We start from the raw sequence: 54,728 nt of genomic DNA, 5'->3' as shown, positions 1-54,728 counted from the left end.
TTTTTTTTTAATGCAACAGTTTTCTTTATTTTTTTAATTTATATTTTGGCTGTGTTGGGTCTTCATTGCTATGTGCAGGCTTTCTCTAGTTGTGGCGAGCGGGGGCTATTCTTTGTTATGGTGCATGGGCTTCTCAGTGCGGTGGCTTCAGTAGTTGCAGCATGCAGGCTCAGTAGTTGTGGCTTACCGGCTTAGTTGCTCTGAGGCATGTGGGATCTTCCTAGACCAGGGATGGAACCCATGTCCCTGCTTCGGCAGGTGGATTCTTAACTACCGTGGCACTAGGGAAGTTCCTGCCATTTGTATATTTTCTTTGGAGAAATATCTGTTCAGATCCTTTGCCCATTTTAAAATTAGGTTATTTGTCTTTTTATTGTTGAATTGTAACAGCTTTTAATATTTTCTAGACACAAGTCCTTAATCAGTAATTTGCAAATATTTTCTCTCATTCTGTAGGTTCTTTTCACTTTTTTGATGGCATCTTTTGAAGCACAAAGGATTTTAATTTTGATAATGTCCAGTTGTTTGTTTCTTTTGATACCATATCTAAGAACCCATTGCCTAATCTAAGATCACAAAGCTTTACACTTATGATTTTTCCTAAGAATTTTATGGTTGTAGCTCTTACATTTAGGTCTTCCTTCATTTTGAGTTAATTTTTGTTATGGTACAAAGTGGGGGCCCAGCTTCACTCTTTTGCATGTGGATATGCAGTTGTCCCAGCACCATTTGTTGAAAAGACTATTTTGCCCCCATTGAATTATCTTGGCACTTTTATAAAAAAATCAATCGAGCATTAATGTAAGGGATTTTCCCCTGGATTCCAGATCTACCCCTTGGATCTGTATGTCTATCCTTTTACCAGCACCAGATTCCTTACGATTTTCAATATACAAGATCATATCATCTGTACAGATAGTTTTACTTCTTTCTTTTGAATGTGGATACCTTTTATTTCATTCCCTTGCCTCATTTCCCTGCCAATAACTTTCAGTATAATGTTGAGTAGAAATGGTAAGAGCTGACATCATTATCTTGTTCCTCACCTTAAAGAGAAATCAATCTTTCACCATTAAGTATGATGTTTGCTGTGGATTTTACACAGATACTCTTTATCAAGTTGAGGAATTTTTTTTTCTTTAAGAACTTTTATTGAGATACAATTCGCATACAATAAACTGCATATATTTAAAGTGTACAATTTGTTTTTTCTTTCTTATTAGTAACGTATATATGGCAATCCCAAGCTCCTAATTCATTCCCCCCAACCACCCCCCACTTTCCCCACTTGGTGTCCATATGTTTGTTCTCTACATGTGTGTCTCCATTTCTGCCTTGCAAACTGATTGATTTGTACCATGTTTCTATATTCCGCACATATATGTTAATATAGGACATTTGTTTTTCTCTTTCTGACTCACTTGAGGAATTTCTTTCTATTCCAAATTTGTTGAGTGTGTTATTTAGAAGAGGTGTGGATTTTGTTAAACACTCTTTCTGCGTCTGTTGAGATGAGCATAGGTTTTGTCTTTTATTCTGTCAATATGGTATATTACATTAATTGATTTTCACATGTTGAACCAGTGTTGCATTGCTGGGATAAATTCCACTTTGTCATGGTGTACATTTTTTTTATATGTTTCTAGATTCTATTTGGCAGTGTTTTGTTGAGAATTTGCATTTTTAGTCACAAAAGCTATTGGCCTCTAGGATTTTTTTTCTTGTGATGTTTTGTCTGATTTTGGTATAAGGGTAATACTACCCTCATAGAATGAGTTAAAATTATTTGATCTTTTATTTCTTGGAAGAGTTTGTAAGTAATTGGTAATAATTCTTCTTTAAATGTTTGGTATATTCACCAAATGTCTAAACCTGGGATTTTCTTTGTGGGTAGGTTTTTTAAAGTTTATTATTACTAATTGAATATCTTTACTTGCTATAGTTCTATTCATATTTTCTATTTCATCCTGAGTCCGTTTTGGTACTTTTTGTCCTAATAATTTGTCCACTTCAGGGAATTCCCTGGCGGTCCAGTGATTAGGACTCCTCACTCTCACTGCCAAGGGCAAGGGGTTCAATCCCTGGTTGGGGAACTAAGATCCCACAAGCTGCATGGTGTGGCCAAAAAAAAATTTTTTTTTAATTAAAAAAGTTTTTTAAAAAAGAAGAATTTATCCAATTTCATCTAAGTTATATAAGTTGTTGGAAAATTATTGATCATAGTATTCCCTTGTAAATCCTTTTAGTTTCTGTTAGGTCTGTAGTAATGTCCCCTCTTCAGTTTCTGTTTCAGTAGTTTAATTCTTCTCTCTTTTTCTCTGTCAGTCTAGCTAAAGATTTGCCAATCTTGTTGATCTTTTCAAGAATCGTCTTTTAATTTTGTTGATTTTATCTATTGTTTTCTATTCTCTATTTCATTAATTTCTACTCTAATCTTCCGTTCCTTCTACTTGCTTTGAGTTTAGTTTGCTCTTCTTTTTACATTGTTACGGTGGAATTTTAGCTTATTTATTTGAGATCTTTCTTCTTTTTTAACATAGGCATTTACAGCTATACATAGTTTGCTTAGCACTGCTTTAGCTGCATCCAATACATTTTGGTATGCTGTGCTTTTGTTTTTATTCATCTCAAAGTAATTTCTCTTGTGATTTATTCTTTGTCTCATTTGTTATTTGGAGGTGTGTTTCTTAATCTTCACATATTTGTGAATTTCCCAAATTTGTTATTGATTTCTAATTTCATTCCAGTGTGGTCAGAGAACACACAATTGTATAATTTAAATTTATTTAAGTTTATTGAGGCTTATTTTATGGTCTAATATGTTATCTATTTTGCAGAATATTCCATGCATGCTTGAGAAGAATGTGTATTCTGATATTTTTGAGTGGAGAGGGCTACAGATGTCTGTTAAGTCATTGATTTATAGTGTTGTCAAGTCTTCTATTTCCTTGTTGTACTCTGTCTCCTTGTTCTATTCATTATTGAAAGTGGGGTGTTGGTGTTTCCAACTATTATTATTAAGTTGTCTATTTCTTCTTTCAATTCAGTCAGTTGTTGCTTCATATTTTGGGGGCTGTGTTGCTAATTGCATATCTGTATAATTGCTGTATCTTTCTGATGGATTGACCCTGTTATCATTATGAATTGTCCCTCTTTAGCTCTAGTAACAGTTTTTTTGTGTTAAGGTCTATTTCATTTGATACTAGTATAAGCACTCCAGCTTTCTTATGGTTGCTATTTGCAAAATATAACTTTTTCTTTCCTTTTTTCCTTTTACTTTCAACCTATTTGTATCTTTAAATTCAAAGTACATTTCCTGTAGACAGCATATAGTTGGATCTTGATTTTTATTCAGTTTGACCATTTCTGTCTTTTGACTGGATTGTTAAATCCATTCACATTGAATATTATTTCTGACATAGTAGGATGTACATCTGCCATTTTACTTTTCAATTTCTGTATGGGTCAAGACTTTTTTTGTTGTTATTGTTCCCCTGTTCCTCCTTTAATGCTTTCTTTTACATTAAGTGACTCTTTTGCAGTGTAACATTTTAATTCTGTTAATCATGTTTTTGTTGATTTTTTTAAGATTTATTTTATTATTTATTTATATTTGGCTGTGTTGGATCTTTGTTGCTGCACACAAAGCCCACAGGCTTTCTCTAGTTGTGGGGAGCAGCGGGGAGAGGAGGGTGCTATTCTCTGTTGTGGTGCACTGGCTTCTCATTGCAGTGGCTTCTCTTGTTGCAGAGCATGGGCTCTAGGCCAGCTGGCTTCAATAGTTGTGGTATGTGGGCTCAATAGTTGTGGCTCACGGGCTCTAGAGCTCAGGCTCAGTAGTTGTGGTGCAAGGGCTTAGTTTTTCCATGGCATGTAGGATCTCCCTGGACCAGGGATCGAACCCGTGTTCCCTGCATTGGCAGGCGGGTTCTTAACCACTGCACCACCAAGAAAGTCCCATTGTATCTTTATCTTAATTTGAAGCCAGTTACTAAGGCCCCACCTGGGGCAAATATCCAGTAGGATTTGCTGGTTTTTAAGGTGCTCTGGAGGGGTGCTGACTCCTTCTGTCCACTGGGATTGGAAGGCAAGTGGGCTACAAAAGGAGGTTTCCCTGGAAAGGGGGAGAGTTCGTTCCAGGTGAAGAATCTGCATTTTTGTCTCTCCTTTCAGGTTATTGTGTCTCACCTTCCATCATAGACCTTCCCAGGGGAAACACCGGAAAGTCGGGTGCACAGGGGAGAAGGTTGTTAGAAGTGGGTGGTGTGGTCAGGTAAGCCTAGAGCTGACCCTGGGGCCTCAGTAGCCCTCTGATAAGTTTTGGGTCTGTTTCCCCTGTGAAGGGGTGAGAATGTGGATGGTTCAGTAACATTCAACACTGATTCAAGCAACATTTATTCCTTGGCTACTTGACCAAAGTCACGTGGCTGATTTACAGTGTACCTGCTTCACTGCAGGTGGAAGTGGAAGGGAATATAAAACCTTGCTGGAGGGCAGTATAGAAACATATATCAATAGTAAAAAATGTTCATTTCCTTTCACCTAGTAATTCTACTCCCAGAAATCCATCCTAAGAAAATAATCAGAGATGAGCCATTTTGTTTTCCGCAGCATATGTGAAATTGACAGCGCATCCATTATGATGTAGGGCTATGCTTGCGTCACAATACACCTTTAGTATGTGGACTGACAATGGAAGCTAACTCATAATACAACGCTGAATGAAGCGGCACAAAAACATACAGTATACATACACATAGCGTAATACACCGTGATTTCTGTGGGTAGTGGGGTTGATTTTTAACATCTTCATCGTCCGTCTGTTTTTTACAATCAGCACTTAACTAATTTTATAAACAGAAACAAAAGCTACGTGTCTTTCAATGTGGGGTGCGTGCGATGCCCCGTCTCTAGGACGACGGGGCCGCGGGGTGGGGTAGCAGGACGGGCGGCGACGAGGCGGGGAGCCGCGCAGGCTCCGCCCCTCCAGGGGGTACACCGCAACCCTCTCCGGCGAGCGCCCGCCCACCCCCCGGAGCGCAAGCTGGAATCTCGGCGGGCTGGCGGCACCTCTCAGGGGACGTCCCCATGCAGCTGGCGCAGAAGGTCTCAGCCACCTGCAGCGACTGGGCAACCCGGAGGCCCAGGTGGGCCCTGGAGTGGGTGTGCGGACGTCGAGGCGCAGGGAACCGCTCGGGCCTTCTGGAAAGGTCGGGCCTGGAGCGTGCGAGGGGGTCAGCGTGGCTCGGGCCGGGCCAGGTTCGCCTCCTGAGAGGTGTCCGGGGCCCTCGATGACGGTCGCTTCCCCATTGTGCTGCCGCCCTGAGGGCCCTCTCCCGGCTTCCAGAAAGGCCTTGGTGCACGTGGGGGCCTCTCCCGCGCCGGCTTGGCCAGCCGCCGCTGCCCTGCTCACTGCCGCCTTCCTCCCCGCGCCGGCTCTAGCTTCCCAAGTCTAGCCAAGGAGTGGGACCACAGGACGATCGGGAGCCACTGCGAGCTGTTCGCGGCCTCGCTGGGCAACCTGGAATGGTTGCGATTCTGTCTAAATAGGCACGGTGGGGAAATCCTCGCCGATGACAAGGTAAGGCCTTGGAGTGCAGGGGCCGACCGGAACTCATCTCCACCCCACAAAGAGCTCCGCACATAGTGGTTACCTGGCGAAGAGTGACAGTGGAGCATCCGGAGATGTCCTTTTCTGGGTAGATGGTCCTAATTCACCTTCCGACCGTCTGGAAGGCCATTTTGGGGGAGCGAGAAAGGGTGAGCACATATGGGAGTGGGAAAGGCGTATGTGCAATTCCCCGGGGCACAGAGAAGAGGCGGGGGGAGCCCCAAGAAATTGCTATCTAGGTTAGGTTGTGGGCCCTGGGGCGCCAGTCCTGCTCAGCCTCTTCCTTCCCCCCACAGGGTTTCACTGCCATCCACTCTGCAGCCCAGAGTGGCAAGCTTGCATGCCTGCAGGTCTTGGTGGAGGAGTACAAGTTTCCCGTGGACCTGCCCACCAACAATGGCCAGACACCTCTGCACCTTGTCATCCACGGTGACAACAAGGACATGGCCCTCCCCTGCATTCACTATCTGATTAAGCAAGGGGCAGCCCTCAACATGTAAGTCCAGCCAGTGTGGGGAGAGTGGCTTGGAGGCTGGGCAGATAAGAACCCCACTTCCAGGCAGGCAGATCCAAGCAGGACAGGCAGAGGGGCTGTGGGATGACAAGGATTGGTTCTCACATGAAAGTCAGAGAGCCCACATGGTGCAGTGGTTAAGAGATTTTGGGAGAGCACAGACCTAGTTCATACCCCAGCTTTGCTACCTGCTGGCAGACAGAAAAACCTCGGGCAAATCACTCAAACCTAAGCCTCAGTGCTCTCGTTCCCAAACCTCTGTACACTGGAGTCACCTGAGGAGCTTCAAAAATGCCTGTGTTCCAATCCAAAGGTTGTCATCTAATTGGTCTGGGGTGTGGCCTGGACTCTGGAAGGCTCAGATGATCCCCAGCTATTTCTCATCTGCAGCAGAGTTTGGGGACTACTGCCTCAGTGTCTTCAACTGAAATTCGGGGGGATGACAGTTCCTATCGCATGAGACTATTGTGATAATTGAGGAAACACATGGAAAGTGCATGGATGGCATATGCATGCATTCATTCTAAATATTTATCCAGCATATAATGTGCGAAGCGCTGGGCCAGAGTTGAGGAATACAGTGGTGAACATACAGCAGTGGTCCCTGCCCTCGTAAAGCTGATATACTAGTGCAGGAGCAGACAGTCAATTAGCAAACTAATAAATGAACAAAATGGCAGAGTGCAGTAAGTGGTTATGAAGGGTATAAACAGAGTGATGGGTGGTGAGTAAAGGGGGCAGGGAGGAGGTCTATTTGGGAAGGGGCAGTTACCTCTCAGGAGAGGACTGAGAGGTGAGCCAGCCAGCCAAAGAGCCAAGGAAAAGTGTTCCAGGCAGAGGTGCAAAGGCCATGTTGGGAGAGAGTGGGGCAAGGTCAGAGGACGAAGTTGGGGAGGAAGCAGGGCCCCAGTCACGCAGGCATTGCGGGCCATGGCCAGGTGTGGGAAGGGGCAGGAGGGCTGGGTGGTTTACGAGGAGATGAGGCTAGTGGTCTCTACGCTCCAGCCAACCCAGCTCTCCTTCTAGCAGTTCCTCAGGTTACATACCCCGTAATCAGACTTGTTGTTCATTTAGTCCAAACCTTCCTTCTACAGTTGTTGAAACTGATGTACAGAGAGGAGAAGGGGCATATCAGGGTCACCCACTGGACTGGTGGCAGAGCAGGCCTGGAAGATGGTTTGCCCATCTATCTGATGGGCGGATTTCTTTTGTCCTTCCTTTCTGCCCTCTTCTCCCGGCGGTGCCCTCCACAGCCAGACATGCAACGGCTCCACACCCCTGCACCTGGCAGCCCGCGAGGGCCTGCTGAGCTGTGTGAAGGTCCTGGTGCAGAAAGGTGCCAACGTCCATGCCCAAGATGCCAGGGGCTGCAAACCCATCGACTACTGCAAAATATGGACCCACCGCATCTGTGCCCGGTGAGGGTGTGAAAACCACCCCGCCTGTCACCCTTCCCTGGGGCCCTCACCGAGAGCTGAGCATTTAAGAGGAGGGTCTGGGCATGAGCCTGTGGAGGGGGCCCCTCCCCAAGTGCTATTCCCAGGGCTCTCCACGGGGCCTCACCCCTGGGGTTTAGCATTGCCCTGAGGCCCCAACTCCTCTGCAGGAGGGTGGTGACCCATCAGATGTGGCACTTTCCGAGGCAGTAGTTAGACAGAGGGGCCCCGGGCAGTGGAGATGGGTCATCTTGCTCATCTCATCTCTGGCAGCCCACCCCCACCCAGGCCCTCAGCTGCAGCCAGTCTTCCCTGCCCCTGTCACTGGGGAATGACACCCCCCCCCACCTTGGCACCAGATTCTTGAAGGATGCCATGTGGAAACGGGACAAGAAGGACTTTGCCCATGAGATGGGGAAACTGAAGAGGCTCAAGAACCAGCTGATTCTCATGGAGGAGGACTACCTGACTGAGTATCAAGTAAGGGGCAGGGCTGGTAGGGCGGGCAGGGGTGCCAGGCATCAGCTGCAATCCAGGCATGTGAGCAGAGGAGGCAGTGACCCATACATGTGGTTAGTTAGAAGAGTGGCTAGAAGTGGTCCCATCCGGAAAGAGCCTCCCTCACCCCCTCCTCTGAGGAGGAGGGCTCCAGGAGAGTGCCAGAAGGATAATGCTTAAGAGGAGTCTTTAAAGGTGGGCAGCAGTTGACCATATGAAGAATCACCTACCTGGAAGGGCTAACCTGGTAGAGGGAACAGACAGCCCTGTGGAGATACATAGGGGCACATGAGGGCGTGCTGTATGTCAAGAAGTGCAAATTCAGTACAGCCAGGGAGTCAGATGTGAGCTGGAGACTGACAAGCTAGAGACCTGGCAAGGGCCCAGATCAACATCAGACTTCAGCTGGGGCAGAAAAGGAGAGTAAGGGTTTTAAGCAGGTATAACTACAGAGGATGCAAGAACCAGAAAACCCCCCAAAAAGATGCTGGGAATCCTAAGTGGATCCAGGAGTGCGGAGGGCTTCGGAGCTGGCAAAATCCGGTACTCCAGCTCTGTTCCAGCTGCATTCCTTGCCAGTTTTCCCTGTCCTACCCTCTGCTGTCAGCATCACCCAGCCCTCACAGTCATGTATGTATCCAGAGGAGGCAAAGCCCATCTGTTCCTGTGGCTCTAAGATTTCCCAGAAGCCCCTTGAAGATCTCCCCTTATCTCTTATTGGCCTCAGTTGGATCGTGTGTCCATTCTTGTTCCAATCCCTAGAGCTAACAGAAAGCCATGTGCTGACTGACTTAGGTCTGGGGCAAGGCTGATGGAATTATTATGATTGGCTTAGCCTAATTAGAGCCTGCCTCTAGAGCTGGGTCAATCTCCAAACCACCTGACTGCTTAGCAACGGTCTGGAAATGAGACACTGAGACGGGGATGGAGGAAGGGGGCGGTTCTGTGACAACAAGTTGAAGATTCAGCTTTAGTGAAGGCAAGGACAGAGAGCATCACCACCCAGCCTGGAGAGCCAGCCAACTGTATCTCTCCCTACACTGACCGCTTAAGGCCCACCACTTCTAAGAAGGCTGCCCAGACTAGCTCCATCCAGTTCCTGGCCTTCCAAACGTTTCTGCTTTCTCCTCCCAGGGTCAAGGATAAGTCTGCACCACTTATTTACCTTTTTCCCCATCAAACCAGAGACTGTCAGGGCAGAACATGTCTCCACCATCAGACTGGGAACTCCTTCAGTGGGGGTGGAGGCTGGTCTCCCCCAGTAAGACTCAAGTTTTTCCATAGGGCAGGGACTGTGTTTCCCCCCTCAAGCTGAAGACCTCACCTAGGGCAGAGGCTGTATCTCCATCAGATTGGAGGTCTCCCCTCTGGGAAGGGCTCCATCTGTCCCATCAGCCCATGGGCCATCTCCAGGCAGCAATTGTCTCCCCATCGGAACAAGGGCTCCCACAAGGCAGGGGTTTCTCTCATCTGACTCCCGGCTCCCGACGGGCAGAAAGGTATCTACTCAGTCAGACCTGAGGTTTCCAGGGCTGCAGCCACAGGGCCTCCTTCTGCATTAGCACAGGGGGAGGAGCCCTCCAGAACTATCTTGTGCCTTCTGATGTTGCAGAAAGAGCACCAAATTCTGAGAGAAGCTGACTTTAAGAAGTGGCTCCACCGCAAGCTGTTGCCCCAAGGCCAATTCCTGATCCGCGACGCTCGGCGAGAGCCCCGTGCTCCACCCCAGGCCAGCGCCCTTTCCAAGACCGCCAGGCATGGGGCGCTGCGGCCCCCGGAGAGCTTCCACCCCTCTCCAGAAGCGCGCCTGCGACAGACACTGCCACCCACTCTGCCCTTGGTGATGCCTGTGCCCACCTACAAGCAACGCGTGGTAAGGAGGCCCACGGTGTGGAATCGTAGCAACAACCCTGCCAGGTCCCCCACCGCCCAGATTGGCTACCCGCAGGGCGTCCGCCTGGGCGTGCATCCCGAATCCAGGCCGGAGCACGACTTCCGCTGCTTCCTCGAGGTGAGGCCCGACGGGCATGGTGGTGTGCTCCTGCGCACGGTGGCTGGCAACCAGGTGGCGCCTGTGCCCCGACTGCCTTTTGAGGTGATAATCCGCGAGCTGTACCCTTCAGTGCGGCCACACAGGATGAAGGTGCCCCAGGGCTTTTGTTCTGTCACCCTGAGAGAGGTGCCCCGGAAGCGGCGCCTGGGCAACAGCACCTGCTGGACGGACACTCTGAGCATGAGCCTGAGAGAGACATTTGGCGAAGGCTTCCTGGCAGCCGTGCGAGCCCATCGAGGGCTCCCCACCCTGCCCTCCCCCAAACCACCCCCCACGTAAACTTATTTTGGTAGCCTCTTGACTGGAGGCTGCCCAGTGAAGGCTGAGATGTGGTGATTCTGTGTGGATTGGGAGGAAGGGGGAGTGCCCACAGGCTGTCCACCCCCAAGTTCAAGGATCGGAGCCCCCTCCCCCACAAAACCCAGATTCCAGGTCTCTATCCTCTCCACAAAGGAATCTCTTGGACCCCCAGGGGATTCAAGTTGGGGCAGTAGCCCAAGGCTCAGAATGGGGATTCTTCTCTATCCTGGGCCCTAGCATTGTAAAAGTCACACCCTGGTGTCCCCATTTCTCCTCCCCACCCCCAACAGCTCACCAGGGACAAGGATTCCAGGATGAGGGACCACGGGGAAATTCTGCCTCTTGTTCATATAAAGTCCTTCCTGCTGCAGGTTCTAAGCTTCACTCTGCATCTCCAGACCCAAAACGGGGAGGAAGAGCTAATATGTCACCCTACCATTGGCTTCCCTGCTACTATGGGCTGCCGTCCTTCATTCCCAGCTGCCCCTCGGGTTTCTGTGGTTCAGGGAGGCACAGGCAGCCTATCTGGAGGATGGAGGAAGGACCTATGGCTTCAGTTTGAGATTGAAAGCACTTGTACTTTCCCCAAGAAGCTATCCTGGATGCCCTGCTATCCCTGTACACATCACTACAAATCATTCATTAAACAAACATTTATTGAGTACTTTCTACGTGCCAGGTGCCAAGCCAGGCACTGTTGATACAAAAATTGAAGGACAATCCCTGCCCTCAAGGAGCTTACAGTCTAGTGGGGAGACAAACCAGCACGCAGGTAAGCAAGCCCAGAGTGATCTGTGTGGTATGCTGGAGGGAGAGGGGACATTCAAAGTTCCTTGGAGGAAGTGAAATCTAAGTTGAGAACTGACAGAGAAGGTACCCAAGTGAGTAGAAGAAAGGGGAATCAAAGTGGCATCTCTGGATACTGGAGGCTGAACATCAGAGTGCAAGGTGGCAAGTGATGAGGCTAGAGAGGCGAGCAGGAACCAGGACACCACATCTCACAAGCTATGCTAAGGGGTCTGGACTTTATCCTGAGGACAGTGGGGAGTCATGGAAAGCTGTAAGCCAGGGAGTGCCTGAATCAACTATGCATTAGAAAGACAACTCTAGCTGTGGATAGAGAAGCAGGAGGCTGTCACAATAATCCAGGTGAAAACTGATGATAGTGGGAGTGGCTCAAATCAAGAGATGTTAAGAAAGTAAACTTGACAGTTGTTAGAGACTGGATGCGGGGCAGAAAGAGAAAGCAGGTTTCTGGTCGGGCTCCTGAGTGATCTTGGGGCCAAGGCAGGTACCCACAAAAGGCAGATTTGCAGAGGACAGCAGCAAGTGCTATCTGGGCCATGAGAGTTGTCTGTGTGCCCAACGGCAGCAGGACTGTGGTTCAGAGGACCAAGAGGGATGCTGGGACTGGAGGTCAGCTCTCAACTCCTTGAAGCCATCAGCGTGAATGGGCTCCTCCAGGGAACCCACGACAGAACCCTGAGAAACCCCATGTGCATGGGGAGAGTGGAGGAGCCTGCACAGGACCTGAAAAGGAGCAGCCAGAGAGGCAGAACCAGCCACAGAAGTGCTCGGGAAGCTGGGGATGATGAGCCCTGCCCGATGCTGCAGAGGTCCAGAAAGCGGAGATATGAAGAGGGTCCACTGGACTGAACACAAGGCCACTGGCAACCCCCAGAACACCGGCAGTGGAGTGAATGGAGGGCAAAGCACCCCTGGGGTGAGAAACAAACAAATGGATAGCAAGGGAGCACAAGGCCAGCTGCTGGCCAGCAGTCAGGACACTGGCCTCCAGTGTCCTCTGCCTTGTCCTGCCTTGTCTGCATAGGACAGGAGGGCCTGGCAATCTCAGTGTCACTGACAGAAGGCCAAAATGTGCTGCTCCTCCCCAGGAAAAGGGAAGGCTGGTATTTTTAAGAGAACAGGAATGCTAAACCCAAGGAAATGAAGGGCTATGGTGGGACCTGAGGCAGGATGTAGAGATAAGAATTTCAAGCACAGAGGTCTTCCCAGTGGCTGAAAGGTACCGCGTGTGTGTGGTCCATCTCTGCACCGGACTGCTTTGCTCTGAGGTATAAGACATGGCCGGCAATGGCTCTTGTGGGGACTTCATTCCCAGATGTACTGCTGAGTACCTGCAAGGCACTGCAGCTGGAATGCAAGGTCAACAAACGCTGGCCTGTGCCCAGGACCAGGCCTGCCTTCTCAGAAGACGGATCACCTCCCAAGGAGCCAAGACCACTGAGAAGACAGGGCCAGCCCTTGCGTGCTCTTAGAGTGACAGACAGCTTCTCCCACCAGCCCCGTTGCTTACAAAACAGGCTATAGTCCAGGCTGCCTGGAAGCCCATTTTTATTCTGTTTCTCCTCAAGCCTGAGATAGAATTCAGCCAGAAACCACTCCTCTTCCCTAGGGGAAGACTTATAAATAGGATATTGTACATATTCTCCTGAAAAATCTAACCCAGTCCCACACTATCCCCTCTCTACCCCTAGCATGACAGTCATGGAGCCTTGGAAAGAGATGGAAGAAGAGAGAGGGGGATTAAGAAAGGCTGCCTCCACCCCCCATCCCCACCCCCCCACCGGATTCAGCTCCTTATCTCTGTCCCCTTCCCACTAAGAGCCACAGGAACAGTCCCTTCAGAAGGGCAAGACCCAAATGCAGAAAAGGAGCCCCTGGTGCAGAAAAGCCAGTCCAGGCGGAGGGTCAGCAGGAAGAAAGCAGGATGAACTTTCAGGGTATTAAGGCAAACAGCGCCACCTAGAATCTTTATTCAAACATGAATCAGCACTTGGACAGAAATCACAGTTCAACAGCAAAAACTTCTTCTTGCAAGTGCTAAGCCATGGCCCCTCCCCATGGTCATCTGCCCACAGCAATTATCACTGTCTGCTCTGCAGCTTCACGGCCCATGCCCTTTCTGCTCTGGCTGAGCCAGAACCCCTGACCCATCACAGGAGTGGGTGGGAGGGCCACAGGAGCTCAGCTTCTCTGCACACCCAGGTGGACTGCGGCCTCCTGGCTAAGCAGGCACCGCATCCTCCCTGGTACCCTTTGAGGTCTCAGCCTCTGGCAGCATCAGATCTGGGCCAAGCTGAGCCTCCTGAGGAGGGTGGGGATTGGGGTTTCTGGGGGAGTTGAGGGAAAGAGGGCCAAGGCTGGGGGAAGGTGCCTTCCAGCTCCCAACCCCACCTGGTGCAGAGGCCCAGGGGCCTCACTCTCCTGATCTTGCCCCAGCATCCCCTCCCCAGAAGGTCAGTATATCTTCTGCCGACTGGGTAGAATGGCCTCTTTGATGAAGGAGAAGACAACCAGGATCCCTAAGCGTTTGCCCCGCTTGCCTTTGGTGAAGTAATTGGAGACCACGTCATCTGTGGAGACACAGGCAGGGAAGTGAGTGTGTATGTGTGCGTGTGTGTGCACACCGCTCTGCCCGCCCAGAGTCCAAGCGTCTCCATCACAGGGCGGGCTCCGGCTCCCCCAGCAACTCAGGCCTTGCTGGTGTCCTCCCACTGCAACCCCTTACAAACCCCTTCTCACCTCCGGGCTGCACGGTGGAGGGCAGGACGTTCTCCCCAGCCGACAGTGACACAAAGAACGCAAACGGGATTATCCACAGACAGAAAGTGAAATAGGCCAGGACCTGGCAACAGAGACACTGAGAAGAGAGTGGCCCTGGAGGTGCCAAGGCTGGGCCAGGTGTGGTCACCATGTATCTTAAAGAGGTGGTCAAGCGTGCACTGAAGACCCCACACTTGATCTCTGAAGGGGACCATGGCCCAGGAAGCAGAGACAGGACACCCCCAAACATGGAGAAAATTCAGTGGGGAAAGGGGGAGACTAAACGTGACTGAGTGGCCACAATCTCCAAATTGTGGTCAACAGGACAAGCAACTCCTCTGAACCAAAGGAGGCAGATGGAGGGCAAAACCATGACTGACCCATATTCCCTAGAAAAGTGACTTTGTTCAAACTGGAGCAGCAGGGTTCCGGCAGTAGCCCACCCCCCGCCTGTGAGGTCTGCGTCAGACCAGGTCACCCCACGCCCCTTCCTGCCCTTAGGATGTTAGGCTGGGATCCTGGGAGACCCAAAGGACCCACTGGGAGACAGCAGTGTCCTCCCCCCTCAGCCAAAGGGGTCCCTGCTCCTCATCCTCACTGCTCTCTAAAATCATCTCTACGATTTTTTTTAAAAATGTGTCACCCCTGAATAGGCTGTTTCAAATCATAGCCAAGCTCACAAAGAAATCATGCAAGTCCCCTTTACCCCTTCTGTCCTATTAGTAGTTTGCTGACGTACTGAATACTTCTTACCTCTGAGAAAGGATAATACTCCTCTGCAAAAAACTGAAACGCTAGGTAATGGTTCACCACCACTAGCCCTGCGGAGGGAATGAAGAGTCAGTTAGTCTGGGGGGTAACACAAAGCAGACCCTTAGCCTTCACAAGGCCCTGGAGCGTGGAAGCCGAGTCTTAGTCCTGACTTTACACCCGAGTCAGAGTATAGCTTCGGGCCAAGCACAAAGCTCTCCAGAACTGTTTCCCAACTAATACAACAGAAGAATTAGTCCCCACCTGCTCACTGCAGAGGGCATTTATGAATCAAATTAGAAGTAGGTTAAAAAAACTCTTCGAATGTTATAAAAATGACACGTCAGTGCTACACAGTCCAAAGCACTGGGCCAATTGACCTGGTCTTTAGCAGCCGTGAGTCCTGAAGAGAGCTCTCCAAGGCCTCGGGAGAGGATGTCACTGGCCTGCAGAGCCCACGCTCCCAAGGAGTCTACTCCAGACAGGGCAGCGGGGAGGAGACTCTCACTCCTCAGGAATAAAAGGGCTCAGTTTGCTAGATGTTTTGTGGTGCAGTCTTAGGGTTCCTCAGAATTCTGGGGGAGGGGGACTGTCCTCATCCTGCCCCAGGGTAAGGTTCACTGGTCTGAACTGGAGTGTTCTGGATCCCCACACACCTCCTTAGCGTGCAGCCAGGTTCAGAGAGAGAGATCCTGGGGACCTGCTGCTCAGAGACAGGCATTCCTGCCGGTTCCCACAGTAAGGTGAAGGGCAGGCACCAGAACCAGGCAACCCCTCAGACCCAGCACCCCTCACATGCACCTCACAGCCAACTGCCACGAATCTGTCCTCTTCTCTCCTCTCTCGCTTCTCCCCTTCTAAGGCAGAGACCACAGCTCTGCCATGCCCAGCCACGCTCTAGGGCAAGGGCATACTAGAAGACAGGATGATACCTGACGCCCACAGATCTTCACAAAAACTCTCCCAGGCATCTAGAGGGCAAGTCAGGGGAGTGCCAAAGGGAAGCCAAGGGAGTGTGCTGCTGGGGGAGGGGGGAGCACCCTCCCCCCACCCTGGGAAGATGCAAGAGGGGCCTGGTCTCCAGGGAAGGACTCCTTACACCAACCCCGCAGAACAAATCCTTTGGTGGAATCACAGCAAGGCACTCAGTCCTGGCTTTACCACTGAGCCCTTCTTGTGAATAACAGTCTCTTTCCAGGTTCTCTCACAGAAATAGAAAAGTAGCTCTAAGAAACCCCAGTTCCATCTGATATATTGACCAAAGGCCAAGATGACCAGTAACGATTAAAGAGAAAAAAGGCAATCCTGGTAACCAGATACTGTCTAAAATCTTTTCCGGGAACAACTATAGCATCTATGTGCCAAATGAGTCTCCCAAACGTCACTGAACAGATGGAGAAGCTACGGCCAGAAAGGAGAAATGACTCTCCAGGGTCAGAAACTGGTGGCAGAACAAAGACAGGAAGACCAGGGTCCTCCAAACATGTCTGTCAACGCCAAGGCAGCTGTCTGCAGGGAGACCCACAGACCCATGAGGCTCATCTTAATCATGACTTTGCCCCAGAGGACTGGATGGGGAGCTTCTTGCAGACAAGGGAAAGGCTTTGGGCTTTTCCTGGCCAAGTGGTCTCTTCGAGACTATAACTACTCAGCAAACCCGCCTCTTTTCCCTTCTCAAACCCTTTGTCAAATTTACCTCCCTAGGAAAGCCCTTCCTTTCTGAGTATTCTAGCCCCCCAAATTCTAGTCACTAGAGCCAACATGGGCTCTAGGCTCCTCACGTGTGAGAACCCTAACTTCCAATCAGCCTGGCCTTCTGGAGGACCTCAGTGGTTTGCCTCTTTTCTTTATACCCCCTTCAGTGCCCTAGACTGAGCTAGGCACATCCAACCACCTCAGCTGCCTCCCCAACTCCGTCCCCTCTCACCGCACGACAGGATGAAGTTAGGCGAGGTCAGCATGATGAAGGGGAAGGTCTGGAGGAGGCCAAAGTAGACAAGGTTGGTGAAGAGGCCCACGCCAATCATGTAGGTGGGGAAGCACTCAAAAACGTAGAGGCCAATCAGCACAGCTGTGGAGAACTGAAACAACCAGAGGCACACAGTGCCGGGAGCGTCTTCCAGGCAGCCTTCCTGGAATCACTAACCCCCAGCCTACTCAGGGCAACACTGTGTTCATGCTTCAGTCTCTCCTTATTTCACAACCACAGTTCTGACCTCCCCAAAGGGTAGCACTTTTTAATCTCAGTTTGTTTGACAGCAACCCACAATAAGAAAAACCGTGACCCCAACACACACGCACATATATATATATGATCAAAGTTCAGATTTCAAGTCTAGTCTTTTCCATTCCTTTTTTTTCAGTGTTGATAATGACCTATTGAACTGACTGCACAACCCAATAATGAATAATACCCGCAGTTTGAAAACCATTGTTCTGAAGGACTTGCAGTTGTCAGTGCTTAACAAATGGCAGGCAGTTGGCTGAATGAAGGTCTAATTCCTGTACCAACACCCACGGGCCTCTGAACCCAGAGCTGAGAGCTACGGTCTGGTCTCCACCACTAACTCCCTACCCCAGGGCACGCCCAGAGTGGAAGTGGCTGCTAACAGCAGGTGACTTGGGAGGCTCTGGATTCTTCCTGTCCAAATGGGCTCCCAGCCCCTCCCCAGCCTTTCCTGAAGCTGCAGAAATCTATCCACCAGCAGTCACTCCTGTGGCTTTGACATCAATAGCAAGGATTGTGTCTTCAGAAAGAGAAGCCTTCCATGATGTCTGAGCAGGGCAGGGCCTGAGCCAGGGAAGGTGTCTCCCTCTGAGAACAAGTCACTTGACCAATTAGAAAGTGGGCAATGAACAACTACTCAAAACTGCCCTTAAGGTTCCTCTCAGTTCTAAATGCTGTAAGCAGAGCAAGGGGCTAAGACCACTGAAGGCAGTTAAGCAAGGCAAAGCCTCGGCCCTGTCAACAGAGAATCCCTCAGCTCTCGCCTTAAAGGAAGCAAGAACGAGGCCTGCAGTGAAGTGATGCCACTTGGGGAATGAGACCAGGGAAGATCTAGGTCCAGGGGAGCAGACCCGGGGACAAGGTACAGGGCAGGGAGGTGGGGGGTGGTACTCTCAGGAAACAGCAAGGACAGAGGTCTCATCACCCGGGCCGAACTTTCCCCACTTCCTCCTTTTGAGGCAGGGCAAGAGTGAGGGGGAATCCTGGGGAAAGCTGCAACTTACCCAGATCATGTATTTTATGATCCTGCTGGTGGCCACTGTGTATTCTTCTATCAATTCTGCCAGGTAATAAAGTCCCGCCGCTGGGGATGAGGGGGCGGTGAGGAGGTGAAGGGAGAACATTAGTCAGGGTCACTCCCACCAGCCTGATCACCCCTCTCTCTGCAGCTGGGTCCCACTCAGCCTTTTATGATTCCATTAGGTAAGGAACAAGCCAATCAACCCGTGTGTTACCCTCCTAAGTAGGAAGTAAAACCTTGTCAGGGCCGCTAAGGAGAGATTTTATAAAAGTGAATGGAAACCTGAATTTGATGCCTCAGCACAAACCTAACCTCTGGCCCATAAAGGGGAATTTCTTTCACTCAGTCTGCAAATATCTGATGGCACTTAGTATGCGCCAGGCGCCGGGCTGAGGGCTGAGTACAATACAAGACAGACAAGGTCTCTTCCCTGACCCAGCTGTGAGGGGATGGGGGATTTTGAGTGGGGAGGAGAGTCAGACGATCCCAGTGTGACAAGTGCTACTGTAGGCAAAGTACAAGGCACTGCTGGACCATCAAACCCCATAAGGAGGGCTTCCCGGAGGAGATAAAATCTCAGCTGCGATCAAGAGTAGGAAATAGCAAGAAGGGGAAAGGGTGTCGAAATCAGAAGGGCCCGAGGCGAAAAGGCGGCGGTAGGTGTCGGGGAAAAGTTCGGCGCCGCGGGCCCCGCGAGGAGGAGCGCAGCAGCGGTTGGCGGTGCGCGGGCAAGGGGCACTTGAGCCGGCCTCGCCCGGGCACCGCTGGAGCGGACTTTGTGACTCCTGGGAAGACCCGCGGTCAGGCTAGGCCGCTGGGGTCAGGAGGACAGACAGGACCAGGCGGGACGGAAGGGGGGATGCGAAGGCCGGGGGGGAGCGGGCAGGGGTCTCCCGGGTCGCTCCGGCGTCCTCGTGAGGCGACCCTCGGAGAGCACAGATGCCGGAGCGGGAGCCCGCGCGGGCCGGGGTCGCGCACTCTCACCGACGGCCAGCGTGATGAAGGCCACCTGGATGAAGAGCGACAGCCAGCTCAGCACGTACATGAACCACATGGCGCCCTCGCCGGCCCCCCCCCCCCCGCCCCCCAACCGCCAGGACGGGCCTGCGCGCTCCGGCTCCGGCGACACGGAGCCGCCGTCACCACCACCGTGTCCCCGCCCCGCGGACGGTCGTGCGCCGCCGCCGAGAACAGCCCGGCGCGAGCACCGCCCCTGGCCGGGTCCGGACTAGCGCCCTCCGCCGGCGCGGAGGACTAACCGCTGCTGCCCAGAGCGGCGCGCCCCCGCGGAACGCTGGGCTCCGGAGGCTGCACAGAGGGGGACAGCTCGCGAGGCAACCCAGGGGAGGCGGGACGGTCTTGAGGGGCGGGGACGCGGCACTAGTCCCAGAGCTTGGAAGGCAGCCCTTCGGCCCCTCCCTGTGCACTCCTGCGCCAGCCTGCAAAGTGCTCCAGGGCAGGGGAGGGCCGGCCGACCCCTCCCCAGCGACCTCGGGCCAGAAGCCTCCAGGCAGGTTGCCCAGGGCTTTCTTTCGCTCCCGCAGGTAACAGGAACAAAATTGTTGAGTGCCTAACGTGTGCCGGGCACTGTGCTAAAAGCTAGGCTGAAGGTTCCTGATGGAAATTAATCCGATGATGTAGATCATTTTATGGATGGGGAAGCCAGGGCCTAGGAAGGTTACTTTTCCTCAGATTATACATCTAGGAAGCGGCGCAGGTAGGAATTGGGGCAACTTTGATGAGTCATCCTGAAGCCTGACTCTCCGTCTCTGTTGAGTTCGCCCATTCGGCGCTGAATGCATTTACTACACCTCTGGAAGGGCTAAGTCACGGGCCCCAAGAGCAGGGCAGCCCTTATCAAGAAGTCTCCATCTGGTGGCCGAGATAGGCATGCCAAAATAACTTATGTATAACGGGCCTCTGGTATGTTTCTTGTCTCAGAATATTTTTCATGCATAAAAATAAATACATATTCCTCAAAAAAATTAAGCATAGAATTACCATATTATCAAGAAATCCACTCCTGGGTATATACCCCAAAGTATTGAAAACAAGGAATCAAAGAAATATTTGCACACCCGTGTTCATAGCAGCATTATTCACGATAGTCGAAAGGTGGAAACAAAACAAATCAACAGATGAATGGATAAACAAAATGGTACATGCATACAATTTCTTTAAAGACATGAAATTCTGACACATGCTACAACATGGGTGAACCTTGAGGACATTATGCTAAGTGAAATAAGCCAGACACAGAAGGACAAATATTGTGCAATTCCACTCATCCGAGGTATCTAGAGCAGTCAAATTCATAGAGACGGAAAGTAGGATGGTGGTTGGCTGGGGGTGGTGAGGGACAGAGTGTGATAGGGGTTATTGTTTGATGGGTACAGTTTCAGTTTGGGAAGATAAAAAAGTTCTGGAGATGGCTAGTAGTGATGGTTGCACAACACTGTGAATGTACCTAATGCCACTGATCTGTACACTTAAAATGGTTCAAATGGGCACTTCCCTGACCGTCCAGTGGTTAAGACTTTGTCTTCCAGTGCAGGGGGTGTGGGTTCAGTCCCCAGTCGGGGGACTAAGATCCCACATGCCTCTCCGAGAAAAAAACCAAAGCATAAAATGGAAGCAACATTGTAACAAATTCAATAAAGACTTTAAAAATGGTCCACATCAAAAAGAAACGTAAAAAATCATTTAAAAAATGGTTCAAATGGTAAATTTTGTGTTATGTATAGTTTACCACGATTAAAAACTACATAAGTTTACAAAGCAATTACATTGAAATATAGATATCAAAAAATTTTTTAGAAAACTGTGTGATATAATAATATATATGCTTCTTTATTAATGCATAACATAACCTGATCTAACAAAGCCTAATAACTACCTACCAGTGACATAATAAGAAATATATACATTCGGTCTCTGCCCCCAGTTCCTGACACACAACTCCTGAATTCCTTGGAATTCCCTGGGTGGTAGGAGCATCTTTTGTTCTAATGAGGTGACTCTTGGTGGACTCCTGGTTAGCTTTGTCATGGGGGCTGGTCACCAGATTGGAAACTTGGAACTTTTGGGGGGGGCGGTGCTGCTGTGAACATCTTCTGGGATTTTAGTTCCTCGATCGAACCCAGGCCGTCGGCAATGAGAGCGGCAGAGTCTTAACCACTGGACCGCCAGGGAAGTCCCTGGAAGCTTGGAAATTTCATTCCTACCCCTCATCCTCATCCTCCAGGGAGGGGAGAGGGGCTGGAGATTGAGTCAATAATCATGAGGAAGCCTCCAAGGTTTGGAATGGTGAATACATCCACATGCAGGGAGGGTGGTGCACTCCAGCTCCATGAGGACAGAAGTTCGTAGGCTCAACCCTTCCAGACCTCACCTCTTCAATTGGCTGTTCATTTCTGTCCTTTGTAATATCCTTTATGATAAACTGGTAAATCTAAGTAAATGTTTCCGAGTTTGGTGAGCCATTGTAGCAAATTATCGAACCCGGGGGGGTGGGTGGTATGTAGGAACCCCCATTTTGTAGCCAACTCAGACAGAAGTGTGGTACCACAGGGACCCATGACTGGGACTGGAACCTGAATTGAAGGCAGTGTTGTGGGACTGAGGTCTCAAAGCTGTGGAGTCTGACAATAACTCCACGTAGATAGTCTCAGAATGGAATAAAATTATAGGACACCAGTTGGTGTCCAGAGAGTCGGAAAATTGATTGATGTGGGGGAAAAAACCCACACATTTGGTGTCAGAAGTGTGGTGAGTAAAGAGACAGTTTTCCTTTATTGCCACAGTGACAAAGGAGGGATGAGTGTAAATACTTTCACAGTATCGTCAATCATATAAGATGAGAAAGTCACAGATACTACCGACTACTGTGAGTTTGTTGCCTGCATTCATAATGGAAGGAAATGTTAAGTTTCAGTTAGACCTTGGTGTAAATAAAAAGGGAGATTTCTCCCTTCCCACTTTCTAGAGTCCTTCAGTGTGTCTCCCTGAATTTTATATCTGCTGACTTCTTAGAGGTCCCCACACCCCTGGTTAAGAATTTCTAAGGGCTATGTATAAGGAGAAGTGGGACCTTAAACGACTGTGTGCTTGGGCTTCCCTGGTGGTCCGGTGGTTAAGACTCCATGCTTCCACTGCGGGGGGTGCAGTGAGTGCAGGTTCCATCCTTGGTCAGAGAAGGGGGAAGTTCTGCACGCTGCCATGTGACGTGGCCAAAAAAAGACTGTGTGCTTATTTACAAGGCTCTTCATTGTAGCACTGGGAGAGATTAAAAACAACCTAAATGTTCATTATTAGGAAACTGGTCAAGTACGTTTTGGTGCATTATAAAGCAGAGCCATAAAAACAGTCGAGGATGTTCTTTATGTATCCATATAGTAGGACCCCTTTTGAAAAAAGCAAAAGAGTGGGGAGAGGACTTCCTAGGTGGCGCAGTGGTAAAGAATCCGCCTGCCAATGCAGGGGACACGGGTTCGAGCCCTGCCCTGGGAAGATTCCACATGCCACGGAGCAACTAAGCCTGTGCGCCACAACTATTGAGCCTGAGCCCGTGAGCCACAACTACTGAGCTCATGTGCCGCAACTATTGAAGCCCACGCACCTAGGGCCCGTGCTCCACAGCAAGAGAAGCCACTACAATGAGGAGCCTGCTCACCACAATGAAGAGCAGTCCCTGCTCTCAGCAACTAGAGAAAGCCCGTGTGCAGCAACAAAGACCCAGCACAGCCAATAAATAAATAAATAAATAAATTTATTAAAAAAAAAAAGAATGGGGAGAAAGAATCTGCATTGGTATTTATTTATATGGAATATCTCTGAAGGAGTCCTTTGCTTGCTTCCTAGGAAGAGAAAGAGTGTGGTTCAAGAGTAAGAGAGAGCATTTCCTCCATATGTCTTTTTAAATCCTTAAAGCATTGAACTATGTAAATATATGTAAATGTAGTATCTATTCATGAATTTAGTTTAAAATTTAAATGTTTGTAGTATGCTGGACCTGCTAGGATGACTCGAATTGTCTGTCGTTAATCAGTCCCTTTGTGAGAAAAAAAAGCATGTGGTGCCTTACAGGTAAGTCAGCTAACCTTGGATCATGTGACCTGGCCACCCCTGATTGGCCCAATAGGGGAGCTTCGTGGTCAGGTTTTTTCTATTGGGTAATTTGTATTTGAGACACAGAAGCATCAGTGAGTAAAAGCACAATAAAATTTCAATTCGTCTTAGTTTTTCCTAAACATTATCCTCCCAAGGAGGGAGGAAAATATAAAAGTATTCCCCCACTCCTCCCCAGAATTGTAGATAAGGGAAACTTGAGGCCAGAAAAAGTTAAGGGCATTCAGATGACTGATCCAGGACTGTTATTCCAGAGCTGGGCATTTGTACTTCTCCACAGTCTTAGAGCCAAAACTGGCCCTGGGAACCAAGGCTGAGGATTCACATTGCCTCTGGATAGCAGGAAGAAACCATGATTTCCCAGCAAGATGGGGCAGGGCTCATGGAGGCTCTTTGGGACTCATGCTTAGACAGGAGGTCACCAGAATGAAAGAAAAAAAAAAAAAAGCCCCTCTTGAAGGAGAGATGGGAGGAAGCAGAAGGGCTCCCATGCTCAATTCAAGGAACTCGAGTGAAGAGATGTGTAGATTCAAAGGTTTGTTGACTTGCATATTGACAGGACTCAGTAACTATATACACTTATACCAATGTTACACGTACTCCTTTAACTTTTACTGATTCACAGGCTATGTTACTATTTGATTCCTGCGTGTGTGGGGATCAATTCCCATACCTCTCATAAGAATGTTCTAGGGAAACTAGCTCTTTCAACATCATGTGGATCGTTTCCTCAGAAAACAGTCATTGCTTTTTGTTTCTTTTTATAGTTTCTGTAAGTGCACTCTAGTGCATGTACAGTGTCCTTACTCTATGCCAGACACTGATCTAAGTTATTTGTAAGTTTTAACTCATTTAACATTCACATCTAGCATAGGACATAATGCTATTACTGTCTCCATTTCACAGATGAGAAACTGAGGCTCAGAGAGGTTCAATACCTTATCTAAGGTCACACAGCTGGTACTTGCAGGAGCTGGGGTTTGAATCTGGACAGTCTGGCCCCAGAACCATGTAGTTTTCTCTGGTCTCTTAAAGTAACCTGCCTTTGCTGTCAGGGTGATTCTGCCTGTCTGGTCGTGGGCTGGGCCCTGCTTTCTTTTTTTTTTAAATTAATTAATTGATTGATTGATTTTTGACTGCGTTGGGTCTTTGTTGCGGCACATGGGATCTTTCCTCACAGCGAGCTTGGGCTCTTCTTTGCGGGCTCTCTAGTTGCAGCATGCGAGTTTTCTCTCTCAAGTTGTGGTATGCAGGCTCCAGGGCGTGTGGGCTCTGTAGTTGTGGCACTCAGGCTCTCTAGTTGAGTCCAGGAGCTCAGTAGTTGTGGCATGTGGGCTTAGTTGCCCCGTGGCATGTGGGATCTTAGTTCCCTGACCAGGGATCGAACCCCCATCCTCTTGGGCCCTGCTTTATCTCCTGGTCCCCTGGCTCTTCCTCTTATCCCTCTACCTTCATCCTTACAGGAGCTAATGAATACACATCAGGGTTCTGGCTTTGGCCACTTCTGTGCACCTCTGGTTCCCTCCAGCGCCTTCACTAGCTAACCTTCTCACACTCTCACACCTTCACTGCACCCCAGGGCAGGGACTGGCTTTAGTTGGTTCTCTGGTCCCAGTCGTTATGTGGCTGGGGTCTGAGCATACCTAGGCGCTGGGAAGGGCAGGGAAGCCTGTAATGAAAAGACTGAGGAGTGCAGCTCAGGTTCCCCGGGTCCTGGCTGTGTTCGCTGCCACCGTCTAGTGGCGGCCAGAGGAGCTGATAAGGACCAAAGTCAGGGCCAGTTCAAGAGGGGTGGGTGCGCGCGCGCGCACACACACACACATACACACACACACACACACACCCTACACACAGTTAGAGACAGGATCTACATCAGCATCCGGGCCTCTGCTGCCCCTGCCTGGCTTGGCTGCAGACAATGGTTGTTGTGTGGGAGACACCGTGGAGTCAGAGACAGGCAGGGACAGGTCTGGAGACCAGACACCTCCTCCCTCCTCTTCCTCTCCTCCCACTGTGTACTCTTGCCTCTTTCCTGGCCAGCTCCCGAGCCCAAAGCATAGTGTGGGGGTAGGACGATTTAAGGGCACATGTTATCCCCCATGCCACTCTTTCCCTAACACATACAATGTCACCATGTGATGGCCCCGCTCTAGGATGCCCACACCCTGGAGGAAAACTTTTCCTGTGATGGTCCATGTCGTCAGCAGGTTACTTGTTTGGCACCTCACCTCACAGGCCTTGGTTCTGCAGCAGGTCAGCTAGAGCAAAACTCTAGAAGACGAACCAGAAACAATGAAAAACAACGGCCACTCCTATGTCCACATAATCCACAGGCCCATGTGATCTAGGCCTCCTGACCCTGTTTCTCTACTATGCCTTTGCTCCCTCCCCGCCCTAAACAGCTGCCCTGGTGTTCCTGGCATCCCTCCACCATCCCTGTCACATGCCTGGGGCCCCAATTCAGGTGGCTGAGTTAAAGAGCTTTCTAGTGACAAGTCCTCAAAAGGCACTACATATTGCCTCCGCAGTGTCTTTGGCTAAGCTACAAGGCCTGAGAGGACCAGATCGGGGGTGAAGGAGGGGATGCATGTGTGTGTGTGTGAGAGGGTGTGAAGCTGAGGACTGACAGGAAAGAGCAAGGCAGGGGAAGGAAAGCACTCGAACTTGGCACATATCACATGAGACCCTTACAGATCTCTCTCTCTCTCTCTCTCTGTCACACACACACACACACACACACACACACACACACACACACACACACACACACACACACACACACAGAAGGGCCTCTGAGGAGGTTGTGAAGAAGTAGCTGGCTGATGGAGGTCCAGCCAGAGATGGGAGCTCCTCTCCAAGGAGACGAGGTGGCCCCACAAGCCCGGACAGCAGATAGTCATTCACGTTCACTCCACCTTTACCCAACACAGATCACTGGAGTCGCGGCTGGAGTGTCTCCCTGTTTTGATTCAAGCAGCTCTGAGTGGTCTCCCATGACAGGAAATCCTGATTAGAAGAAAAGGGACAGCTCTCTCTGAAGAGCTAACTCCTTTCCTCAGGGGAAGGAAGAGGAGGCTGAGATGAATATATCAAAGGACTAAAGTGTCAGGGCCAGGAGGAAGTTCTACCTCCCACTTCACAAAGCAGGCCCCACATCTGCCTTTATTTGAACACCTTGAAGACTCACTATCCCGTGATCTGTGAGGAAATATTACTTTGTATTCAAGAGAGTGGTCCAGTTTTCCCCTTTGGGACTACCTGGAAAAAATGTATATATCTGATATAATATTGTTGTTAATGGCTAAGATTTGCTGAACATGTCTCTGAGCCATGCATTGAGCTAGGTCTTTTATACAAACTCTCTCGTTTAATCCTCACAATAAGTCTTTAAAGTAGGTGTTCTTTTTATACCCATTTTAAAGAGGAACCCAGGGCACAGAGAGGTTAGGTAACTTGATCAAGTTCACACAGCTAGGAAGCCCCAGATGGGGTGGCCAACGATGTTGGTCTGCCCAGGACAAGGACGTCCTGGGCCACAAGCAGGAAAGTCATGGGCTAACTGGGCTGAGTTGGTCACCCCCAGTCTCCATTCTTCCCGGAACCAGTACCCACATGCTTAACCACAGAACATCTTGTACCCGTAACCAGTGCCGGGGGAGGATTCCAACTACGCGGAGCACAGCAAAGACGATCACGGTGTCAGCCACCGGAACAGAAGTCCAAACGCTTTTGCCCACTGCATCTTAGTGTTGGAGTCGCCAAGGAAAGCACAACACAGCACGACACAATCAAGCATGGGACAGCCCAACACTTTACTCACGCAGAGAAGAGACAGAGCAGCTTCCGCAGGGGGCCTTGGTTCCTCACGGCCAGCAGGTGGCCCTGATGGCAGGGCAGTAGGCCTCTGTGCACCCCTCTTGTGCTGCAGCAGAAGCACCAAAACCCCTCCTTCCTGGAGCCTGAAATACTGAAAGCTGGGGGCGTGCCCGAGGGCCACTGATGTACAGGTATAAGTGGAACAAAGGAGCACACACTGAGCTTGAAACAGGGAAAGATATTCCCACACAAGGCGATAAGCCTGGGACAGGCTGTGTGCCCTCATTATCTCTTGGGGAGGAAATGTTCCAGGCTCAAGGCCTGTTCCCAGGCCCAGTGAGGGTAGAAAGACTGCACACAGGAGAATGCTTTTCCCAACAGATACACTGCCTCTGAATATCCACTCTTCAGATATTTCACACACACACACGCGCGCGCACACACACACACACTCTCTCTCTCTCTCTCTCCCAAGCTCTCTCCTTCCAGTTGTTCTCGTGTGGAACAGTTTTGCCTCCTATGCCAGCCTTCTCTGCGTCTCATGGTCGCCAATTCATCACCTCCCGTGATGGGTAGAGCCAGGTCCTTATTATAAAAGGGAATGAAGATGTGTAGGCTGAGGGGCTGCTGCCGGATGCCCTCTTTTCCTTTTTCCTTCCTAACAGAACTTTGGTTTGCTTAGGGCAGCCATGTGCCCTGCTTTTCAAACAAAACAAAACAAAGCTCTCTGTTATCAGCCTCCGCGCGACCACTGGGGGACTGGGTGGTAGCAGTGGGCAGGGGAAGTATGATGCGTATCAAACAACTCATCAGAGTGGTGCCCCATTAAGGGGCCCTCCTTGTGCGTTCTCCCTCTCTGCTCACACAGAGTTAAGAGAGTTGGGAGGTTCCTTCTCTTTCTGTGGTGTTCTTGCCTCAGACGCAGACTCCCCACCCTCACCTGTTGCAGCCTGTGCCACTTTTCCACTTGGCAAACTCCTACTCATTCTTCAAGACCCAGCTCAAATGTTTCCTGAGATGGCAGGAAGCATGTGCTCGTTTCCATGTCCCCGGTGCCCAGCACAGGGCTTGGCACGTAACAACCACCCCACCTACAAGGCTGGCCGTATTTAGCCAGATCACACTACAACCCTTGGATCCTTGACCCAAGCCAGCCAGGTCCTCTTTCCCAGAACTGGAAAGGCGGCCTGAGAGAAAGCTGGGTCAGCCTGTGTATAGCACGTGGTACTTAGCCATTAAGATGTCAACCTGAGAGCCCACTTTGTAGGTGACAATAAAGGAAGCCAGGCTGCAGTGAGAAGGCCCCAGGCTGATGTGTGAATACCTATGATCAGTAGGGTGTGGCTTAGCCTTTCCAGATCCCTGTTCCAAGCCCTTCCCATCCCAGCTTCTTCCCCACCTTTGAGTTGTAGGAGGCACCACGAAGTTTCTGTTTCTTGCAACTCAAGAGTCCTAACTGCCCCAGGGCAGGAGATTCCCGGGGGTCAAAAGATGCTGATGTGAAGTTTGCGTGCCATCTTTCCCGATGTCGCCTGCATCAACTCCCCCCATTGTCTAACCCTGAGTCGGCGGTTTCTCTGTCCCGCTTGTACAGCGTAATGACTTCAGACCAATGGAATCAGACTCTGGGCCGGAGCCCAGGCTGCAGCAGTTTTTTAAGTGCCCCCTTTGCACAGGACACCTCCTTGTTTGCACAGGGCTTTCACGGGACAGCCAGGATTGGAACCCTGCCCTGGGGGAGAGAAGTGCACAGGGCACTAGAGTCCTGCGTAGCCACCCGCCTCGGGTAGAACAGTGGCAACGCTGGCTGTGGAGGAACCTTCATGTGTGGCCAGCCCTGCCCAGCCTGCCCTTCCTCTTCCAGCCCCTACTCAGCAAAGGGCAACTCCCTGAAGCTTTCCCGTCCCTACCCCCCACCCCCACCCCCACACGAGACACTGCGTCACGGCCCTGGAACCCTAAAGAACTCTGCTCCTCCTGGCCCCCTGCCCTCCTCAGACCCTCCGCCCCCAACTCGCAGTGCTCTTCCTGCCTTTCTCTTTGCCCATCCAGTTACTACTACTCTTTCAAGAGCCACTTAACACCCCTCCTCCAGGAAGCCTTCCTGAGCTCTCCAGCCCATTCTAGCCCCCTTCTTCTCTGGCCTCCTGTTTGTACTGGGAGTCCATGGTCCTTACCAGGCTCATTTCCTGCCTCCTGGTGGCTTTTCCAGGAGTTGACACCTTGCCTCCCCAGCCAGACTGTGAGACCCACGTCTGCCCTCCCCCAGTCTGGCCAAACCCTGGGCGAGGCATGTGGAGATGCTCAGAAGCTAGTTGCCATTCCCATCCCCTCCCTCTCACCTCCCCATTCCCGAGTTTCAGTGAGGGTCCACCCTTACAAGGGTCCTGTGAGAGTCCGGTTGGATGGGAACACACAAGATGCAACTGTGGCCGCGGGGATGGATCCACTGGGGAGGGGGGCTGATTACCTCTTAATTTCCTCCCAAAATGGAAGTCTCTGAGCCCCCCACACCAGCTGCCCATCCAGCCAACCCGCCTCCTTTCCCCGCCGCCATGCTCGGTGCCCCTTCAGGGTCAGCAGCAGCCGTGACAAGAGTCTGAAGCCACAGCCAGAGGTCAGTAAGAGGCCAGGATCAGCGTGGGACTGGTTTGGGGGCCGCTGGTCCGGCCAGCCGTGCGGCAGCAGGTGACAGGGACAACAACAGCAGAGGCAGAGCTAAAGTGCGGGTCTCCACCAACCAGCCCAGCACTCCCGCGTCCCCCCAGAGCTGCTCGTCTCCCGCTGCCCCGGCCGCTGCCTTGACGAGAACGGAGGAGGCAGCGTCTCCCCGAGAGCCTCGGGGTCACACTAGGGAACAGGGTGTTACAGCTTCAGAGGCTGACAGGCGACAGACTGCAAGACACCTCACACACGCACACCCAGAAAGGCACGTACCCAGAGAGGCCCCCACGTGGCCGGCACGCGCGGGGGCCACGAAGGTGCCCACGGGCAGACATACAGGCGCAGAGGCACTGGGGACTTGCTCACAGATGCACAAACAACCTGGAAGGACCCAGACTGACCCAGACACCCTATACACACATGTACACACACATACAAACAGACCCGCAGACGCAGCTTCCCAACGAGACACACAGACACAGGCCCCGTGCCTGCTGTCATCCTGAGACACCGCGATCCATCTGCCCCCGTGGGAGGAAGCCTTTGGTTGGTTTGGTATGGACAACAGTTTTCCCACCCAACCACCTCCGTTTCCTTTCATCTACACAACCTCTCCCGGAGGCCATCTGTGGCGGGGCCCGCTAAGCTTCCCCTCCTGAGCCTGCGAGACTCTCTGTCCAGGGCCGTGCGTGGGGTTTGGGAAATGAAGGGCAAGGTCTGAAACCGGCTCCTGGTGCCTTTGCTGGGGTCTACAGCCTGCACCTTCCCATGGAGAGGAGGTGCACGGCGTAGGGAGGCCTCCAGGTTTCCCAAGGCCCAGCCCCGGCTGCTGCGCCCTGCCAGGCCTCCCAAGGGAAAGTCTAGGCTAAGAGAGGCTGGTCTGGGGTCTCCAGTGCCCCACCAGCCTCTTAGCAGTGCCATCACACCATATGCCAGTGGGGTCCAAGCATCAGGGCACCCGCAAGCAGCTTTGCCTCTGGCCACTACGATGCAGCGTTGAGGCCAGTTTCAAGCCTGGCTGTGAGAGCCCTGTTCTCTCTCCCTGGGCAGTGGCTTCTCCTGTTGCTGGCCACCACGTGGACACATCGGCCAAGCTGAAGGGCCCACCTGGTGAGGGTCCCAATCAGGGGAGGCCTCGCTGTGCTGGGACTGGATTTAGGGAGGGGGTCAGAGCTGCCCCTCAGAGCCGAGCTGGGCAAGTAGGTGCTCACAGAGTGTTGTCCCCAGGTCTGGTCTGTCAGATGTCACCCCAACTGTGGGGTCTCCCCTTTTCTCGCATCCACACCACACCCTGGCAGCGTGGTGGAACTCGGCTCCCTCACTCTGGCCCTGCTTTCTGTCCTCTGTTGACAGCCCTCCTTCTCCAGATGTTCAGGAGCTGCCTCCTCCTCCTGTAGGTCAAGGTCACCTCCTCAGAGGGGCCTTCCCCGGTCACAGTCTACAATTGGAACCCCCAACCCATTTCCTGTTTGCCTTTCCTCACAGCATACGTCAATATTATAGACGTTTCCGTGTTTCTCTTCTGTCTCTCCCACTGGAACGTAAGCCCCGTGAGGGCAGGGACTTTGACCCACTCGGTCCTAGAATTCCCAGCTCAGGCACAGCAGGCACACAAGCAGGCACTAAGCATGCGGAAGCGACGTGAGCAGGCGTGTCCACGCACACTGACACACAAGTCCCGGATGATGAGTGTGTCACACGCACCACGCACTTCTCCAGGCGCGCGCACACACGTGCACACGCACACACGTGCACACGCACGAGCTCTCAGGCAGAGGCACGCGTGCGCATGCGTCTCCCTCGGCCCGGCTCTCCCGGGGAAGCTTCTCACCCAAGTTCCCCCACGCAGGGGGCCCCAGCCAGACTGCAGTCAGCCCTCCCGGTGCTAACTCGGCCTGACACGCCGGCCGCACGCGGGGCTCCTCGTGGACGCCGCGGCAAGCCCACTACCACGGTGGTGACTGCTCATGGGCTCTGTGTTGGGCCCTGGGTCAGGGCTCGGTCAGCCGTGGCTGATACCTTCTTCCCACTTGTCTCAGGAAAGGCGCTGCTGTCCCCTCGGCTTAGGCCTCAGACAGCCGCTGAACCGCACATGCCTGGCCGCGTGGGACCGGCTGCGCCAGCGAGCCCCTCGGATGGTGGCGCCCGCCCCTCTCACTCCCGGGAGGCGGCCGAGATGGCTCAGCACACAGGGGCTGGCCGGGGAGGGGGGCATTTCCCCGGGGGGTGAGGTGTGATGACAAGGCCCCGAGCCCAAATATCTATGCAGGAAGACCTGTTACAGTGCCCGAAAAGTCCCCGTTAGAGGACAGACCCCTAGGTCCATCTTTGCGCTCCCTCTTGGTTTCTCTTAAAGTGCACATCCCCTCATGGGGGTGGATGGGGAGAGGAAACACCACTAACTGGAATAGTACAACGGGTCCTTGCCCATATTCATCTGGCAGGGCTCTAAGCTCACACCGTTATGGCCTCGGAACCCTGTTTCCAGGGATTTTCTACCTTGAGTAGGAGCAGCTGCCTCAGCGCATGGCCTCCCAGGTGTGAGGGTTTCTGGGGAAGATGAAGTGGCTTTTCCTCAGCCAAGGCTGGGATCCTCAGTGGGTGCTGGTTTACCTGACTTTCCTCCCAGTGGGGCTTGAGGGTAGAGATTGGGGCAGTGCCCGGGCCATGAGAAAGTTTAAAACCTGGCCTCCTGCAAGGGGTGTCTACCTCGTGCCCACTTTTTATGCCTCCAGAGCCCAACTTATACCCCTTCACTCTTTTGCTAGGGCCCAAAGCCTCCCACCAGTTTGGGACTTAGCCTCTCACTCCCTAAGCCATCCTCAAATCCTGCGTCCTCCAGGAAGGCACCCTCCTGCTGCTCTGGCCAGGTCTCATAACCTTTGGCTACATCCTTGCCCCATCTGCGCTACTCAGGGGACTGCAGAGCTCTGGGCATATTGGGATGATAGCATTCCTCTCCTGCCTCTCGTCCCACAGTGCCCCGGCTCGGGGGTTCATGACTGCAAAAAACCCCCCCAAAACAGAAAAACCCATCTGGTCAACAACTCCAGTGGCCTCCTTTGATATATTCCACCACTGAGAGAGAAGCAGAATACAGGGGAAGGACCCCAAGAGGCTCTGGGCAACACCTCGTGGGCCAGTCTGGCCTCTGCTCTTGGTCGGGAGAACTGAAAGCCACCTTGCCCTTCCTCCTTAGGGGTCAGGACAGGCTGGGGCTGACCATCGTCTTCCTGAGCCAGTACCTGGGGGAGGATTCTGGCTGCCCCAGTGAAGACCGTAAGAGCAAGAAGTGGAGGAGGGGCAGCCTCATCCTCCCACCCTGCTAGGCCACAGCTTTGTCCATCTTCCCCAGGCCTTGGGCCTCCAGCAGAGGTGACCTGGCTCCAGGAAATGGTCCAGGGCTGCTGGTGGTTCCAACCCAGAGGGAAACAAAGTACAGACCTGGGACTTTAGGGTGAGGCATCTTGGAGAGTTGAAAAGTCCAACTTTTAAAAGCCAGTGGGTGATTAAAGAAAAAAAGAAAGAAAGAAATTGAACAAGAATAGAAATTACACTTCCAGCTGGCTTATCCTTCAAGTCTGCCTATGGAATTACTGAGCTGGAATAGGGCCTCCAGGACCATAAAATAGATGACCCTGTAGATCTACATTCTCTTCCAAAGTGTGTGTATTGGGGGGGGGGGGCAGATGTATTAGGGATTTAATACCTCTTGTGAGACAAGACTCCCTTGGTGCAAATAACATTGTTTATTGAGCCATTAAACAGGATGAAACAGGTTTCTCTCCTTTGGGGATTTTCTGAGCCTTAATGTACTGTTGAGAAGCAGGACACTGCAAGCTGTGGGTGGGGCAGGAAGACTGAAGAGGACTCAGTATTCCCAGGGACCACAGGAACCCTTTGTTCTGGAAGCACTAATTAACATCTCTTGAGGAAACACCATTTGAGTAACAATGCAGAATTGACCGGTGGAACAATATCTCATTCTGCTATTTGCAGTGACAGGTAAATCCTGCTCTCCTAAATTATCAGAAGACAATTTATAGAACTGAAAATTGAACGTTTTTCTTTCTAAAGGCACTTGAGCCATATAATCTCTCATGGGTCATTGGGGCGGCTAACAGAGTTGCCCTAGGACTCCTCTCCAGAAGTGATTTTTTTCACAGAGTGACAAATTCATCGCATTTTTAAAGCTGCAAGTCCCATATCACAGGAACTCCGTCAGTCCTGAGCAAACCAGATCATTGGTCTCCCTGTTTCTTAGCAGGTATTATAATAGCAGGGATTGGCTTCAAGGAGCCCTTTAAGACCTGCAGGGCACAATAAAAGGACTGTTTTAACTGATTAAGCAGTTGGGGGAAAGAGTCGGCAGGGTGGGGAGGGTGAGGGGATGGGGGTGGGGGGAGGGGGAGAGAGAGAAGATTGTCGTTTCCCAGGTCTCCAGCAAGTCCCAGGGACAGCCGCCAAGTGTGGGTTCTTGGCTTCGTGCAGGAAACAATTCAAGAGTGAGCCATAAAGAGAAAGGTTTATTCACGGAGAGACACACTCAACAGACCGAATGTGGGCCATCTCAGAAGGTGAGAGAGGCCCCGGAATTTGAAGTGGTTAGTTTTTATAGGCTGGGTAATTTCATAGGCTAATGAGTGGGAGGATTATTCCAACTATTTTGGGGAAGGGGTGGAGATTTCCAGGAATTGGGTCACCGCCCACTTTTTGGCCTTTTACGGTTGGCCTTGGAGCTGTCATGGTGCCTGCGGGTGTGTCATTTAGCTTACTGGTATATTACAGTGAGCGTGTACTGAGGTTCAAGGTCTAGTGGAAGTCCGCTTGTCTACCATCTTGGACCTAGTTGGTTCTAAACAGTTTATGTCGTGTCCTCAACGGCTATGTCATTCTTTTAAAGGTTGTGCCCTGACTTCCTCCTGTCTCAAAGCTACCAGCCAGCCCTTCCTCTTCCATCTGTCCACCCTGCAGGTCACACTGGTTGGGTATCCTGGACAGGTGGAGAAGAAAAGGAAACCTGCCTGGCTCTGCCCCTGGTCCCCTCACATGACACTGAGTCATGGCTCTGGAACCCTAAAGAACCTTGCTCCTCCTGGCCCCTGCTCTGCATAGAATCTCCTCCCCCAACTCACAGTGCTCTTCCTGCCACTTCTCTCTGCCCAGTCTTTCAAGAGCCACTTAACATCCCTCCTCTAGGAAGCCTTGCTGGGTGCTCCAGCCCATTCTAACCCCTGTCTTCTCTGGCCTCCTGTTTTCACCCAGAGTCCATGATACTCACGAGACTGCTTTACCTGTGACTCACTGGACTCTCCCTGTGACTTCCTGGTAAAACTGAGCAGGACCCTGTGGGGCTTCTGGGCACAAAAGTCTTTCTGTGTCCCTCATTTCTTGTCTGTAGGAAAAAGGCTTCACTCAGCCTCCATGACCTTCCCTGAGTTCCAAAGGGCAGATTCAAATGTTTACTAATCAGGGAAGGAAGGAGGTGCAGAGACAAGGGAGGAGAAACCAAGAAACAATAGAGCAGCCTTGGGGCAGCGTCCTGGTTCCCCCTCAAGGGATATTTATAACAGTATCTTTGAAACCACCTGTCTCTGGATGATTTCTGGATTGAAGGAATGCAGGTCCTGCAGGTACCCTGATCCTTATCAGCAGCCCTGCCCGTTGACTATAAAACTCCTCACAACACCAGGAATTCCCTGGTGGTCCAGTGGTTAGGACTTCACGCTTCCACTGCAGGAGGCACATGTTCGATCCCTGATCAGGAAACTAAGATCCCATGTGCAGCGCAGCCAAAACCAAAAACCAAACCTCCTCACAACACCGCCCCCCACACTGGGACACACATTTTTGAGGGCATTCAGCCATTGTGGCCCCCTTTGCCTGACAAAGCACTAAAGCCATTCTTTTCTACTTCACCCAAAATCTGTCTCTGAGATTCAATTTGGTGCTGGTGTACAGAGGCCAGTTTTGGGTATCACTGGCTTACTGAACTCTCCAGGGGTTGACACTTTGCCTCCCCAGCCCCTCTGTGATACCGATGTTTCCCCTCCTCCAGGCCTGGCCAAACCCTGGGTGAGGCACCTGGAGAGGCTCAGAACCCAGTGCCCTGGTTGCCCCCCCCCCAGCCCCTCTCTCTCACCTCCCCACTCCTGAGTTTCAGGGAGGGTCCACCCTTAGGAGGGTCCAGAGAAAGGCAGATGGGATGGGATTGTGCCGCTGGGATGGATAAATTGGGAAGTGGGTTGCAAACTCTCAAGATTTTGGGAGGAGAGCGCTCAGCCTGGAAGATGAGTCTTCGGGGTCTGTGGCAGGGAGTGGCCAAGCCAGTCAGGCCAGCCGTGCCCTAAGTCTCCCAGCCTCTGCTTTCCTCACACACTTTGTCTCCCCCAGGCTCCAGGTCCCTTCTCTCAGCTGGGATCCCCTGGGGCCCTGACCAATCCGAGGCTCCAGCTGCCTGCATATACCCAAAGGAGGGACTTGGTAGTTGCTAAGGAAGTCCTAGCCAGGATCAGCTCCAGGAGCTGAGGATAACGCTTCAGAGGTGCCTCTCCTAATTTCCCACCTCCTCCAGGGAGCCCTCCTGGCAGAGGTCTGGCTAATCCCGGGACTGCCTCTGTACTCATCCCATCCCTGGTAACAGATGGTGCTAGAACAGGTGGTGTCTTAGAGACTCTTGCTCCAAGAGTCTCTGCCCAGCCCGCACCAGCAGCTGTTTGCTCCAGCCACTTCCCACCACACGTCTGAGCATAAAGAGAGGCCCTAGTCTAGACTGGCATTGGTCTGGCCCCAGGCCCAGTTTACCTTCTTTTCATCCTGAGGCTCTCATCAGCCCCTCTCCCTGCAGACAGTCCCTCCAGGCCCAGGGAGGGACACTCACATGAAAGGGCTCGAGGGTTGGTTCCAAAGCAGAGTTTCTCCTCATTTCCCAGGTTCTTCTGTGAAGCTCAAGGGTTAGCAGATAAGGAGCCATGATTTTATAACCTTTATGCACATTACATAGATTTTTGTATGAGTGAAATATTTAACTAAAAAGAAATATAGCAGCACTAGTTACAACAGCCAAGACATGGAAGCAACTGAAATGTCCATCAACAGATGAATGGATAAAGAAGATGTGGTGTATATATACAATGCAATGTTACTCAACCACTAAAAAAAAGAAATAATGCCATCTGAAGCAACATGAATGGACATAGAGATTATCACACTACGTGAAGTAAGATATTTGAAAGACAAATATCACATGATATCACATATGTGGAATCTTAAAAAATGATACAAATGAACTTATTTACACAACAGAAATAGACTCACAGACTTAGAAAATAAACTCGTGGTTACCAAAAGGGAAAGGAGGGGGGATAAATTAGGAATTTGGGATCAACAGATACTCAGCACTATATCTAAAATAGGTAAACAACAAGGACCTGCTGTATAGCACAGGGAACTATAGTTAATAACTTGTAATAACTTATAATGGAAAAGAATCTGAAAAAGAATATATATGTGTGTGTATATATATATATATATAACTGAATCATTTTTCTGTACACCTGAAACTAACACAACACTGTGATTCAGCTATACTTGAATTAAAAAATATATAATAACAACAGCAAAGAAGAAATACACAATGTCCACACCATGGAATACTACTCAGCTATGGAAAGGAACTATGGTGACATGCCACAGCTTGGATGAACCTCCAGGGAATTATGCTGCATAATTCTTGAAATGACAGCATTTTGAAAATGGAGAACAAATTACTGGTTGCTAGGGTCAGGGGTGGGGGTGGGATGGGGGGAAGGAGAGCAGGTATCAAAAGGTGACTTGAGACATCCTCTGCAGATGGAACTGTTCTATCTCATGACTAAGTTACAAGATATATGAACCTATACACGTGTTAAAACTGCAGAACGAAACACACATACAAATACTTGTGAAGATGGGTATAGGTGAAACAGGAGAAACTGGAAAGATTGATGGATTGCATCTGTCAGTATGTGGGCTGTGATGTTGTTACTATAGTTATGCCAGATGTTACCTTTGGGGGAAAATGGGATCTCTCTGCCGTATTCCTTGCAACTGCATGTGAATCTACAATTATCTCAATAAAAACATTTATTTATTTATTTATTTATTTATTTATTTATTTATTTGGCTGTGCTGGTCTTAGTTGCAGCATGTAGGATCTTCAGTTGAGGCACGTGGGCTCTTTTAGTTGCCACATGTGGGATCTAGTTCCCTGACCAGGGATTGAACCAGGGCCCCTGCATTGGGAGCGTGGAGTCTTAACAACTGGACCACCAGGGAAGTCCCAAAAACAATTATTTATTTTTTAAAAAGAATAAATTTTGTAAAAGGGACCTCTGGTTTCCCCATATTTGCTGCGGAGCAAGACAGGAGCCCGGAAGAGATGAGGCTCCTCCTCTACGTGTCTGCCCACCCTCCCTTGCATGGGGTCCTCTTCCAGAGGGGAATTCTGGGAGAATCTGACCTCCATTCTGGCCCACATAACCCACCCCACCTTGAGTCTTTGGCCCCTCTTTCTTAGGACATAGAATGTTGGTAGCTCAGAAAGTTCTGCGTCCAGGGCTCCAGCTAGGCACCAAGAAACAAACCCTGACAAAGGAGCAGGACAGGCTGCGGAGTAGAAGTTGGTGAAACTTATGGCCCTGGCTTTACATGTGACAGACTTCCTAGAGGAGGTTCAGCTCACAGCCCTCCCTCCATGCACACTTATTTCTGGGATTCCTGTTGTACCACAGTGTCAAGAGAGGTACCAGCTGCTACAGGGTCAAACGATGGAATTCAGAATTCTATGATTATTTGAGCACCAGTGGCCTAGCCCATCATGACTGAAAGCATGTACCAAGTGTCCCTAATCCATGGAGAATTGGGTAGTCTGGCACAGTGGAAAAGGCATTGGAGTCAGAGAGAACTGGATTCAAATCCCAGCTTGGCCCCGACCTCTGGGAATTTCAGCCTCAATAAGATGTATCTTATAGGGTATTGTGTGGTTAGAGGATGTGATGCTGCTTCTCATCTTTTGTGATTCCTGGAGGTGGCAGACTGGAGGGAGAGTCCAGGCACCCAGGAGGAGGGAAACATAACCCATACTGACACCTGCTGAGAGGACAGGTTTCAAACATGGCAGCATGCACTGGGAAACTGGAAGCTTCAAGGGCCGAGGGAATCTCAGGAGATGTCAGGAGACTGGATGCAAATGAGCAAAGGCCTGGATGAAACCACCTGTTTCAGCGGTTGCCTGGAGCCGCCCCTCCTCACTGCCGCCGCAGTGTTCTTCACCCTGGCCCTCAGACACAAACATGGGGAATCAAGAGGAGGACGAGTGTTCAATTGAAATTGAACCTGAAATGACTGAGTTCCCCTGTAAGTGACTGGATTAAGAGCAGAGGGTTGAGACAGAAATTATGTTTAGTTGTAGGAAAATACTTAGTTTTTGCACCCCTGAGTCTGTGGTCTATAAAAAATTGGACCCATTACACAGGACACACTTTCATATATGTACTTCTACACTGATATACACAGACCACTGACATTCTCACACATGGCAGACATCTATCCAGTGTGTGCTGGTAAATGCTGAACAGCCAGCTTTCTGGAAAACAATAATAACAACAATGTGATTGGTACCAGTTGCTGATTTCTGTGCTGTAAATACTCATACCTTGGTAATTTCGAGCTACCAACACCATACCACTAAATGGAAGTTAGAAAGACATGCACAATTAGCTCTTTGTGAGCTAGTGCAGGCTGGTTCCAGCACCACCTGCAAAGTTACATTTGTACTTCTATGCACCTGCTCAAAGGTGCCTAGATATGCAGGTTGCTTAGTTTCCTTTAAGAATTGAAAAGCAAATTCTAATTCTGTACATACACTAGTACAAAAAAATGCATAAAGGTATTATCTCAGGGACTTCCCTGGTGGTCCAACGGTTAAGAGGTTAAGACTCCACGCTTCCACTGCCTGGGGGCACGGGTTTTATCCCTGGTTTGGGAGCTAAGATCCTGCATGCTACGCAGGGCAGCCAAAAAGAAAGAAAGATATTATCTCAAATCATGCACTTGTAGACACATTCAGTCACTTAGAAACATATACAATAAGTTCCAATATATAAATAAACATATACACATCTGCATATAGATCAACACAAGCCCAAACATGCAGATAAACACATATGTAAACACCCACAAGGCCAGTAAGAGGGAGTAAATCAGCCTGATTTTCTGGGGTAGCTGCCTTGGCCTAAGGCCCCCCTTTCAGAACCACTTCAGATCAAGGCAGGGGAGACTTGAGGGCCGACTGTGTACAGCCAGTCATCCACACCTGCTTCTGTGTACACCCTGCCCTTCTGGATTGTTCCTGGTGGAACTGCAGGTCTGGGAGAGCTCTTGCCTTACATCTACCAGCCTTAGAGTCCCACTTCCACCCTTAGTAAGGCAGGCCCTCACCCCTTTCTCTTTTACTGTTAGAAAGCCAATTCCAGCCTCTGTCCCTGCCCTCATCCTAGATCAACAGAGGACAAGGTCAGCATGATCCCCACCGCAATTTGGATCCCTCCCCGTGAATTCTGCCCTGTCCCTTATTACTTCCTTGCTCATGTCTTGCCTGGGCCATTGCCCCAGCTTTCTAAATGTCTCCCCGCTCCAGGCTCTTCCCTCGCATTTTTCCTGCTATAAGGAACCTGCCAGATTAATTATCCTAAAACACAGTGCTGAAGTCACACATGTACTGGCAACCTTCCAGTGCAGGGCAGATGAGGGCTCGATCCCTTTGAGGCCCCCTGACCACTTGTCCAACTCCCGCTTCCCCAGTTCACAGTTTTACTTTTATTTTCTCCAAACGTCTTTCTCTCCCCAGTCTGTTATGCAAATTGTCTCTGCCATAGAATCTGCTTTCTTCCTTCTTTAGCTCACAGTAGCATTTTCTACCTCTCATGTTTGTAGTATAGCACTTTATAGTTTATAAGTACTCTCAAAACCATTCATGGACCTCCTATCATGTGCCTGTTACTGAGGTTAGCCCTGGAAATAGAGTGCTGAGTAAAAACAGATGTGGTTGTGCTTTCATGAACCAAGTCAACGTAACCTGTTAAGGATCTTGGGCCATCAAATCCTCTGCCCCCAAATCATAGGTGGATTTGGGAGGGGAGATATTTTTCCACTGTTCCTCTTACCCGACCCCTCCCTCCACCTCCCAGGAAATATGGCCTCCCTGGAGTCATGGAAACAAAGTAGAGAAGACAGAGAATGAAACTGTGGCTTGCAGATTCTTAGAGGACTTTACCAATCTCATGAGCTTCACAGGAGCAGCTGCTGGGGTGTTGCAAGGCCAGTACAAAAGGACATTCAACTTTTACAAAGCTATCTGTTAACAGTTGTCTGCATTGCAACATCTTTATTTCCTTCCCATTACAGTAATGACCCACACCCATTTTAAGCAACATCTCTCTTTTTTTATATATAAATTTATTTATTTATGTATTGGGTGCATTGGGTTTTCGTTGCTGCATGCAGGCTATCTCTAGTTGCGGTGAGCGGAGGGCTACTCTTCATTGTGATGTTCCAGCTTCTCAGTGCGGTGGCTTCTTTTGTGGCACAGCACAGGCTCTAGGCACAGGGCTTCAGTAGTTGCAGCATGTGGGCTCAATAGTTGTGGCTCATGGGCTCTAGAGCGCAGGCTCAGTAGTTGTGGCGCATGGACTTAGCTGCTCTGCAGCATGTGGGATCTTCCCGGAGCTGGGATCGAATCCATGTTCCCTGCATTGGCAGGTAGATTCTTAACCACTGTGCCACCAGGGAAGTCCCTAAGTAACATTTCTTATTTGTGTGAACCTAGGCTAACTACTTTGATTTCAGAGTTTCCTCACTTGTAATATATGGTTAGAAATCTCATATTTTCATGGGGTTGTTAGAATGCTCAAATGAGAAAAAGGTACATAAAAAAGCTTTATAGAACTTTAATGTACAACACAAATGTATAGTCTTTATTCAATGCAGTTTTCTTCCTCATATCAATATTTCATAAACAAGCACTTAATGACTTTGAAATATTCTGGCCCAGATGGCTAGGAGACAGGATATAGAAAGCACTGTGCAATAGAAATGTGTGAGCCACATGTGTAATTTTAAAATTTCTAATAACTATTTTAAAAAAGATAAAACAGACTGGCAAAATTGATTTTAATAATGTATAATTTTAACCCACTATCTCCAAGATAATATCATTTCAACATGTAACATATAAAAATTATTGGAGATACTTTTACATTCTGTCTTGGTACTAAGTCTTTGCCATATTGTATTTTACACTCACAGTGCATCTCATTTTGCACTAGCCACATTTCAAGTGCTGGCTAGTCACATGTGGCTACTGTTTTGGACAGCAGACACTAATTAGTAATGCCAATAAAAACTAGTTAAGATCTATGTAGTAATTTATGGTTTTCAAAACTTCTGATATTTAAATCCTGTGTTAGGCTGACTAGGTGGTTGTTTATCATCTCCACTGTGTAGGGGAGAAGCAGCAGCAGTTATGTGTAATTTACCCAAGTTCATCCCCTAGTAAATGGTGAACTCAATCCTTATCTTCAAACCTTTCTCTTTTGCTTCCTTTTCTATCAAGAAATACAAAGGGAAACTTTAATATTATCATACACGTAGATTCCCAACGCTCATTGCACTAGTGCATGGACAGGTGTAGTCCTTTCAAAATCCACCTATAATCTGCTCTCCTTAAAAAATTCTGCCAGTTTAATTTCTACTACTTCCATTATTCTAAAAATATATGTGTGTTGGATTAAGCACCTTCCAGGTCTGATGTGTTATGGATGTAAATGATATTGGTGAGCATAAAAAAAAAAAAAAATCCTACCCCTCTCTACGATATTCTCCGTGATGCAGTACTTTACTTTTTAATTACTCTTGGGGGTTAAACTGAACTGTTTCAGTGTCCCAAATAGGTAAGAAATGAAAAGATTCCTCTCTTCTAGTTTAAAAAGCACATGCACATGAAATGTTCGCATCAAAGCATAACTGGAACCAGCTGGCTATCATGGAAAGAAGCTCCTAGTGCAGGATTTCTCTTTAAGAAGATGGGCAGGCACACCACGAAGATGGGGCTGGGAAGTGGGAACAGGCCAGCTTGAGAATGGCCCTGCGAAGGATCCCTCCCGAGACTGATGCTCCTGAAGGGACTCCAAGGACAGCTGACTGCCCTCCTAGCCCAAGTTGCTGCCCTTTATGGGCCCAGAACTGCCTGGAGGAGCCCACAGAGGCATGCAGGAGCCCCAGTTTGACTCCCAGACCTGGCTAGTATCTTCCCCCTTCGCTCTCCCTTTCCCTGTCCCAACCCCTTGTAAGGAAGGAGAGGGCACACTGGTGGCTGGAGGGCAACAAAAGTCTTGTAAAACCTGTCAACAAAAACTAATCAGTTGATCTAAGACAGAAATGGAAAATTTTATTTGAGCCAAATTTGGAGTATAACCCAAGAAGAGCATCTCAGAAAGCTCTGAGAACTGTCCCACCTGTTAGAAGTCAAAGCCCAGTAATACAAGTTTTTTTGAGAAAGATGTGTGTACATTAAACAATTTATTGACAGTTTACATAATCCAGTTTGAGTGCCATGTGACCCCTTATCAAGAAGGAATGTTAACTTTAAGTTGTCTTACTGAAGCTAGGAGAATGTTACTCTTTATGATTGAGCAGGTATTTCTGCCGATACAGGTTTTGTTAACGGAACCACTGATGGAAACTACACCCTGCCTAGGCACCACAGTAACATTTTGCATGAGTTTTACAACAGGAGGTTCTGGTAAGGAACACAGAACTAACAAGCCACCACCAACTGGAAGAATCAGGGAATGGTTGAAAGGAGACGCCAGTCCGTACGTCCTACCGACCTCCCAGAATCCTTCTCACTGGAGTCCATTTTGGCTGAGCTGGTGCACACGCCACCAGGAGGACCCTGAGTCAGAATGATTGGCCAGAGACAACCCGGAAACTAATCTCACCACCATAAAACCTGGGACTGCAAGCCACACTGCAGAGCAGCTCTCCTGTCTTCCCTTACCCTCCTGCTCTCCACCGGGGCATCCCTTCCCAATAAAGTCTCTTGCTTTGTCAGCAGGTGTGTCTCCTCACACAATTCATTTCTGAGTGTTAGACAAGAGCCCACTCTGAAACCCTGGGAGGGGTCCCCCTTCCTGCAACAGTTTGGGGAGGCTTGGTGGATGCATAATGCAGATACACAATGCACAACAGCTGGGGAAGAGAGGAGGCCAAAGGGCAGATAAAACTTTTACGTTTAAATTTTTATTTTGCCATAAAACACGACTTTTATTTCATATAACATATTTGCTAATTTGCCTGGCAGTCTACAGCCCCCAAATACCCTCCACAAAGAACCCAACTTTCTTTGTAAGGTAGTAAAAACTGAACGCTCCCTTCTCTGGGCTAACAAGAACAGCCTGCAGGGCTTACTCATTTGCCTACTCGCTTCTAGTGACTCCTAGTTAAGCATATTCAAACACGTGCAGTGTAAAGTCTGCGTGGGTGCTCATGTGCACACGGCGTGACTTTGCCATCACCAGGCAGGTACTGGGTTGAACAGTGCAATTTTTTGAGTCCCAGGGGTCCCCCCTGGCTTGGCGCGGCTCCCGGACCCCACACCCCGTGGGTGTGTGCGTCGCCGTCTGTTTCACCCACAGCCTACGTGGCTCACAAGCACTGCGCACGCGCAAGGCGGGGCTGCCAGTCACTTCCGGGCACTAAAGGGAGAGTAGGGCAGTGACGGGTCTAGGGGGTCCGGCCGGAACACCCCTTACTGGCTCCTCCGCTTGGGATCCCGTATCCGTCTCCAGAAACAGGCCTTTGGAGGCGGGGAGGCGATCTGGAGCAGCCGCTGAGGACCGCACTCACCCAGCCGCGTGCAAGAGTCGGACCCGCAGCCTGGGGTTGGGGGCGGGTCGCGGCGCCACGCCCCGCGCACGCGCACTGGGACTCAGCTGGACCGCACGGACGTTCACGTGACGCGGGGCGGTGCCCAGCGGGGTAGAGGGAGGGGGTCGCCCGCGGGAGGGAGGCAAACGGCCGGATCCGCGGTGGCGGTAGCAGTAGGATGGCCGCGCTCTACGGGGGTGTAGAGGGGTGAGTGCGGTCTTGAGGAGGGAGTCCGGAAGGGGCGGCCTGGCCACTCTCTGGCCCGAGGGCGGGGCGGAAGGAAGGCCGTGGCCAGGTCGGTAGGCTGGTGACCTCCCGCTTCAGTCAGGGTCTGGCCACTTTGGGCTTTTGGGCTGCGGGGCCTTGTGGAGGAGGAGTGTGTGCACGCGCGGCGATGCCCTTGCGCGCGCGATCATGTGCTTTGCAGGCACTGAGTGTGTGCCACGACCACACCCCCGGGGGGGTCCTTTGTGTTTTGCGGCAGAACCACGCCCCTTTCACCCACGAAAGACAAACTCCACAGTGCTCTGCTGGAGAAGCTCCTTTTTTCCATTCCCACTCCGGAGAGAGTTTTGCAGAACAGGTGTCAGGTGTGAAGTTGCTGGAATGGGGGTGGGGAGCGGGAGTGTGGTGAAATCCGGGACAGTGATCTTTGCCGGAAGGTGTTTGGGACCTAAAACTGGGCGAGCCGGAGGGCTAGCCTCTCCTGATGTCTGAAACCTCTCCATTCTTGTCGGCACTCCAGGCTCCTCACTCTAGATCCAACTCTCTGTTATTCTTGCATGTTTCCTGCTCGGAAGCTTGTCTGCAGGACTGTTTGTAATAGCTCTTCCCCTCGGTATGACAGTGGGCAAAGATTTTGCCCTGTCCAGGCTTCAGTAACCACGTGTGGAAAAAGGGATGAACTGGAAAGAGGGATGAACTGGGAAGAGGGATGAACCCAGTGATCGCCAGCCAGTCTCCTGTCAGTAACAACATTCTGTGAATCTGGGTGTGTCAAATCAGGGCACAATAGAGAGTCTGAGCTAGGGCACTTACTTTTGAATCTGAGATTGCGTTACTTCTATGGCAGTCACATCTCACTGCTGACTCATGGACCCTAAAGTCTTTTTTTTTTTTCAAGTGTTGTGATGATTGATCTCCCCTGCCCTGTATTTATTGCACCTTAAAAAAAAAATTGAGTACAGAAATTTGCATTCATTCCTGTTATATTCACGTGTAACACATCGCACATTTTCCCAGTTTGTCCAGAGGTTCTTTGGGTTGATAATCTGCCACCACATGTATTAACTACCCCTTGAAACTCCTTGTCCTCTTTGAGTTTGATCAGCAGGTCTTCAGTGTCCTTTTCTGATATTCCTAACAGTACTGATCAATAAAGAAACATACATAGCACCACACAGACCTCCCTCCAAGCTACCATTTCCCCCAGTAGTAAGCATTTGACCATTTAGTTGCTTAAGCAGGTATTACCTCCTCCTGCCGTCTGGCCAGCATTTCTCACAAGGGTGTCCTGAAGATCTTGGCAGCTGGAGCTGCTAAAGGCAGCCTTAAGCCGTTGTGAGAGAAGCAGAGAGACGTGCCATTCTTTTCATCACATTTACTGAGTGTTACCTGTGCCAGGCATGAGGGTAAATAAGTGATTCAGAGCTTGACCCAGTGGAACTTGTAGTCTGGTGAGAGACAGACAGGAAAACAGCTTAGCACACTTTTGATACAGAGGATTCCATGGGAGCACTGACATGGCTGAACTAATGGAGCTATGGTTGTGGGCCACACATCAGAGGTTTCAAGGATGAGGTAATATATAAGTAGGGTCTGGCAGGATAAGTAGGATACCCCCAAGGGAAGTTGAGCGGGAACTACATTTCGGAAGTCCAAGAGCACAGCAAACACCCAACCACAGAGGAGGGTTTGGGAATGGTGATTGGGTTTGCTGAAGCTGTCTCCCTCGCTCTAGGCTCTGCCAGTGACAAGGACTGCAGAAGTTTAGCTGTATCTGCAGGTTTTTCTGAGGAAGACTGAGTGCCCCCTTGTGTTCTGCAGGGGAGGCACACGGTCCAAGGTCCTTTTACTCTCAGAGGACGGGCAGATCCTGGCAGAAGCGGATGGACTCAGCACAAACCACTGGGTAAAGGCCACACTGAGGGGACCAGTGGGCTTGATTGTGGGTTTTTTCTCTGTAACTCCTGTGAAGGCGGTGGCTGGGGGCTAACTTAGCAGCCTGTAGGGGCAACACAGGTCATGCACGCCTTTGTAATGCCGCCTTCCCTTGATTGGGGCCAGCTGATCGGGACGGACAAGTGTGTGGAGAGGATCAACGAGATGGTGAACAGGGCCAAACGGAAAGCAGGGGTGGATCCTCTGGTTCCTCTACGAAGCTTGGTGAGTCTGGGCAGAGTTTGGGAATTAGGTCACAGCAACGCTGAGACAGCAAGTTTGAACTCGATGAGTCTCATGACTGCAAAGGGAAAGGCCTTGAGGGCTTAGTCTCTGGTCTAGAAACTTACCTCATCACATCCATTCTTGTGGCTGCATTTGTCACCTACAAGCCACAAGGATTGGAAGAGCACAGGGCTTTGGCGAGCCATGAGATGTTGGTTTGAATCCCAGCTTTGTCACTCAACATCTTTGTGACCCTAAGCAGGTTACTTCTCTAAGCCTCAGTTTCCTCTTTTGGAAAATGCAGATAACAGTAGCTACCTCAGAGTTGCTGGGAAAGTAAAATGACATGATACATTCCTAAGTGGTTTGCACAGAGCCTGACCCATGAGGGCTCATTAAATGTTAGCTGTTATTCCTGGCTCAGAGCTTTCTCCCAAGTTGCTGTAGCTCCAGCCACTTCATGGACGTATCCTCAGTGAGATGTCCTGCAGGCACAGCCTAACCCCATGCATTCCCAACCAAGCTTCTCTCTCCTCAACTTGCTCCTCTGCCTGCTTTCTCTGTTAAGGGCGCTGTTGTCCTCCCCAGCTCCACACCTGGCGTTGTCAAATCCCTCGTCTTGTCCACGCTCAGTCCAGGTTCTTCTTGCAGCCACAGCCTTCCGATGAGGCGCTGTGAGGGGTGGAAGGAGGCCTGGGGCTGCATGAGCAGGGTGTGCCCAGCTGTAGAAAGCAGGGGCAGACATCAGGAGGGGAGGGGGCTGAGAAAGGAGCTGGGTCTGGGGCCCTGCTTGCTCGCTCACCTCCCGCGTGGCCTAGGGCCTATCCCTGAGCGGTGGGGATCAGGAGGACGCAGTGAGGATCCTGATGGAGGAGCTGAGGGACCGATTTCCCTACCTGAGTGAAAGCTACTTAATCACCACTGACGCCGCCGGCTCCATCGCCACAGCTACGCCGGATGGTGAGGAGGTGGAGGGAGGGGTGAGGCTGAGAACCGGTTTTCTTGGGGAAGCCCCTTAGATTTCGCTGGCAGAACTTGACTCGCAAATACCTGGGAGGCAGTCTCCATCATGGCCCGCACTCCTTTCATTCGCTGAAGTTTGCCAGAGCAGGGACTGGACAGGAGGGAGGGCAGGAAGGGTATCTTGATGGGAAGCAAGAAAGGAGTCAGACAGAAGACTCGGTTGCAGAGGAGGGAGCCTTGAGCAGCGCGGTGATGAAGCTGGCTGGGACAAGCAGCAAGCGCTGCAGAGACAATGGGAGGAACTCTGTGACGGGATGGTAAAAAGCGATGGTATCGTGAGATTGGCATTTGAATCTCAGCTCCTGTTTTGCCAGCTGTACCATCCTGGAGAAGTTACACAACTCTTTGAGTTTCAATTTCCTTATCTATAAAATGGGAGTGATTGTATTCATAAGGTGGTTTAGGGAACTGAATGAGTACCGCTGTGTGAACAGGGCCTAACACAATCCCTGGCACATGGTAGGGACTCAGTAAAGCAAGTAGTCACTTGAAGGCTGGCTGGGCAAGGGGACACAGACTCGTGTTCTTCTTTGCTCCTTAGAGAAGGGCACTATGTGATTGGAGTTTCCTTTAGGCAGGAAACTAGCTAGGCTTGGTTTTCTCTACCAAACTGGGTGGTGATCCCTTTGCTTGGGGCTGGTTTCTGTCCTTCCTTTCCTCAGTGAGAAGCTGTGTGCTCTGTGCAGGCCTTGGCCACACCGAACCTCCTGTGCCCTTTTCCCAGGTGGGATCGTGCTCATCTCTGGGACAGGCTCCAACTGCAGGCTCATCAACCCCGATGGCTCTGAGAGTGGCTGCGGTGGCTGGGGCCACATGATGGGAGATGAGGGCTCAGGTGAGCTCATGCCAACTCAGCCTGGCCCAGGGTGCTAGACCGTTCACCTCCTGTGGCTCCCCACCTTCCTCTCCCCTCCCCTCAGCCTGCTGACCCCTGGGGGCTCTTTGGGGACAGAGCCTGAATCTGAGTACAAAGATAATGACTAAGAGATCTAGAGATGCAAATGTTGGACTAGTGGCTGGCCTTGCTCTTCAGCAGTGATTTGCACCCAGGACTCAGATTCATGCCTGTTGCCTATCTGTGTTGACTTTTGGAGTTCTTAGGAGGGAATCGACACTGTGAAGGTTAAGACCATAGATGTCAGGGAATGCTGTACCCGTCTACTAGTGGGAAAAGGGCGTGGAAGCTCCTCCCATCATCACCTCCTTATAGGTAGCAGGTGGACATTTTCATAAGGGCCCTTAGGGTCCAGGGCCTGGCAGTGACTGTAGTGGTTTGGGTGGCAGCTGACTGACCTTGTCTTTATGTGGGGATGGGAGCTGATGTGACACAGCTTCACCTGTTCTGTCTTCCCCTCCGGCCTTCCCTTACGTAGATCAGTCAGATACAGTTTAATTAGAGAACCCGAGGCTGGGAGCTGGGGCTCCTAATTCTCTGTAACACCCAACCCTGTCTAGGTCTGAGTTTCCTTCCCTGTGAACTCGGGGAGGTTGCCTCATCTTCTTAGCCCTCTCTGCTCTCTGCAGCCTACTGGATTGCACACCAAGCAGTGAAAATAGTGTTTGACTCCATCGACAACCTGGAGGCGGCTCCTCATGACATTGGCTATGTCAAACAGGCCATGTTCAACTATTTCCAGGTACTCTCCCTGCCCCCAGGAAACACGCACCCCTGGGGTAGGGCCGTGGGAGACCGAGCAGGAGTGAATTCAGGAGACGGACTAGGTGGGCCAAGGGAGGTCAGGGTGAATTGTGGGTCAGAGCTGGAGGATGAAGTCATAGGTGAGGGACAGGACTCAGAATAAGGTGGGCATGTGTTCCCGGGCACGAGGAGGGGGTAGCTTGGGGACAAGCTAAACCTCATCCTTGGGTAGCTAGACGCTGCGGGGAGGTGAAGGCAGATGCCATTTTAGGCTGGAATGAGAGGTGCGGGGGGGGATGGGGAGACAGTGCACACAGACACAGGGACAGCAGGTAAAGTCTGAACAGGCATGTTGGACAGGGAGCTGCCTCTGGCTGTATGAGTCAGGGAGGAGAGCCTGTTAAAGAGGTGGGCAGGGAGAGTTCTTGGGAGGGTCCAGCCTCCCAGCCAGGGCATCAGGAGTTGACTGCCCTTCTTGTCTGGACTGTGCTCATTTGTAGTGGGTTAGGAAACACCTGCTTTTAGCCGCACCAGAGGTGGAGGTTGGGAGAGGAGAAGGGAAGTAAGTTTATTTGATAGACATCTCTCTGGCTGCGGGCCGCTTAGGCGAGCTGGGGCTCACCTGACTCAGCAGATTGGTTCTGAACTCCACTGATATGTCTACTGCTCCCTCTCTTACTGTTTCGTCATTGTTATTAAGTCATTACAAAGATTAAATGACAGAGTGTGTATAACATGCTTAATACGTTGCCGTAGATGCTCACATATTAGCCCCCTACCCCCTCTTCCGTTTTAGTAACATATTCTAGGGAATCTCTGGTTCCTTGGGACCATCAGAGGTGTTACAGGTGTGTCAGTTTGTTGAGGCAGAAGATGCACTTTCTGTGGTGAAATACGTGTGGGAGAAACAAGTCAATTTTGACTTCTTGGAGCCTTTGATCTGCACTGAGTCTTAAGGGCGACGTGCAGTGAGCAGAAGTGGTTAGATTCCTTCGACCAAAGGAATCTTTTCAAGAGCACCTCAAGGAACCACAGAACACTCTTTGGTGAGCATAGATCTGTGCTCTGTGTTGCATCCAAGCTAACTTCTAAAGAGCAGTAGAGGCCATGCTGGAGAAAATAACAACTTTTCTCAAATGAGAAATCTGAAATCCTTGTGCTCTAGAGGTTAAACAAATGTTATTTCAGCTTTTCAAACAGTACAGACATCAGGAAGGCCAACTGGTGGGCAAAACTGGGAATTTTCCTTTGCTTCTGATGACTATCTTGTGCCCTTTCTCTGTCTCTCAGGTGCCAGATCGGCTAGGAATCCTAACCCACCTGTATAGGGACTTTGATAAATGCAGGTTCGCTGGGTTTTGCCGGAAAGTTGCAGAAGGTACTGGAGATGGGGCAGGGTTTTATCTGATTTTGTTCTGCAAAGACCTCCCTAATTGGAGGGTGGAGGTGGAGTAGGGTTCAGATGGGGATTGGAAGCCAATTTCCCTTTGACCAAGTGACCTCAGTTTTCTGCCACCGTGGACCGTGGTACTGGTGGGCCTTGGGGTGGAGGCAGAAGGACACAGGTTGCACTGACAAGTGTTTTATATGACCTGTTTCTCTTCCTGACAGCTGTCCTGGCTTGTGAAGGCTGTATGTGTACTTCTGAGAAACTTATGAAGCGGTTATCCTTTGGGCAAATCTATAACTTTCTTTTTTAGCCAGTGATACCCAGAGGACTAGGGGATCACGGAGAGGTTAGGCATATTTGGTTAGGTATCAGGAGATGCTAGACCATAGGGCTTGTCCTATGGCTTTCTCCACTGTATGGTCCACACTCCCTTAATTTGGATTCCTAAAGCCTTGGGGCATTGTCGGGCCCTCTTAGATCCTGCTGGTCTGAGGCCCTTTCAGAGCAGAGCTAGGATGGGGCCGGGCTGACTAACAGGAGACTGTTGGAGGTGGGTGGGAGGCCCCGAGAGGAGTACCAGGCAGCTGCTCAAGTAGGGTCCTGGGTCCCCAGAGCTAAGAGACCTTCAGGGACAGACTGAATAATTCAGTGTAAGTTGGAGTACAGCCCAGGTACCAGTGTTTTCCCCAGGGGGACTGCTCTTCTTGAGTGCCTGAAGTGAGCCACCTCTGTACAGGACACCCTTCCCAGGGTGGAAGTACCTGGTGGGGGCGGGGAGAGCCAGGATGAGGGGGAGCTCTGGAGGCTGGCTCACCCACACGCACGAGGTGAGCATCTGTTCCTGACTGAGACCTCTGCTGGCCATAGTACTCGCACTGTTGCTGCCCTGCAACAGAGCGGGAGAGAGAATAGCTGAGGACCTTGGGCTTGCTATGTATTCACCCGCTCCATTCCCTGCTCCCTCCCCCAGGTGCTCAGCAGGGAGATCCCCTCTCCCGGTATATCTTCAGGAAGGCGGGGGATATGCTGGGCAGACACATTGTGGCGGTGTTGCCTGAGATTGACCCGGTGAGTTGAGGCGGGAAATGGCGTTTGGGGAGCTGCTGGGCCAGCTTTGACCCTTTCCCATTAGAATGAGACTGTCCCATCAAACTGTGTCAGTTGGATTTGATTTTAAAGGGACCTAGGGTATGAGAAAAATTCTGCAGGAAGTCTATAACACAGAAAAGTCCTTTGGGTTGGTGCCATCTCTCACCTGTATTTATATAGAGCAGATGGGTTCACTGTGGCATACGTGCTGTCCCCTTTCTTTCAGTCCCGCTTCTGTCCATTTCCCTCCCTTCTCTTTCCTTCCTCTGTGTTGCTTTTTTTCTTTCCCTTCTCTCCCTTGCCTTTATGAATCTATTTTCCTCCTTTTTTTTCTTTTCTCAAGTCCACCTTCTGGTTCTTGGCTGGAGGGAGAGTGACTGGGATAGGTTGGGCTGGTCTTAAAAAGCTGCCCCCTCGGGCACTGGAGAGGCTTGGTTGCCCCCAGTATCCATTTCTGCTCTCCGCCAGGTCTTGTTCCAAGGGGACATTGGCCTCCCCATCCTGTGTGTGGGCTCTGTGTGGAAGAGCTGGGAGCTGCTGAAAGAAGGTGAGTATAGGGTAGGGGGCACGTGGGGACAGGCAGGGGCGAGAGATGGGGCTGGAAGGGGGGTGGCCTGGGAAAACAGCCTGCCCTGGGGAGGTCTTGGGCCCTAGGCCCTGAGGCCTGGACAGGCCAGTGATGTCTCAAACCAAGATCCTCAGCCTTCTTAAAAACACATTCTTTTCCAAAGGGTGCATTAAATAGGCACCACCTTTTAAAAATTAAAGACAAATCTCACTTGAACTGGAGCTTCTGACCAGCATGTGGTAGCATCCTAGTCACCATAATCCTAGCTAGAAGGAAAGAAATGTGCCTTCCGCAACCTGGCAGCTTGTTTCAGGTGCCTTTGTGGTTTCCATTAGCCACTCAGTAGCTCCAGGACCGCTGATGCTACCTTGGAGCCCCTGGGAGGCATCAGGGCCTGGGGGCCTCAGGCTCTAGTACCCCACAGTCATTACTGGGCTCACGCACCCTGGTGTACCCTCTGTTAGGGATTTGGCCTGTGGGACCTCCACGGGACGTCTCAGGGCCTGGGCCTCTTCTTTCCCTCCCTCCGTCCCCACCTTCTCCCTGGTCTCTCATCTCCGTCCTCTGTGTTCTTTCCTCCAGGTTTCCTTTTGGCGCTGACCCAAGGCAGAGAGATCCAGGCTCAGAACTCCTTCTCCAGCTTCACCCTGTTGAAGCTGCGGCACTCCTCGGCCCTGGGCGGGGCCAGCCTAGGGGCCAGGCACATCGGGCACCTCCTCCCCATGGACTACAGCGTCAATGCCGTTGCCTTCTACTCCTACACCTTCTCCTAGGGAGGGCTGGCCCTGGCTCCATCCCCTCCAAGCCCAGCAGACATTGGGTGCTGGAAGGCAGGAAGCTTTTTCTCCTTTTCCTTTTTTTTTTTTTTAAAGAAACATATAGAAGAAAATAAACGCACTTTACCCACTTGCCAGTTGGATTGTGTTATCAAGCACATTTGCTGTGAACATCCTGAGCTCACCTGCCAACAGGTATCCCAGAGGGCTCAGGAATGGTTTTAGCCCAGGGTTTAAAGCCCCACCCCCAAGTGCTTGGCTCATGGTCTGCAATCTGCTTGCCACGTGGTCAGATTGTGTGCTGCCCCTGCCCCCCACGTTAGGTACTTATGCTGTGTGGCTGCCAATTAACCTATAATCTGTTTCCTCCAGTCACAGGTAAAGATCGCAGCCTGACCATTTTTAGTGGAACTAAGTGTTCTCCATGGAAAACATCACCAGCAGTAACCTTAGACATATCACACCCTCTCTTGATAGTCCCAGTAGGATTTAGGGGACGGTACAATTCTAATCTGGGAGAATTTTTACCTCACTGGATTTGGTACTTACAGGTAAACAGCACATTTTGCAGTTTTTCTGCATGAATGAGTTCTTAAGAAGTTGTGAGGATGGCTGAGATCCAAGAAGGCCAACTAGACACAGCTAGGTGGCCTACCTATTCCTGGTGACTGCTGGCCTGGCTCTTGGTTACAAGATGACACTTTGCTGTGTGGCACCGGGAATGATGAACATCAGTGAGGAGCAGACATGATTTCCTGTCCTCTGGATACTGCAGTTTGATCGGTAAAGACAAGCCCAGAGCTTCCTGTTCTCCCCATGCTGCTTGGTGAAGACTGAAGACAGAGTCTTGATCCACAGTGGCTGCCTCTCCAGGTGTCTAGAATGTAATCTGTTAGAGGCATGAATCATGTCTTAGACATCAATTCTCAATTCTCAAACTTCTGTGCATCAGTTATTCACAAGCTTGTTTTAAACTCAGATTTCTGTTTTTTCCCTCTTCCATAAGGTGTCTGATTCAGTAGGTCAAGGATGAGATGGGGAATTTCCATTTCTGCCAAATATCTTGGGTAGTTTCTGCTGCAGAGGTCCAGCGTCTGCACTTAAGGGAGCTCTACGCAATAACTTTGGAGTTCTGATTAGGCTCTCAAGGGGATCTTGAATGCTTGTTTCCCAAGTCAGATGACACTGTTATTTCACTGTCTAGAACACAACGGTAGTGGCTCTCATCCCATCAACTCTAGCTCAACACAACAGTAGGAACTCAAGCCAAGTCCCTTCTGAAGGGACAGCCAGCCCTCTTCACATCT

At 50.5% G+C, this 54,728-nt stretch overlaps 3 protein-coding genes and 1 long non-coding RNA gene across 7 annotated transcripts; 2 read left to right on the top strand and 2 right to left on the bottom strand.

Moving 5' to 3' along the window:
- Nucleotides 1-5,088: 5,088 nt before the first annotated feature.
- Nucleotides 5,089-10,391, top strand: ANKRD53 (ankyrin repeat domain 53). Its single transcript, XM_057743379.1, has 6 exons — nucleotides 5,089-5,259; nucleotides 5,348-5,581; nucleotides 5,908-6,107; nucleotides 7,379-7,543; nucleotides 7,921-8,041; nucleotides 9,672-10,391. Exons 1-6 carry the CDS (start codon nucleotides 5,089-5,091, stop codon nucleotides 10,389-10,391), a joined length of 1,611 nt encoding a protein of 536 aa, XP_057599362.1.
- Nucleotides 10,392-11,047: 656 nt separating this feature from the next.
- On the bottom strand, nucleotides 11,048-19,133 carry TEX261 (testis expressed 261). Of its 2 annotated transcripts, none has more exons than XM_057742979.1 (6): nucleotides 18,962-19,131; nucleotides 17,961-18,040; nucleotides 16,657-16,810; nucleotides 14,733-14,800; nucleotides 13,959-14,061; nucleotides 11,048-13,789 (listed from the first exon to the last, which is right to left on the bottom strand). In XM_057742979.1, exons 1-6 carry the CDS (start codon nucleotides 19,029-19,031, stop codon nucleotides 13,674-13,676), a joined length of 591 nt encoding a protein of 196 aa, XP_057598962.1. In that variant the 5' UTR covers nucleotides 19,032-19,131; the 3' UTR covers nucleotides 11,048-13,673. The 2 variants fall into 2 exon arrangements, with proteins under 2 accessions (XP_057598962.1, XP_057598961.1); XM_057742978.1 differs by having other exon boundaries at nucleotides 13,003-13,789; nucleotides 13,959-14,076; nucleotides 18,962-19,133.
- A 25,540-nt stretch (nucleotides 19,134-44,673) lies between these two features.
- Nucleotides 44,674-53,553, top strand: NAGK (N-acetylglucosamine kinase). 3 transcript variants are annotated; one of them, XM_057740709.1, is made up of 10 exons: nucleotides 44,674-44,758; nucleotides 46,598-46,682; nucleotides 46,838-46,936; nucleotides 47,755-47,896; nucleotides 48,684-48,794; nucleotides 49,484-49,596; nucleotides 50,889-50,976; nucleotides 51,959-52,056; nucleotides 52,546-52,624; nucleotides 53,228-53,553. In XM_057740709.1, the coding sequence occupies exons 1-10, from the start codon at nucleotides 44,730-44,732 to the stop codon at nucleotides 53,416-53,418; spliced, it is 1,035 nt and encodes a 344-aa protein (XP_057596692.1). In that variant the 5' UTR covers nucleotides 44,674-44,729; the 3' UTR covers nucleotides 53,419-53,553. The 3 variants fall into 3 exon arrangements, with proteins under 3 accessions (XP_057596692.1, XP_057596693.1, XP_057596694.1); XM_057740710.1 differs by lacking the exon at nucleotides 47,755-47,896 and adding an exon at nucleotides 45,036-45,141 and having other exon boundaries at nucleotides 44,679-44,758; XM_057740711.1 differs by lacking the exons at nucleotides 44,674-44,758; nucleotides 47,755-47,896 and adding an exon at nucleotides 46,076-46,182.
- Nucleotides 48,121-54,092, bottom strand: LOC130856441 (uncharacterized). Its single transcript, XR_009054582.1, has 3 exons — nucleotides 53,971-54,092; nucleotides 51,750-51,874; nucleotides 48,121-48,180 (listed from the first exon to the last, which is right to left on the bottom strand). It is a non-coding gene; the product is annotated as an uncharacterized LOC130856441 (long non-coding RNA).
- Between the last annotated feature and the right edge of the window lie 636 nt (nucleotides 54,093-54,728).

This window comes from Hippopotamus amphibius, chromosome 7, assembly GCF_030028045.1.
Source record: "Hippopotamus amphibius kiboko isolate mHipAmp2 chromosome 7, mHipAmp2.hap2, whole genome shotgun sequence".
Classification (NCBI taxonomy): Eukaryota; Metazoa; Chordata; class Mammalia; order Artiodactyla; family Hippopotamidae; genus Hippopotamus; species Hippopotamus amphibius.
This window is presented reverse-complemented; position numbering and strand designations above follow the sequence as displayed.

What these genes read in the sequence shown, in the direction of transcription:
- ANKRD53 (XM_057743379.1), top strand. Translation starts at nt 5,089, where the DNA reads ATGCAGCTGGCGCAGAAGGTCTCAGCCACCTGCAGCGACTGGGCAACC. An exon ending in CGTGGCTCGGGCCGGGCCAG is followed by an intron (nt 5,260 to 5,347) that starts GTTCGCCTCCTG and finishes CCCGGCTTCCAG; the next exon opens with AAAGGCCTTGGTGCACGTGG. An exon ending in AAATCCTCGCCGATGACAAG is followed by an intron (nt 5,582 to 5,907) that starts GTAAGGCCTTGG and finishes TTCCCCCCACAG; the next exon opens with GGTTTCACTGCCATCCACTC.
- TEX261 (XM_057742978.1), bottom strand. Translation starts at nt 19,031, where the DNA reads ATGTGGTTCATGTACGTGCTGAGCTGGCTGTCGCTCTTCATCCAGGTG. An exon ending in TCATAAAATACATGATCTGG is followed by an intron (nt 16,811 to 17,960) that starts GTAAGTTGCAGC and finishes TGGTTGTTTCAG; the next exon opens with TTCTCCACAGCTGTGCTGAT. An exon ending in CTCCACCGTGCAGCCCGGAG is followed by an intron (nt 13,790 to 13,958) that starts GTGAGAAGGGGT and finishes GTGTCTCCACAG; the next exon opens with ATGACGTGGTCTCCAATTAC.
- NAGK (XM_057740709.1), top strand. Translation starts at nt 44,730, where the DNA reads ATGGCCGCGCTCTACGGGGGTGTAGAGGG. An exon ending in GATGGGAGATGAGGGCTCAG is followed by an intron (nt 48,795 to 49,483) that starts GTGAGCTCATGC and finishes TGCTCTCTGCAG; the next exon opens with CCTACTGGATTGCACACCAA. An exon ending in CTGGGAGCTGCTGAAAGAAG is followed by an intron (nt 52,625 to 53,227) that starts GTGAGTATAGGG and finishes TCTTTCCTCCAG; the next exon opens with GTTTCCTTTTGGCGCTGACC.